Source organism: Neoarius graeffei, chromosome 2, assembly GCF_027579695.1.
Source record: "Neoarius graeffei isolate fNeoGra1 chromosome 2, fNeoGra1.pri, whole genome shotgun sequence".
Taxonomy (NCBI): domain Eukaryota; kingdom Metazoa; phylum Chordata; class Actinopteri; order Siluriformes; family Ariidae; genus Neoarius; species Neoarius graeffei.
The window spans coordinates 73757728-73818675 of NC_083570.1; the positions used below are offsets into that span (position 1 = coordinate 73757728).

Below are 60948 nucleotides of genomic sequence, written 5' to 3' on the forward strand. Positions count from 1 at the left end.
TGACCAGACTTCAGTGTACACCCACGAAAAACTTCGTGCCTACAAGTCTTTAGACGCATATGATTACCGTATTGGCCCGAATATAAGACGACCCTGAATGTAAGACGACCCCCCCTTTTCCAAGTTCATCTTTGGGGAAAAAGTTTTTTGAAGACCAAATGTTCATTCATATAAAGCGTATTTATTTCAAAATTCTGTTTAAAATTAGAGGCTTTTGTTTTTCACATTTAAATAGAGGTCATTTCAGTCTCATTTCCGTGAACACTTTTCATAGAAGTAAAAAAAAGAGGCTAAACTGCAGGCTACTAGACAAGCCAAATTAAAACATTTAAATTGCATTAATTCAACGAATTTGTCAGGTTTAGATTGAAAGTTCATAAACTTCAGAATGTCACTGCATAACTTCCAATAGCCTACGGGTATATGGAATAAATTTGCAGAACAGTGCAAATGCTTTTAAACAATGCATTAAACAATACATTAAGGTTTACAATAATAAACAACTGAAACAATGGAAAGGGTAGTTTGCTAAATTACAGCTACTCAGCACAGAGATCCTCAGCCTCACTTTGCTCACTCTCACTGTCCTCACTTTCACTTTCGTTTTTGGCGGCATTTTGTCTAGTCCGCGAATTTAAGACGACCCCCCTTTTTAAGAGCTATTTTTTACAACAAAAACACCGTCTTATATTCGAGCCAATACGGTATGTTATGTGCGGGCATGTACAACTTGATTAACAATGGGACATTCATATTCATTTTGTTTTAATCAAATGATGCCAGTGATGTGATGGCAATGTGGCTTTAGCTACAACAGCGAATACCAACACTAAACAGCAATTTGCAGGAGGTAATGGCATGAAAGGAATGATAGTGTAAAGAGTGCAGCTAAGAGAAATCAGAGCTGCGTAAAAAGCGAGAGGCAGAGAGCAGAAATGAAACTGAACGGGGCGGGAGCTACAGTAGGTTAGAGCAGTCAATGTAAGTTGGCATTTAGAGTGAGGGCACACAATTGTACCTTTCCATCCTTGCTTTAAAATTGTGATTTTCGGCATACACAAATAATGATGGCACAAAATCTGGACTGCTTGAGTCAAGCGAGACCTCTCCTACAAACAAAACTGCATGCTAAGCTAAGTTAACATGCTAACAATATTCATTACATTGTGTAACTATGACCCAGCTAATCAGACAAACGTTACCAAAGTATTTTGCTACATCAATAAACGAAGACTAGAAAGAATAAAAAAGAAAGATTTAATAAATAGCCTGATCTTACCTGTGATGAAGTGGGCGCTGCAAACCCGCGCATTTTTGATGGTGCTTTCATCCCAGTCTACACGTTTGATGGCTTGTAGTCATAGACGTCGGCGATTTTTTTTTTTTTTTGGAATGGGTGAGATCCTGCTGGAATTATGAACATTTTAACCCCATCACTGCTACTTTTCTGACACCCAAAAACACAACAACTAGGCATTTCTGAGTCTTTTTTGGGTCCAGGCTGCGCGCGCAATTTCCGCTTACGTATGAATGACGTTTACTGCGAAGGGGTCTATAGCGCCTGTTCCACACTCCAGTCCAGTAGGTGGCGGTAATGCACCTTTAAGTTGGTTCGCCAACCGCCATAAAAACCTTAAAGAAGAAGAATGTGCTTCCGTTAACTTTCAACGTCACTTCCGTCTACAGCACCTGAAAACGAAGGCTGCCATGTTGCAGTGGCGAAGCTGAGCAGTGCTAACAGTGACTGTGGTGAAGTATCGGCTGCTCAGTGAACTGCAAAGGGTTCACAAGGCGCCTTCCGAGGATTTATATATATTTATTATTTTAATTTAAAGCTATCTGGGTCACAGAATGAGCGGAGGGACGCCGTATATCGGGAGTAAAATCAGCCTGATTTCCAAGGCCGAGATTCGCTATGAGGGAATCCTCTACACTATCGATACCGAGAACTCCACTGTCGCACTCGCTAAAGGTGAAATGCTAACATGCTAACTCCTGCTAAAACCCGCTTTCACAAGTACAAACACCTACTTTTACAGGAGTGTAGTGAACATAGGTATAAAACCATCGAGACTTTGACAAATTAGCACGTTAGCTGGCTATTTTTTCCTTTATTATTTTTTTCCTTTGAAATATTCGTTTCAAATTAAAGCTGAGTTTTTAGATAATAACACCTGGACTGGCTAATTAATAATAATGTACACAGCTAGTTAGTTAAAGAGCGAGCTATTAGGCTTGTTTATGTTGCTAGGTAGATATCTAGATATTACTTGGCTCAATAAAGTAAATTTTAGAAGAGCAGAATTAATTTAAATAGAAGTGCAGTGTTTACGCTACAGCTTGACTAGTCGAGCGCAACGTCATCTAACTGCGACATAATTATCCAGTTAACGGTATTCAAGCTCCATCATTTGGCTTCTAACAGCTTATAATTACTGTATCTGCATCCCATGGTTATTGATAGCCTGAAGCTTATTGTATGGCAGTAATTATTACGGTAATGAGGTAACTGTTAAGGTTGAGAACATGTATACTTGTTGTGAGGCTAGAATATGGGTTTGTCTGTTCCTTTTACTCATGAAAGTGTGATGTTCTTAGTGCGCTCATTTGGAACTGAGGATCGCCCAACTGACAGGCCGATTCTGCCCCGGGATGAGACCTATGAGTACATCATCTTCAGAGGCAGTGACATTAAAGATCTGACTGTTTGTGAACCTCCCAAGCCATCTTTGCCTCAGGACCCTGCAATTGTTCAGGTACTGGATTTATTCTCACATTTAATCTCATGACATTTAGCTCATATGGAATGTAAAATCTTGCTCCAATTGCATTTTTCTTTTCAGTCTTCTATGAGTTCTGCTGCTCCACCATCAGCTTTTCAGAGTGGAAACTCATATGGGCTGTTTAAACAGGCTCCGGTGTCTCCGTACAGCCAGTTCACTGCCAGTCCATTGGTTTCACCCCCGTTTGGGACTGTTGGAGGCAAGTGTCTGTTTCTACATAAAATGATCATCTATTTTAAGTGGTCCAGCTCAGGCATGTTAGACCTGATTTTTACATCTATTTAATTTTATATAAACATACTTGGTTAGTCAAAAGTTGAAGTGGGTGAATATGGTGGCTTTTGTCCATGGATTTGATTCTATCTGTCTGTCAAATGCTGCTGGCAAATATTTTTTGGCTTGGAGTTAATTCGTATGAAAGTTTGAGGGTTCTCAATAAAATTCAGATGGGGGAAAATATCTCATCTCTCTAGCCGCTTTATCCTGTTCTACAGGGTCGCAGGCAAACTGGAGCCTATCCCAGCTGACTACGGGCGAAAGGCGGGGTACACCCTGGACAAGTCGCCAGGTCATCACAGGGCTGACACATAGACACAGACAACCATTCACACTCACATTCACACCTACGGTCAATTTAGAGTCACCAGTTAACCTAACCTGCATGTCTTTGGACTGTGGGGGAAACCGGAGCACCCGGAGGAAACCCACGCATACACGGAGAACATGCAAAGGGGAAAAATATGTAACTGGTAATAGGTGTTTTGTTTTGTTTTTTTTTTTCATTTTATATCTATCATGAAAATGATACTTTTGGGGGGGGTTTCCATTACTTTCTCAGTAATTTGGTCTTGGCCTATTACCACTGACCAGCCAGCTATTCCCTCTCATATGACAACTACCATCTGAAGACTAACATACTTCCTGTCACAGGGCAACATAACACACTCAGAAGAAAGTGCTGTCCATCCTCTTCCACACACATGAACTCATGACTGACTAGTGTTACATGATTGGCACGGGGCGAGCCCCAAAACAAAATCCCACATACAGACCAAGGGAGAACATGTGAAACTTCAGGATTGAGTGCTGCTGTATAGCAGTAGTGCTAGTTAGAGTGGGTCTGACTATATTCATTCTTAAGGCTTGTTTGTTTAAACTATTCACAAATGAAATTTAAACTATTAGTATATGCTAAAATATTATTGTGTTTTTGGAAGCACTGTTGACAGCCTGATGCATGTGCATCAAACCCAAGGCCTATGAGCTGACCCTGGCTTTGTTTCATTTGGTGGCATGAAGTTGGGGGGGGGTATTGAAATGGTCTGTACTGCTCCATATTTTCACGCCATTCAGAATTCACAGCAGATCCATAGTATATCAATCACCATTGTACTGCATGCTTAAGCTCATGCGTCAGTGTTTTAACTATAAAGGACAAGTAGGAGCCTTTCTTCCTCATCTGAAAGTAGCAACTGTAAGCCACCGATCCAGATTGTGACAGACGCCATCTTGTCGGTCAAACGCCATATTTCCGCCTTCTACTTCTACCTTTTCTTCTGGAAAACCCTACTATATACAATTCTACTACAACGGCTGCGGCTACAAGCTCTCCCTACCTGTGCACATTTTTTGTGTGTATTTTTGCGTGTTGTTCGTCTGTACCGGACTTCAATATCCACTACAACCGTATGGACTTACTGGACATTGGTTTCCAGCAGAAAATGACGGTTTGTAGCGATTTCCATCGCATGCACAACATTCCGGACGAGATAGCGAGACCAGCGGGGTCTCCGTGGATTGTTATCGGAAGCAAAGCGAAGGAGGCGGCGCCGGGAGCGGAAGCAAAAGCGAGGCTGCAGAGCTGGCCTGTTGACTAAGCTCAGAAAACAGCCACTCAAATCTCCACTGCCAAGCCTCTACCTCTCCAACGCCAGATCCATGGTAAACAAGACGGACGATTTGGAATTACAGCTGGAATTACCTTATTCTATTCTATAATCGGCTGGTCAGTGCTATACTCAATACTTAAGTGACTTACCAATCCAATGAGGATTATTTTCTTGTTTACAAGATGCCACATCTGAGTCGTTGACAAATCCTGAATTTCTGTAAAGATAGCTGTCCAGAGATTTATAAGCATGCAGTGCTTCACCACTGAACAGCGAGGGAAAGTTAATGAGGTGATTATACACGTCTGGGTATTCCGCTGGCAGTTCAACATCCATTGACACGGTCATGAAAACTCCGTCCGGTAAGCCATAAGGGTCACTAATCTGTAGATCGTTTATTTTAGACATGTATCTAGTTATCTGTTCATTAGAAAAATGAGCCGTGTAGTCCGTCGGTTGAAATTGATCCATTTTGTACACGAGTGCAGCAGTATTCAGCGGTGTTTTTTACCAACAAGATGGCGGCTGTGTACTTTCCGGTCACGTGACTGCAAGATCTCTATAGCAGCTGGCTTGACTGCAGTCTGAAATGCAGGTTAAAGTCAACTCCTGTGTACTGTGCTTGATGCAAGTCACACACTCATCTAAGAGCAATTCAGAAGTGTTGGCAGTTTCCACAAACAGAAATTAATTTCTCTAGAATGAGGAAATGTGCAAAATGAAATCAGTTTTTCTGATCTTTACTATTAAATTTTATGATGTATAATGTGTTTCAGGTGACTATCAGACAGCAGGAGGAGCAGTGATGATACAAATTTAATCATTTAACATGCAGTCTGTAATCAAATGATCTTTCCATATTAATAATGTTGCTATAAAATGCCCTTATAATGTGTTAATAATAGGGGGAAAATGTGTCTTATAAATCCTGATCTATTATAATTGATTATTACCTACTATTGCTTTAGAAGTTTCTGTTATCCCTGTCTTTTTCTTTAGAAATATCCTATTCTAATCTCAGTGCCTAGGTTATTGGTGGTAGACGATGGAATGTTAGATCAGAAAAATTAATAGATAAATTTAACTTTGAGTACAGCCCATGATGATCTCAAAAAAATGCTGATGTGGCCCAGGCAGAATTAGAGTTTGACACCCCTGGCCTAATGGGTCTTAGACTGGATTTGATCCAGGAGTCAGTCATTAATTTATATGGTTGTCACCAGTGATCTTGTTGCATAATGGGCTTGATTTATGCTCTGATGTCTGCATATCGTTTTCTACATATTTGTTAGAAACGCAGAATGTGACGTGTGTTGGGTCAGAACTCTTTGGATAATCATTTAATACTGGAGTTTTGTTAAGTCCTATGTGTGCATGCTCTTACTTTGCACACAGGAAGCTCATTGGCCTCATTTGGTAATGAGCCAGACATGGCTGCAGCCCTGTCTCAGAGTAATGATTTTGGCTCTGCTTTCACCAATAACTTTCTGATTGCTTTGTTGTTGGAAGGTAAATTGTTTCCTCGAGACTGAACAAAGATGTGGGTTTTTAGAGTTTTAATTTTACTATTTCTGCTCTAAGCAATAACACACAATGGCACTCGCAAGCAGTTTTAATTCAAAGTCACAAATTATTGCTGAGAGAATCAAGAATTTTAAAAAAAATTAGATTGAAAAAGGCTACTGGACTTCTGCAACTCGGTATGAATACATTTGTAGCTGAATAAAACATGAAAAAAGTGCTTCTGAAGGCAAGCAGTGGCCATTTTATGAGCTACCACTTTTACGTGAAGTTGCTGAGAGGCTCTCTTTCTTGTTAAGTCCAAGGGTTTGTGTTGCATCAATTATGGTTGTTAGTTATGGGTATTTTTGTTGCACAACAAGCTCACTGCATGCTTGCAAGTTCCACTTTCTGGGTTCTGTTTGCTTTGCTGAACGCTTTAGCCTCCTTGAGTGAATGAATAACCGAACAAATTTTCTCCTTACTCTCTTTAGTTTCATCACTTTATGGTACTAGGAGTATTTTATCCACGTGCATGTGTAGAAATTGTATTTAAAACCCATCAACACATATGGGCCCCGCCCCCTCATGTCCTAGATTGTCAACTACCTAAGCGGCAGGCCACAGTATGTACGCTTGTATCACGGTCGGATAAAGGTGGTCAATACTGGGGCACCACAGGGGACCGTCCTCTCTCCCTTCCTATTCACCATCTACACCATGGGCTTCACCTATCAAACAGAATCCTGCCATCTTCAGAAGTGCTCTGATGACTCTGCTATAGTCGGATGTATCATTAAGTACGATGAGGCTGAGTATAGGGCAGTGGTGAAAATTGTGTTTACATGTGTGAGTGAAACCATCTGCAGCTCAGTGTGACAGACTAAAGACCTGGTGGTGGGTGTAAGAAGGAACAGGGCACTGGTGACCCTTGTTTCCATGCATGGGGTCAGTGTAGACATTGTGGAGGACTACAAGTACCTGGGGGTACATAGTGACAATAGACTGGATTAAAAATACACAGGGCATATGCAAGAAGGGCCAAAGTGGTCTCTACTTTCTGAGAAGGCTGAAGTCCTTCAACATCTTTTAGGATTATGCTGAAGATGTTTTATGAGTCTGTCGTGGCCAGTGCTCTCCTGTACGCTGTGGTGTGCTGGGGTAGCAGGCTGAGGGCAGCTGATGCCAACAGATTCAATAAACTGATCCACAAGGCTGGTGACATTGTGGGGGTGGAGCTGGGGACTCTGGAGACAGTGTCTGAGAGGAGGATGCTGGCTAAAGGCCTCTGCATGCTCTTGCGACAAGGCTTTCGCAGATAGCTTTTCGCAGACAGTTGTAATTTATCGTTGAGTGGGGAGTAATAGGCGTGCGCGATGTTATTCACCGGCACAACGCAAGGGGGCGCGAAGTCGCTAGGAGTAGTTGGTGGGTGTGGTTAGTGGAGTGTTTATCCTCCGGTTACTTATAATGACTAGAACTTTTTTTTTTTATAATGACTAGAACTGGAGTCGTATAGATGTACGTACTTCCTCAATCAACCGCTCTTCATGCTGCTCCATCTTCGCTCGTGTTTTTAAAAATGGTGGTCGTGAAAACAAAACAAACCGGGAAAGTAGGGAAGCGGACGTGCGTGTACAGCGGATGTCGAGTGGACCAATCAGAGCCCTCTTGTCTGCGACGCTGTCTGCGAGGCTTCTGCGGTGGTCACAATTTTTGGGAGGTGCGCGCGGAGCGTCTGCGAAGGTGGGGGGGCTATGCAGACGCTATCTGCGAGGACTGGGTTGTCAGCATAAATTGGCCTTAAACTGCGTATTGTCCTGGACAATGTCTCCCACCCACTCCATAATGTGTTGGCCAATCAAAGGAGTACTTTCAGTGAAGGACTCATTCCCCCCAAGATGCACTACAGAGCTCCACAGGAGGACATTCCTGCCTGTGGCCATCAAACTTTTCAGCCTCTCTTTCAGAGGCTCAGATACTCCAAAGACAATGGACTATTCAGTACTGCACTGGTGTCATTATTCCATTGTGCTACATCCATCCACACTAGGTTCAGTAATTACATAATGTAACGATTCAGTACCTCCTATCAACATGCAATATTTGTATAATAACTCCTGTGTCTGTAACTTGTATACGTTTGCATCCTTTAATATTGTTTTGATATATGGTTTGTTTTACATTTGTTTAATTTTGTAATTTCTTTTCTGAGTGTGAGCAACTGCACATGTGCTCAGTTTCCCCTCAGGATTGTTAAAGTACTTCTGATTCTGATGTCCTGTCCTGAAGGTCGCAGCAGTCCTGCCCTCGACCCCTTACAGAAGAGTCCGCCTGTGGAATCATCAGCACCATTGGCCTCGTCAGTCAGCAGTACTGCACCTGTGCCCGTGAGCCGCAGGAGCCCCATCACATCACGACTCAGCACAACCAATACTCAGAAGGCCTCAGATGCCCCGGAACAGAGGAGGGTTGATGGCCGGTCTAGATTACGCTCAGGACTCGGGCATGCAGCAGGAGATTCCAGTGCTGTTCACTCGGGGTTTCAGTCAGCAGGTATGGGTAGAGCGAAACCAGTCGTTGTAGAGAAGTACGTTTTCTCATCTTGAAATGTAAGCTGTACACAACAGATAGCCGTTGTATAATTGTACAATAGCCAGGTAATAAAGTATCTGATTTATGGAAAAATGATCAAACCATGCAGAAAAACAAACTCTGAGATCCACTGAGCTTGTTTGAAGAGGGTTTTTGAAACAAATATTGGGAAATTCTAAGCTGGTGTATATACTTTCTCAGGCATTGATGCACCAAAAGTGGCTGCCCGACCCGAGTCTGATCAGTCCAGAGGTGAAAGTAAGGAAGCCCCTAAGCGGCAAGCAGGTTATTATATATCTGCTATAATGGTCTTCCACTCAGCCATGCTTTCAGACCCAGAAACTGCATGCCATGTTTGTTCATTGTTTTACATCCATTTTAAACTTTCATAAACCTGTTTGTTTGGTCTTTTTACGTTGTATATCACAAAAGGTCCATGGTCTAGATGCTGGTCTAATGCACACACATCCTTGTTTATTTTCAACTCTTTTGCAAACCGAAATCTCTTTCAACATTGTCTTGTATATGACAGAGTATCAGTAAGTGAAAAAGCAATATAGATCAATGGAAAATATCCTCTATTTAATGTTAGTAAATAATGAGTACATTGCTTAAAGGACATGGGACATGAAACATAAATGCACGCTATGTCAGTTTCTTTCCATTAAAAATATGAAATAATTGCATCAACAAATACAAAATTATCTATTAAATTCAGCAAAATCGTTATATTCGTGATTTATATGGCATTTCTGCTCGAGCTCCGATATGCATATTTTACAACCGGAAGAGCCGCTGTCACGTGATCATACGTCACAAAAACTTTCGGGTACAGCACAAGCGGGTAGATGAATATGGAGAAGTGTGAATCGTGATGATGACGAATGCGACAAAATAGTTTGTGTCTTGGATGACAAGAAAATTGTTTCATTTTTAGTGTTTAACGTACATTGAACATCATGGTGTATTGCGACCTCCCAGTCAGTCAGACGCGCTGTCACTCCTGTTAGCAATGTAGCTAGGCTCAGCATGGCCAATGGTATTTTTTGGGGCTGTAGTTAGATGCAACCAAACTCTTCCACGTTTTTCCTGTTTACATAGGTTTATATGACCAGTGACATGAAACAAGTTCAGTTACACAAATTGAAACGTGGTGATTTTCTATGCTATGGAAAGTCCGCACTATAATGACAGGCGTACTAACACCTTCTGCGTGCTTCGACAGCGCATTGATACCTTCACTCGGAGTTGTACCATTATTTTTTTAGACAGGGCAGACGGACCAGGGCATTCGCCCGCCTGGCCGTGCCCGACGAGGAGCCCCTCCTGGAAGTGTGGTTTTACCATGGGCCTCATGCGGTAAGGATTAGTATTATAATTTTGGGTGCATCAATTATTGATTATCATAATTCTGACTCGTTTCGCCATTTTGAATGTTTTCATCTCGGACTCTGGAAGCATTGTATCTCAGTCAATCTCGAAAAATATCAGCAAAAAAAAAACTAGCTTGCAACGGACTTTAGCTAGATCTATGATGAACTTTCAATGTATGATACAAAAATAATACTTCTTTCAACAGATCATTAGCCTTTAAGCAGAATTGTTTTTAACTTACCAGGATGTGTTATCGAGCCGACCGCTTTCAGTTTCATGAGACTGAATGAACTCTCACTCTCAGAATCATCTGACCCGTCAGAGTAAAGACAAGATCTATGTTCATGTGAATTTCCAGCTATCGGTTCGAATTGATAGGGTCTAACTTCACATGTCTGTGAAACATCGGGAATGTCACTGTCGATGGCGTCCATTTCGGTAACCTGTTTACATTAGATACCCAAGCGCTGCCTCCTTGAAAAGTTTTTGTGACGTCATGGGTCACGTGACCGCTTAGCTAATTAACGAATCATTGTTTTACGCTGATGTATTAAAAAAGTTGAATAATGTGGTGATTTTCACATTTTTGATGCCCTGCAGTGATTTAAATGGCATTTCTTATGTCCTTTATACATAATTATACCCAGGAAAAAATCCATGTCCCATGTCCTTTAACATCTGCTTCATGAGTTACAGGTTGACTTTTCTAAAATAAATGAATGAGCAATTGCATCTTAACACTCAGCTTGTTGGAATTGCATTAAATGGATTTGGTCCATAATCAAATGGCCATTGTTGTGTTCTGAAGAAGTTTAGAAGGGAAATAAGTGAGTGGAGAAAATGGTGTAGGCGGCTAGGCTATGGATCTAACCTCAGGTCAGTAGAGCTATTTATGGATGCTGTTACCTATGAAATGCAGACAGGGCTGATGTGAAAGTTGCTTCAGTTGTGTGGATTTTTTTTTTTTTTTTTTTATAATCTGCCACGAACTAATAAGTTTGTTGCCTGTAACTGTTTTTATATACCAGTCTATAGCTGCATAGAATAACTTTTGTGTCTGAAATTGATCAATTCCATTCATTAGATTTACATTCTAAATCTGTTTCAGTAACCTTTTCTGATTTTTCTCGCATTCCTTCATGCCGTCTTCCAGCATGGTGTTGCATGTTAATCCAGGCTTCTTTGTCATTCAGCTGCTGGGCCACAAGGTCCACGCCGTGGTCGTGGTGGAGGGCATCGGGGGAGAGGCCGTTACCCTGTGAGAAGAGATGGACCCATGAAATTTGAGAAAGATTTTGATTTTGAGAGCGCCAATGCCCAGTTTAACAAGGAGGAGATTGACAAGGAGTTCCAGAGCAAACTCAAGCTTAAAGGTAGTGCAAAAGACAGTGATTTATACTGTTAACAGCTGTTTACAAGACTACCTGTGTATTGACAGTTTTGGTGTACATCTCGGTTATGGCCCAGTTTGAATCCTGTTGGTGTATAGATTTCGTGAAATGTAGGAGTGTATTTGTTTTCATGTAGTTACATATGCCAGTGACGTGCTACTTATTTGTGCAGAAGTCCAAATAAATCCAGTGGGCCATGTTCACTGAAAAAGCAGGATGGTCTAATGGAGGAGAAAAGTTGATGCTTTTGAGTCTCATGACAATGCAAGGAGCTCATTACCATGTTTGTGTATATATCAGCCATAATGTTATGACTAGTGTTGCACCGATACCATTTTTTTGGCCCCGATACCTATACCTGGCTGTGCAGTACCGGCCGATACCATACCGATACCACTCCGTTTGAAGTGTGTGTGTATATATATGAATATGAGAAGAGCTGCATACTTGGATGTAAAATCATTGCTATCGTGGCTTTGTCAGGCTGCTGCTTACCTTTGTGAAACAGGAAAAGGACTAATACAAAGCTTATGGCCACTGCCTTCTCCAGCTTTCTTAAAACATGCTCCGTTACTTTATTTTTTAGTGCAGGGATAGTCGTCTCCATGATGTATTTGCGACTCGGGACCTTATACTTAGGTTCTGCGTGAGCCATAAAAAGCCGGAATCGCACGCTTTCAACAAAGGCAAGGGGCAGGTTACAAAGAACAGTCATTTCGGTGATTTTTTTCGGACATCTGTCTTGCTGCTTCACTCTTCTCGTCCCACTGCTCCTTCCTACGAAGTGAACTGACCAGGGTTTGTTGCTGCAGTCCATCCCCCTTTCTCTTGCTAGCAGTTGCTGCAACCTCAAACTCTGTGTTCGTTCAAATGTTTTATCAGGTTCGAGGTATTGAAACTGGCCGATTTAACTCCACCTCTCGAAACTTTCAGGCCGCAAATCTTGCATGTAGCCATTGTACTCGCCGGAGTTTCTATGCTGAAATATATCCAGACCGCCGACATTTTCTTTTCGTGGTTTGTTTTTCCTCCGCATGAAAAAGCTGCCCCTGTATTGGTTAAGAGCGGCTATTGGCCCGCTCTCATTGGTCTGGAGCAGGTCAATAGCAATAGCTGCTTGGCGTGCTTGGCAGGCATGCACAGTGATCACGTGTGATCACACAACACAGAGTGTAGTGAGTGTCGGGAGAGAGAAGGCTGCGTTCAAGTGTCATACTAGCATCGGTAAATGGTATCGGCGCCCTATTTCTTGCTACTCGCCAATACCGATACCACCATTTTAGTGCCAGATCGGGGCCCCGCCCGATACTGGTATCGGTATCAGTGCAACACTAGTTTTGACCACTGACAAGTGAAGTGAATAACAACATTGATTATCTCATTACAGTGGTACCTGTCGAGGGGGGTGGGATATATTAGGCAGCAAGAGAACAGTCAGTTCTCGAAGTTGATGTGTTGGAAGCAGGAAAAATGGGCAAGTGTAAGGATCTGAGTGACTTTGACAAGGGCCAAATTGTGATGGCTAGATGACTGGGTCGAGCATCTCCAAAATGGCCCATCTTGTGGGGTGTTCCCGGTATGCAGTGGTTACATATGTCAGAAGAACTACTGTAGCACAAACTGCTGTAAAAGTTAATGCTGGCTAAAACAAAGATGTCCACATTAACTTTTTCAGCAGTTTGTGCTACAGTAGCTCTTCTGTGGGTCTGAACCATATGGGCTAACCTTTGTACCCCATGTGAATCAATGGGCCTTTGACACCCATGACCCTGTCACTGGCTCACTGGTTACCCTTCCTTGGACCAATTTTGGTAGGTACTAACCACTGCATACCGGGAACACCCCACAAGATGTGCCATTATGGAGATGCTCAGACCCAGTCATCTAGCCATCACAATCTGGCCCTTGTTAAAGTCACTCAGATCCTTACACTTGCCCATTTTTTTCTGCTTCCAACACATCAACTTCAAGAACTGACTGTTCTCTTACTGCCTAATATATCCCACTCCCCTCGACAGGTGCCATTGTAACAACATGATCAATGCAATTCACTTCACCTGTCAGTGGTCATAATGTTATGGCTGGTGTGTGTATGAGCGTGTGAGAGATTCTATGTATAATACACACACACACACACACACACTGGGAAGAACAGATTTCTATAGCTTCTATAACTACAGTGCTGTACCATGAGGCAGTGGTATGTCGTATGAGATTTCTACATTTTGTATGTATTTTGTGTTTAGATGAGAAGCCAGAGAAAGCTTTGAATGGGGAGGATAAAGGTGACTCAGGGGTAGATACTCAAAACAGTGAAGGTAATGCTGACGAGGAAGATCCACTGGGACCCAAGTGCTACTACGACAAGTCCAAGTCTTTCTTTGACAACATTTCTTGTGATGACACCAGGTTGGTACTCATTTTCTAACTTGCAAAAATGTCCAACTTTAAAACATCTGTATTTTCTCATGTTTATTTTTTTCTGTCTTAAAGCAAGTTAATGTCCTGCTTTTTTTTTTTTTTTTGTTAAAAAGTAAGTTTGATGTGTGAAACCAAAGAAAACTGGGGATTTTTAATTTCCAGTTCTATCATGGTAATAAACTACAAATCTCATCATTAAAAAAATGACAAACAAGAAAAGGAAATAATAAATGTATGAGTTAATTATGAGCGTACTACTTCTGGGTCCTGTAAAATTTACTTCATGAATACATCTTACAGGACCCAGAAGTAGTACGCTCTGGCATCGAGTGCCAAGTCAGTCACAATTAACATCAACCAAAATCCAACACCGAATAACAAAGTAATCTTTCCAGAATTGTTGGTCTACCAAAAAAAAAAACTGTGGTTTTGTTTCTTATCCAAGTGAGCTGTGATTTTAGTTTATTAGTGTGAACAAAGACTTATGATGGCTTGCACACAAAGATGTGAAACTGTTTAAGCCTTTTTATCTCCACAGAAGAATTAAAATAGTCTTTTCATCTGAGTACCAATTTAAATGGAAGTTGTTCTTAGCTAATCCACACCACCTGTTAATCTGCATAAAATTGCAGCAGTACAAATACAGAGAATATGTATGAATTTGTAATAACGCCAAAACTTAGACCGCCTCTCTGCCCAATGGGCCTCTGTTATCAAGCTGCGTATGAACGGATTTATTCATGTGATGAAAATCATCCTTTCTCAAACTTGTAAATCTGGTGGAAAATTTAAATTCAGTTTAGCATACACAATCATTTACACGCAACTTCACCAGAGGATTGATAAATGAGGCCCAATGTATTTATTTCTAATAAACATAGATCAACACGTTTCCTTTAAATAGCTAACAGGAATATTTTACCATCTCAATAAACAATAGGAATTGGTTTAAAATTGGTCTAGAAAAGTTTAGAAGTGTTAGAAATTGTCCTAAATTATGGGTATTGATATTTTATAAACATCTCAAGTAATTTTAAAAAGCTGATAAGTTATACTTTAACTATTAGTAATGTAGGCGTGTTATTAACTGGTAGTTAATCCTGTAGTGTTCAATTTCCTCTGTTATAAACAATGTGTTCACTGAAGAACACTCACAGCCACAGACAGTAGCAGTACGCTGTCATGTGAAACCAGTTGAACCAAAGAGTTAATGTTACCAAAAAAAAAAAAAATCAACTTCTGGTAGAGGGTTCAGCAAAAATAGTTTGAAAACTATGGGGTGGGGTCCCATTATTTGCCTGGAGCTGAGCTCCTTCTGGTTTTCTGATTGGGCTATATGAACGCTGGCTAAGTTATCTAGGATCATTCTTTTTGCATATAATACCTTGCATGAAAGACTTGAGCTTGTTTTCAAATATTTTTCTTTTAAATGTTTTTGGGGATAAATATTTTACAGGGAAAGGAGACAGACGTGGGCAGAGGAGAGGCGAATGAATGCCGAGACGTTCGGTATCCCATTCCGCCAGAACAGAAACCGAGGTGGATTTCGGGGCCGTGGGGGCATGGGCTTCCGTGGTCATGGGCGTGGTCGTGGAGCCAGCCGGGGGTCTTTTGGAGCACCACATGCAGGAGGCAGTGGATTCAGAGGGAGTTACAGAGGAAGCCAGGGGGGAAGAGAGTTCTCCAGTTTTGAATACAGGGTAATGCGTGCTCCTTGTTTGGAGTCAAAGTCTGTTATACAAAATGCTTCCTGCTTTTGAATGTAGACTATTGAGGAATATGAAGTGAAATAGTCCATCATATTGTACAAAGTTTGAATGTTTTATTTGGTATGTTTTAAATTTAAGTGTATTGGGTGTCGGTCTGATTTTTGTTTATTTTGTGCTTTACCCAGAAGGACAACAAAGTAGCTGCGTAGTGCAATGGAAAGCTGGAGCCACAGGATGGTGTATTTCATGGGTATATGTATTTCATCACTACTTTTGACAAGAAGAATGAAGTTAAAATTTACAAGATGTATACTTGTCACCAGCACTGGTTTAGACCACTGGAGGAGTGGATATAAATGCAATTTCTTTTCCATATCTTTAAAGAGTGGAAATGTTTCAGCCTTTTAAAATATTAATCTGACAAGAATATTTCCAAATGGGGTAATTTGTGTATGAACATATATTTTAGAGCAACTAATTTTTTTTTTTTTTCTTCAGTACTAAACTTGTATTTAATAACCAATTAGTTCTAAACGAGTAGTGTGTATATATATGCCTTTGATCACTGAAATAGCTTTATTATTATTTTGAATTTTTTTTCCAACTTTTTACTGTATTTTTCTACTTGCTCACATTCTTGAAGTCTGTTGGTAGGAATTGTAATTATACTTGTTCAATTTAACTAGCATGTGGTTGGATTTCCTTCGAATGTCCAAACTACTCTGGTACATTGTTTTTGTGTTTGCTATCTTAACAAAAGAGTATGGTTCATTGCTTAAGGAAACATCAGTGTGACTAGTAAACATGGATGTTAGAGAGAATGACTAGGAGATGTTTTCCTCCAGAAAGGTATTTATGAATTATTTTTCCACGCATAGCTACATTGCTTCGACTTGCAGTTTTAAAAAGGTTATGCTGAAACGTTTCACTTCATATGACACCAGTCAGTAGGCACTAAATGTCACCTTTTATATGCTGCACCTGCCTTGTAGCTGTACTTAAGCTGTTATAAGGCCTGTGGCTTCACACGTGAACATTTACAAACACGCGAGGCTAAAGCATATGATGTGATATTAACAAGAATAGCACTGGCTCTGTTAAGTGGCTAAGTCCTTATATTCTACACTTGAATTCATTGTGATATGTCACTGATAACGTAATCTTTTATTCAGTGGAAAGGCGTATATGATAAAATGCGTCCTGTGCTTTAGCATGTATAGCCACTTGTTTTTAAAGTTTGAAGTCAGCAGTGATGCCGGTAGACTTGGATTTAGTATGGTGCAGACTGTTGAGTTCAGCTGTAAGGCAAGTGAATAGTACAATGGCCACTAAAGGTGTTATTTACTACTTATTTCTTACGTTATTCTGCTGAGTATTAGTATCGTACCTGCACTATTTACCCGAGTAGCAAGTAGGTAAACGTGTACAGTGAGGCTGTGGAACATAAAGATTTGTGCCATCCTTGACTGCAGAAGGCTGTTTACTTCAGTTAGCTATTGTGTTCCTCTTGCATTGTCTACACCACTGTATGGATTGATGTTTATAATGTTGGCAGTTAGATATAGAACGAATTAATATTCCTTGATCTGGTTTCAAAAGCATGTAATTTGATGAAGTGGCTGAATATCTTATTTGACTTGAGTGTGCTCACAGTACATGTGCACAACGTAAGCTCCTGTCTACACTGGTACGTGTGCGAGCCCTATTCACCGATCCATTTCTAATTCTGTTTTGTGTTCTTACAACATGCATGAACTTCTCGAAGACTCGCTGATAATCAGTGCCTCATTGTGGTTTTTAATTTGGGAAAAACTTCAGATTAGTTCAAGATCTCTGATCTAACTGGTAGAATGTTCAAAAAAGTAAGTAAAATGCACATGCTTAAAATAGTCAAAATAGCTATTTCTGATTTGTTAATATCTCACAGGTATCGTTTACAAATGTTAACGATTCTGCTTAATTAAATTTAGCTTCTGAACTTTTCTACCTCACATAGCTTATAAGATGGAAAAAATACACTTCTATATGAATGGTCTACACAACACTACATTCACCAAAAAACGCTATATGAAAAGTTATGGCACCAATGTTTTTAAAAAATTATACTCTGAGTAAAAGTTGGACTGATTTGAAGAATTTATGTTGTAAATTTTATTCATTAAATCAGGTTTTAGTTGCTTTGTAAAGCATCAGATTTGTGGCTCCACCCTGAAATTATTAGTTTTTACCCTCCACTGACTGATTTAGTTTTGAGTGTGATTTGAACAAAATGCTTCTTTCCCTGTTCATTGTTGGACCTCTTCAGTTGCTCTCTAAATGGTTTGCAGGAAGAATGTGAACTTGTGTAAAATACCAAAAAAAAAAAAATTGCAATAGTGCTAGATTTATTTTTAAGTTTTTGGGTCATAGTTATTAACTAGAACTATGTCACTGCTAGTTGGAAATGTTTTGTCATGTTTCCCATTAGACTTTTCATTCACTAAAAATCAGTTTGTCTGGTGTATTTTTGTCAAATATGTTAGCATTAGCAATAATTTTTGGTGTTTTTATTTTTTTTTATTTTTTTATTTTTTTTTTTTTTTACTATCTGGGAGCTTACTAATTATTTTTGGGTGCTAGAGATCACCATGGCATGGTAAAGTACAAGTAGCTACTAATAAAGCAAAACATGCTTTGCATTGAGCAAAATAATTTAGAAATGCACTTTTGCACTTACAGTAATCTCTTCAATCCAATTCTCAATTTCTGATGGCTCGTGTCAGCATTTATAAAGGAATACTCAGAATATTGTTTAAGATTTTCCACACAGTCTGTATAGATGTCATCCTATGAAATGTTACATGCTTCATAGAGAACTAATGACTGGATATCCCTTGCGAGTATAGAAGAAATTTATGATGGAAAAAAAATTTAAGAGAACTTTAGTGTGTGTCATATTTTTCATTCATTGCGTTCCAGGATCTGTTCTTTCCTATACTTGCGTTAGTTTTCAGGGCAGTGTGAAATCCAGACTTAATTTAGGCATAAAGCATTCTTCTCTTGTCAAAATAATTTTCTGCTGATTTAACCATTCATGATCAGCACTCGTTAGCACATCTTATTAGGATGTGCTATATTCACTGTCGGGCAGTCACTGCATGCTGGTGTTGCCATGGAACATAGGACAAAATGTATGGCAATGCTTGTGAGGCAGATGCTGTCACAGAAATGTACAATTGTGAGCCTGAATATCACTTTCCTTCAGTAAGATTTAACTTTACATTTTCTTTCAAGCATGAGGGTGTAGCTCAGTGTAAAGGGATTTTTACTCTGAAACTACAATAAACTGTTAATTATTACCTGCTTCCTGGTGAATTTAGTATTTTTCTTTTAAATAATAACTGATTCCATGATTAATGGAACTCAAAACTGTACAGATCGTGATGAGTGACTGTGTAAACAGACGTGGTATGTTCACAGACTGTTTCGACATATTGCAGTGCCAGCCCAGACGTGGTTAGTTATTTATAGGCAGATTTTTTTCTTCAGCTATATTTATGTAGAAAAATTGTATTTCCCTATGAACAATTCCTTAGTCGTTACAATCTTTCAGTTAAGCTCATACAGTTTCCTTGATCATTTTGATATTGTATGATCTGTTATGTTGTATAAGAGATTTGCTTATTCCAGTTGACACAATAGGCTAAATACACTCACTGAGCACTTTATGAGGAATGCTATACTAATACTGGATAGGGCCTTTCTTTGCTCTTGAAACGGCTTTAGTTCCTTGTGGTATGGATTCTACGAGAAACGTTTTTTTGAGGTTTTGGTTGACGTTTTATTTGGCACACTTTTTCATGTTACATTGGGGCACAACGGTCAGCAACAATGTTCAAGACCATGGTGTTCAAGAGATGATTGGTATTGATGGGCCCAAAACGTGCCAAGAAAACATTCCCCACACCATTACAGCTCCTCCACCAGCCTGGACTTTTGACACAAGATTTATGTTGTTGGCACTAAATTCAGGGCCTACCATTTGTGTGCCTCAGCAGAAATTGATATTCATCAGACCAGGCTACATTTCTCCAGTCTGCAGCTGGCCTGTTTTGGTGAGCCTGTGCACGCTGCAGCCCGAACTTCTCTGTACTTGGCTGACAGAAGCAGAACCCGATATAGTATTCTGCTGTTGTAGCTCATCCGCCTCAAGGTTTGATGTTTTACGTTCCGAGATGCTTTTCTGCTCACCACAGCTGTATAGAGACACTGGTTAGCAAAGTTATTGTAGCCTTTCTGTCAGCTTGAACCAGTCTGGCCATTCTCTGTTGACTTTTCTCATCAAGAAGGCCTTTTCATCTGATCAGCATTTATAGCAGGGGCGTCACTAGGAATTAAGCTTGACTTGACACCCCCCCCCCCCCCCCCCCCCCCCCCCCCCCGGGGACACGCACAAAATCCCAATGCACCTTAACGTTCCTGATGTACATCTACTGGTAAAGTTAAAAAGGGAGTCTGTTCAAGAATGCATTAAGATGTTTATTTAAACATACATACTCTATTGTCTTTCATATGCAGTAAACCTGCCAAACATTTCATGGAACAGCTAAACAGCTGAATAACCTAACTAATTTTATGTATTTGATTCAAGTTTTCTATTATGCAACCTCAACTCTCACGATTCACAAACTTAGCTGGTTAGTTATGACTGACTAGCACATAGCCTACAACCTTAATCTTACCTCTCTCACCCTCCTCCTCATCTGTCACTGTTTCCCTGCCCCTGTATCTACTTCGTGAGAAGAATTGTCTGATATCGATCTGGAAAAGTAATTTAATATTTAATTCACTGTAGTTTAATGGGTTTGTTAGAATATGGTTTGCTTAGTTTTGCTGCAAAAACTTCGCACTACCTTAACTCATCCAGAGCCCGTTCTCGGACTCATCCAAAGAGTAGACTCATCTCTCCAGTAGGCTAAACGGACTCATGGCACGCTGCACGCACGCTATGTTTACAGTAAGAATCTCCCAGACCAATCAGAAAGAAAATTAGTTAGAAAGAAGAGGTGATAGAAGTTTGAAACACACTCTGTCCTACAACTTACAGTAGATAAATGATCTGCCAAAGAAACTAGTCTCATCTCATTATCTCTAGCTGCTTTATCCTTCTACAGGGTCACAGGCAAGCTGGAGCCTATCCCAGTTGACTACGGGCGAGAGGCGGGGTACACCCTGGACAAGTCGCCAGGTCATCACAGGGCTGACACATAGACAACCATTCACACTCTCATTCACACCTACGCTCAATTTAGAGTCACCAGTTAACCTAACCTGCATGTCTTTGGACTGTGGGGGAAACCGGAGCACCCGGAGGAAACCCACGCAGACACGGGGAGAACATGCAAACTCCGCACAGAAAGGCCCTCGCCGGCCACGGGGCTCGAACCCAGACCTTCTTGCTGTGAGGTGACAGCGCTAACCACTACACCACCGTGCCACCCTGTATTGGAAGTCTGATGTATATAATGTGAACAGGAAAGAGGACAGGACTGTTCCTTGTGGGGCACCTGTGCTGCTCACAAGCTTTTCAGAGACACAGTTTGGGAGCCGCACATACTGTGGTCTTCAGGTTAGTTAGATAGTCAGTGACCCAGGAGACTAGCCCTGGCTCAACCTTCATCGTCCTCATCTTCTCACCAAGCAGCCTAGGTTGAATTGTGTTGAAGGCACTTGAGAAGTCGAAGAACATGATCCTGACTGAGGCGTCCACAGAGTCAAGGTGAGCATGGATTCTATGTAGCATGTAGATGAGTGCATCATCCACACCGATTTTCGGGCAGTATGCAAACTGAAGGGGATCCATGAATTCACTGACCCTGGGCCTGATATGAGCAAGGACCAGTCTCTCAAATGTCTTCATGATGTGTGAGGTGAGGGCTATAGGCCTGTAGCCATTTATGTCTCTACATCATGGTACAAACGTGTCAAAAGCATTTGTTGGAAGAATTATGGGTTGTTTTACAATCAGGGTACAAAGTTTGTGTCACAGGGGTCCAAAATTCAAATTGATTCAAACTGGTTTTAAAAAAAACTATCAAATCTGCACTTTTGGAAATTAATACACATATGAACATAGGCATGTGTAATAGTTTGTATTATAACAAGATTAAGTGTAGCTTTAAGCAGGGCTGGGAGAAACAAATGAAGTGATTCTCGGAGAGGACATTTTTTTTGACAATTCAGAATCCACTACTTCCATAGTGCTTTTAAATATAAGGCTGTAAGCTTTGTGTTAGTTGTCTCTAATATTTGTCCCAATATCTCATCTCATCTCATTATCTCTAGCCGCTTTATCCTTCTACAGGGTCGCAGGCAAGCTGGAGCCTATCCCAGCTGACTACGGGCGAAAGGCGGGGTACACCCTGGACAAGTCGCCAGGTCATTACAGGGCTGACACATAGACACAGACAACCATTCACACTCACATTCACACCTACGGTCAATTTAGTGTCACCAGTTAACCTAACCTGCATGTCTTTGGACTGTGGGGGAAACCGGAGCACCCGGAGGAAACCCACGCGGACACGGGGAGAACATGCAAACTCCACACAGAAAGGCCCTCGCCGGCCCCGGGGCTCGAACCCAGGACCTTCTTGCTGTGAGGCGACAGCGCTAACCACTACACCACCGTGCCGCCCTGTCCCAATATCTTGACCACATTTTAGGATGAAAATAATCATTTTAGATATCTCATCTCATTATCTGTAGCCGCTTTATCCTTCTACAGGGTCGCAGGCAAGCTGGAGCCTATCCCAGCTGACTATGGGCGAGAGGCGGGGTACACTCTGGACAAGTCGCCAGGTCATCACAGGGCTGACACATAGACACAGACAACCATTCACACTCACATTCACACGTACGGCCAATTTAGAGTCACCAGTTAACCTAACCTGCATGTCTTTGGACTGTGGGGGAAACCGGAGCACCCGGAGGAAACCCACGGGGAGAACATGCAAACTCCGCACAGAAGGGCCCTCGCCGGCCACGGGGCTCGAACCCGGACCTTCTTGCTGTGAGGCGACAGCGCTAACCACTACACCACCGTGCTGCCCCATTTTAGATATGTTATTTTATATTGAAAAATTAGCTGTCTCGGAGAGGACATTTTTTTGACACAATTACATACTAATTTGATCAAAATAGTCTGAAAACTTACTGGCATTCAACATTAAAACTTAACTATGTTTCCAATGATATGGAACCAAATATGTGTTTTATGGTATAAAGAATGATGTAAGTGCATCCCTTTTGGAGCTACCTGTGGTCAAAAAAGCACTTTTTCTAAATGGCACGAGTAATTTTGCTAAATATGACATATATTGCCATACATTCACCAAAAATAACGTTACCACCAAATTTTTTTTGCATGGTAAATAGATCTATCACAGGGCTACAATAAACAACCAAGTTTATTTAGTCAAGCCTTTTGATATTGAAGATAAGTGTTAAATGTGATTTTAGCTTGCGGACCCTGATTGTAAAACAACCCAGGCCATAGGTATCTAGCATTTATTATGGCACACACGAAATCGTTGACAAAATGTAATTTGGAATAAGAAAATGTTATTTGTGTTTGCTAATTATGAAACGCAAAATGAACATTTTATTTATAATTTGATTATTTTACTGGCACACTTCTAGTATATACACGTTGAACCCCTTTTTCTGTCTCTGAAAAAGGTGACATGGTGCATTCATACATTACCTCATACAACAAGAAACCTGTTAAAACATGGAATCTTCCAAATAAAATAATGCATGCTTTTTTTTTTTTTTTTTTTAGATTTTATTTTTGGACGTCGGTGTGTATTTGTAGACTCCCTCGGCGTTGATTTGTATACATTGGTGTTTTTGTATACAAGTATGTATATCTAATGTGTATGTTTTATATATTATAGCTTTATTAAAATACAAAATCAGCATTGCAGCTCCATCACTAGGGCTAAATCTCAAATTGCTCTCTATCTCATATTCAAGTGCACTACGTGTAGGGTGTGAAAGAACAGTTTCACGCCCTACATAGTGTCCTTGATGTCCAATAGGGGTCCAGTGGGCGTGGTCTAATGAGGCTTTTACTATTGGAGCGACTTCCTTCCTCCTGAAGCTCCTCTCTCAGCTTTTATATTCGCCTGCTGTTAGAAGTTCTCTCTCATCTCAGTCCAACACTGCTGAAATCTGATCATTATGGGGCTCACTAACGACCAGATCTACCAGAAACTGGAGCAATGGTACAAATCCAACGGTGCAGCCTTGAACATGAGGCAGATGTTCGATGCGGATAAGGACAGGTTCTCTAAATTCAGGTAAATACTAAGAGTGTGTTATTGACTCCTGATGTAGAGGTGTGAATGAAGTGAAAGCTCTGTTTCCTGGAGTTTACCTTTGATGCTGCACAGGATTGCAACACAGTAGAGGGCCAGAAGTGCAATATTTATGGGTGCAGATCCGGGTTACGGTTCTGCCCTCGTGTTACAGCAAAACTGTGGTTTTATTTATTCCTGTGATGTAGCGAAATAACTCTCTCTCTCTCTCTCACACACACACACACACAGTTGCAATGTTGAACCCCTTTTTCTGTCTCTGAAAAAAGTGACATGGTGCATTCATACATTACCTCATACAACAAGAAACCTGCTAAAACATGGAATCTTCCAAATAAAATAATGCATGCATTTTTTTTTTTAATTTTTTTTAGATTTTATTTTTTTAAAAAGTGCAACGCAGTAGAGGGCCAGAAGTGCAATATGTATTGGCACAGATCCGGGTTACGATTCTGCCCTCGTGTTACAGCAACACTGTGGTTTTATTTATTCCTGTGATGTAGCGAAATAACTCTCTCCTTCAGTTATTTCTACATTAAATAAGAATGTAGAAATAACTGTGTGTGAGAGAGAGAGAGTCAGTGTCCTTCCGTCCATCAGTAAACTTGTTTTGGTTCGCAATGCTAGCGGATGCTAAGCTAAAAAGACAGTAGCTAGCTGAGCTTTCGCAAGGTCACTGTTCAGTTTGCAACACAACATTCAGGACTAAAATATATATATAATCACGCCCAAGCTCGTGTATCGCTGCATATGAAGCATTTAGGCCCAATAATATTTGAACATCCATCCATGTCAGGCTTTCAGTGTGCTGCTGATGGTGGAATTGAAAGCTCACTGGCCGCCAGTGTAACTGCTGTGGCTTTATTGATTCCTGTGATGTAGCGAGACTTTATATGGAAGAAGAAGAGCAGCACGTGCGTCTGCGCCTGCGTACGTGCGCGCCGGATTCAGAGCTACGTGTGAAATTACACGTAGCCTGGATTCAGTCATCAGTGTGCATATTTCATATATGTAATAACCAAACTCCTAATACTGAGTCTGTATTTAGTTTCTTTAGTCTTGGCTGACCTTGGTGTATGGCTGAATAAACGCCTGTACTGAGATTGTGATTCACGTCACGTACAAAAACACGATGGTGAGAGAAAAGGGGCTGGTAATAAATTTGCTTTCTAGAAGGTTCCCTTTTCTATTCAGCCCGACTAATTCTTATCCTCTGGGCCTCCTGGCTACACTGACACACTAGCAAGCTGTTTAGTATGGAACCATGATGATTCTTACCTCATAAAAGTGTAACAAATATCAGGAGATATGAAGACACTTTCAGTGACACTGAGTGTATAATATTGCGATGGTTAGCACTGTCGCCTAACAGCAAGAAGGTTCTGGGTTCGAGCCCAGCAGCCAGCCAGGGCCTTTCTGTATGGAGTTTGTATAGTATGTTCTCCTCGTGTCTGTGTGGGTTTCCTCCGGGTGCTCCGGTTTCCCCCACAGTCCAAAGACATGCAGGTTAGGTTAACTGGTGACTCTAAATTGACCGTAGGTGTGAATGTGAGTGTGAATGGTTGTTTGTCTCTGTGTGTCAGCCCTGTGATGACCTGGCGACTTGTCCAGGGTGTACCCTACCTCTCACCCATAGTCAGCTGGGATAGGATCCAGCTTGCCTGCGACCCTGTAGAACGGGATAAGCGGCTACAGATGATGGATGGATGGTGTTAGCTGACCTTGGTGTATGGCTGAATAAACACCCGTGCTGAGTGATTCACGTCACGTACAAAAACACGATGGCGAGAGAAAGGTGCTGGTAATTTTGACTTTCTAGAAGGTTCCCTTTTCTGTTCAACCGGACGACGACTTATTCACGGACGAACCCTCTGGGCCTCCTGGCTACACTGACACACTAGCAAGCTGTTTAGGATGGTTCCATGATTTTTACCTCATAAGAGGGTGCTATGGCAACAAATATCAGGAGACATAAAGACATTTTCAGTGACACTGAGCGTATAATTGCAGTGGTCGGCACTGTCACCTGGTTCGAGCCCAGCAGCCGGCAAGGGCCTTTCTGTGTGGAGTTTGCATGTTTTCCTCGTGTCTGCGCGGGTTTCCCCCACAGTCCAAAGACTTGCAGGTTAGGCTAATTGGTGGCTCTAAATTGACCGTAGGTGTGAATGTGAGTGTGAATGGTTGTTTGTCTCTGTCAGCCCTGTGATAACCTGGCGACTTGTCCAGGGTGTACCCTGCCTCTCACCCATAGTCAGACTTCTTATTCACGGACAAACCCCCTGGGCCTCCTGGCTACACTGACACACTAGCAAGCTGTTTAGGATGTAACCATGATGATTCTTACCTCATAAGAGGGTGCTATGGCAACAAATATCAGGAGATATGAAGACATTTTCAGTGACACTGAGTGTATAATATTGCAGTGGTCAGCACTGTCTCCTTACAGCAAGAAGGTTCTGGGTTCGAGCCTTGCAGCTGACTGAGGCTTTTGTGTGTTGAGTTTGCGTGTTCAACCCTGCACCTGTGTAGGTTTCCTCCTACAGTCCAAAGACATGTGGATTAGGTCAACTGAATGCAGGTATGAATGGTTGCTTGTCTCAGTGTAGCCCTGTGATAGATTGGTGACCTACCCAGGGCTCACTCCACCTCTCATCTCGCATCAGCTGGGGTTGGCTCTAACTCACCCGTGACCCTCACGAAGATAAGTCAAGTTTTTGTATAGCACTTTTAACAATAAATATTGTCGCAAAGCAGCTTTACAGAATTTGAATGACTTAAAACATGAGCTAATTTTATCCACAATCTATCTCCAATGAGCAAGCCTGTGGCGACGGTGGCAAGGAAAAACTCCCTTGGACGATATGAGGAAGAAACCTCGAGAGGAACCAGACTCAAAAGGGAACCCATCCTCATCTGGGCAACAACAGACAACATGACTATAACATTAACAGTTTTCGTTGATGTTATAACTCTTCGTTGATGGAAACTTGAGTGCAAAAGTGTTCATGACAACTGCAGTCCTAAAGTTAGCAAGTCAGCTGTAGTTCTCAGCCATAAAAGCATTACTGTAAGAGTCCAGAGCATCTTCCAAGTGTGACTCTCAACTGTCCATATGGGGCTGTCCTCCACTGGAGCGATGTGATGAGACTCCAATCAGACATAAGGCATCAGGATGGATCAGGCAGGTCCGAGGAGCAGAAGAGGTCAGCACCTCGATCCCAGGACCGACATGTAACTCAGAGGGATGGATGGGGGGAGGAAAAAAAAACCCCACACCGGTTGTTAGGTATGCCCAGTGTCCCTTGAATAAGTAGGAACAGTATATATTTTGTGCTGAGTGCAAGCAGGGACTCTGGCAAAACTAACTATGACAGCATAACTAAAAGGGGAGAGCCAGAAGGTAACACAGGCATGGGGGAGCCCCGGGACATAAAGCAACCAGCCACTACACAGTCAACAAACTTGAGTGGGCAAGCGAGTGGGGGACTGACAGCATCCATACATCCCAGTTTACCAAAACACTCTGTCTGTAACAGTATAGATGATGGATGGATGGATGGATGGATGGATAATGTTGTTTAGGTTTTTGTTAACAAGGTGGCAGGGGAAAAATTGGTAACGTTTAATCCTTGTCAAGCTTATGGTGGATCTTTTAGCCTATCCCAGGAACGCTAGACATGAGGCAGGTATCCACCCTTGCTGGGATACCAGTCCATTTCCGGTCACTTTTTTGCATCTTGGGCAATCTGTAATATCCAGCTCCCTTATTAGCATGTTTCTGGGAGGTGGGAGAAAACTGGAAGAAACCTATGGAAATGAGGTGAGAACCATCGCAGTAACTATGATTGAATCAAGGACCCTGGATCTGTGAATGGCCCACGACAGAAATAACTTTAGAAACTGATGCGCTGGCATCCCATCCAGTGTGTTTTCCCAGTACAGGCTCTGGATCCACTACATCCCTGATCTGGATAAAGCACTAACACCTGATGATAACGGTGATTCTCTGAGGGGGGGGGAGTACAGTGGTGTTTGAAAGTTTGTGAACCCTTTAGAATTTTCTATATTTCTGCATAAATATGACCTAAAACATCAGATTTTCACACAAGTCCTAAAAGTAGATAAAGAGAACCCAGTTAAACAAATGAGACAAAAATATTATACTTGGTCATTTATTTATTGAGGAAAATGATCCAATATTACATATCTGTGAGTGGCAAAAGTATGTGAACCTCTAGGATTAGCAGTGAAATTTGAAGGTGAAATTAGTCAGTTGTTTTCAATCAATGGGATGACAATCAGGTGTGAGTGGGCACCCTGTTTTATTCAAAGAACAGGGATCTATCAAAGTCTGATCTTCACAACACGTTTGTGGAAGTGTATCATGACACAAACAAAGGAGATTTCTGAGGACCTCAGAAAAAGCATTGTTGATGCTCATCAGGCTGGAAAAAATTACAAAACCATCTCTAAAGAGTTTGGACTCCACCAATCCACAGTCAGACAGATTGTGTACAAATGGAGGAAATTCAAGACCATTGTTACCTTCCTCAGGAGTGGTCGACCAACAAAGATCACTCCAAGAGCAAGGCGTGTAATAGTCAGCGAGGTCACAAAGGACTCCAGGGTAACTTCTAAGCAACTGAAGGCCTCTCCCACATTGGCTAATGTTCATGTTCACGAGTCCACCATCAGGAGAACACTGAACAACAATGGTGTGCATGGCAGGGTTGCAAGGAGAAAGCCACTGCTTTCCCAAAAAGAACATTGCTGCTCGTCTGCAGTTTGCTAAAGATGATGTGGACAAGCCAGAAGGCTATTGGAAAAATGTTTTGTGGATGGATGAGACCAAAATAGAACTTTCTGGTTTAAATGATGCGTTATGTTTGGAGAAAGGAAAACACTGCATTCCAGCATAAGAACCTTATCCCATCTGTGAAATATGGTGGTGGTAGTATCATGGTTTGGGCCTGTTTTGCTGCATCTGGGCCAGGACGACTTGCCATCATTGATGAAACAATGAATTCTGAATTATACCAGTGAATTCTAAAGGAAAATGTCAGGACATCTGTCCATGAACTGAATCTCAAGAGAAGGTGGGTCATGCAGCAAGACAACGACCCTAAGCACACAAGTTGTTCTACCAAAGAATGGTTAAAGAAGAATAAAGTTAATGTTTTGGAATGGCCAAGTCAAAGTCCTGACCTTAATCCAATCGAAATGTTGTGGAAGGACCTGAAGCGAGCAGTTTGTGAGGAAACCCACCAACATCCCAGAGTTGATGCTGTTCTGTACGGAGGAATGGGCTAAAATTCCTCCAAGCCGGTGTGCAGGACTGATCAACAGTTACCGGAAACGTTTAGTTGCATTTATTGCTGCACAAGGGGGTCACACCAGATACTGAAAGCAAAGGTTCACATACTTTTGCCACTCACAGATATGTAATATTGGATCATTTTCCTCAATAAATAAATGACCAAGTATAATATTTGTCTCATTTGTTTAACTGGGTTCTCTTTATCTACTTTTAGGACTTGTGTGAAAATCTGATGTTTTTGGTCATATTTATGCAGAAATATAGAAAATTCTAAAGGGTTCACAAACTTTCAAGCACCACTGTATATTATGTTAATATCTTGCATTACCTATATCATAGTTATGCTGTATTTTTGTGATATTAATATTTTTAGATATAAAACAATGATGAGGCCACGCTTTTTAGTCTGCTATATTCCCTTTTCCTAGTGTAACCCTTGAGACAGATGATGGAGACTTACTTTTGGATTATTCAAAGAATCTCATCACTGAAGATGTTCTGAAGTTGCTGCTGGATATGGTACGGTTCATTTCCTGTTGGTTCAACGCTCATCGAGTCAGTGAGGGCTCATATAATCTCATGCAACGGAAATATTTACATGAGTCAATATTAACATGAACAACAAATCACTATATACATAAAACTCAGCTGATAGATAAGTGACTTTTTGCTTTATTACACATCGTTCTGCTGCAGTGGTTTGATGGTATTTTGGAGTGCGCTAAAGCAGGAGGTTTTGTTTATATCAACTGTCAGACCTCATCACTCTTAAACCCATCCAATGATCAGTGCTAATGAGCTTCTGCTTATATCCCCCGGCACAGTTTTTGGTTTGTTCTTCCCCCATATGGTTATATATGGCTAAATTGCTGGACAAATGTTATCCAGTTTCATATATAACGATCACATAATGTTACAAGGCCAAGAAAAATGACCTGCTTTATTAGATTGCATCATCATTGATTCTTTGAATAAGTATTTGCTGTGCTCCCATGAGTCGAGTCTTGAATCTGAAACAGGATAGCCTAATGCAGTTTGTCAGTTAATTATTAATTGCATTTTGAGACAGATCATTTTGTGAAGGGGGGGGAGAAACAAACAAAAAAAAAAAGCTTGAGTCCCTGCAGACTAGAACTGGGAACTGTTGAGTGAACTGTTCAAATAATACTTCCTTCATTTGGGTACTTAAAAGGAACAATATCAAATGTACCAGAGCTATTAAGGACACAGACATAGATTTTAAGTTGTGATTAAATACAGTCATCTCCAGAAATATTGGTAAAATTTAATTGCACATGCAATAAAACTTATTTTAATATTAAACATATGAGGAAACCATAGGTTTATTTGGATTAAATATTCACGCCATACATTCAAAGATTCAAGATTTCTGCAAATCGCTGTTTTTTTAAAAACAGTAAACAACTCTGCAGTTAACATTTTGTGAAGCTTCCGTTGGAGAGAGTTACAGCATTGAGATTGCAGATGAACCACTTCTCCTTTTCTTAGGTTTAAGCAAGTGGCCTGTCCTATGTAGTAATATTCTTTAGGATGTCAAAAGTTTTGCCATGTGATTTTTAAAAGAATAGTGTGTGGAAACGGTGGCGGCACGGTGGTGTAGTGGTTAGCGCTGTCACCTCACAGCAAGAAGGTCCTGGGTTCGAGCCCCGGGGCCGGCGAGGGCCTTTCTGTGTGGAGTTTGCATGTTCTCCGGGTGCTCCGGTTTCCCCCACAGTCCAAAGACATGCAGGTTAGGTTAACTGGTGACTCTAAATTGACCGTAAGTGTGAATGGTTGTCTGTGTCTGTGTCAGCCCTGTGATGACCTGGCGACTTGTCCAGGGTGTACCCCGCCTTTCGCCTGTAGTCAGCTGGGATAGGCTCCAGCTTGCCTGCGACCCTGTATAAGGATAAAGCGGCTAGAGATAATGTGATGTGATGTGAATGTGTGGAAACGGTTTGTATACTAACTGTTTTACTGGAAGAAAGGTAAACAATGTCTTATTCTTTATTCCCCCCCCCCCAATTTTCTTAAAGGTTGCCAAGATCATGCTAATTCGTGTGCATCACTTGTGTTTCCAATATATTTTATGTTAACAAAAATGTTCTGTTCATTGTTAGGCAAGGTCAGTGGGCGTGGAGGCAGCCAGGGAGCGCATGTTTTCTGGAGAAAAGATCAACTTCACTGAGGTACTGTCAAAGATACAGCTGCAGCCCTCACAAAAACTATTCATCCTTAATTCTTTTGTGAACACTCAAACATCCAAGATTCCGTTCTTAAAATTTGTGTGGCACGTTTTAATTAAGCTAAAATAAATCTCCTATCTTGTCTTTTTAACTAAAAAAAGACAGCAAAATTGTTCTGCCTTGTACGGATGCTTGTAAATTCACCACAGAATCAGTAGATGGCAGTAAGATGCAAATTATGAAAATGAGTCAACAGAAGCTTTGATTTCTCCTTGTAGATGAATTCTTTACCTCCTAATTTGTTGTGCATGAATAAATAAATTTAAAGAAAATCGAATCAAGTCAAAGCACGATGAGTACAAGTTAATCCTGACTTGTGTATGTGACCTGGTCAAGTGGTCGGATTGGGCATTCAAGGGTCACCCATGGCCTTTAATAAAAGGGTGAAGAACTACCAGCATGCTATTTTTGTCAGACATCTTTGCTAATCAAGCATATCTTATTTTGCTGTGCTGGTCTAAATACTGCAAGGAGACATTTTTACTCTCCAAATACTTTGGATGATGTTTTTAAGAAGGTGCTGCCACCAAAAAGTTAGAATTTCTGTCATGAGGGTTTTTTTTTTTTTTTAATGAGCATCTCATTTAGTTGTTAATACACCTGCTCTGAAGGGGGGGTATACTGGTTTACCTCTGTTACCCCTTTTCCACCAAATCAGTTCCAGGGCTGGTTCGGGGCCAGTGCTGGTGCACAACTCGTTCAACTTGCGAGCCAGCTGAGAACCAGTTTGCTTTTCCATAGCTCGCGGTGCTAAGGGGAGCCACGTCATTACTTCGCTGTATACATCAGTTACGTCGCTACGTTTGCATAAACCTTGGCGCGAATATCGAAGCAAAAACAACACGGAAGAAGCAGCAACAACAACAAAATAATAATAATAATGGATGACTTCGCGTTTGTACAGCTGCTGCTTCTCGTTGCTTAAAAATCGCGATCTTTTGCGGTCTTGTTATTGTTGTTGGTCTTAACAACTCCGCGCCAAGCGGTTCTTTCCTCTGGCCCAGCAGAGAGTTTGTGCTAGCCTGGAACCGGTTTTTCTGGCCCCAGAGCCAGTTCTTTGTCAGTGGAAACAGAAAACCCGGTTCCAAACTAAGCACTGGCCCCGAACCAGCCCTGGAACTGCTTTGGTGGAAAAGGGGCATGACTGTCCGTCTGAAGCACCATTTTTCTCAGCAGCCACAAATCATAGCCACTTGGTACCAAACTTCAGCTTGGGGTTCTATACTGTCTTCAGGTCTGTCGCACATTGACTTCCTGTTTACTGACTGAATGTCTTTACGAAACACACGGTGGATTTTGACGCTATTTCAAGAAGCAAAATGCTATTTCAAAATGACAGTTTACTAGGATGCTGTTTGAAATCCCTGGGGAGAGACACTGCTCTTTATTTACTTGTTTCAGGGTTAATTATTTGTTGAAGTCAACATTCACAATAAGTGTCCTATTCCTTTGATTGCTTGCATTCTGATATAAGCGAGAGTGGGGGGGATACGCAAGTGAGCAGTAGCTCACAGTTGATCTTGTTTTATTTATAAAGTACCTATAATACCTTTTTAGAAATGATCTTACCATGATGTAGGCTTAGGTGCTGACATGGCATTTAAAAACAAACAAACAAAAACAACCACCTCGCTCACTTGTGTATATGAGCAGGGCCGAGCTGTCCTTCATGTTGCCCTGAGGAACCGTGCTAACACCCCTGTCCTGGTGGATGGAAAAGATGTCATGCCTGAGGTGAACAGAGTCCTGGAGAAAATGAAGGGTTTCTGCCATGTGAGTAACTTTTTAAAATGTACTTTGTTTTTCATAATGCGTATAACACGTTAGTTGTGTTTAATGTGTGTGTGTGTGTGTGTATTTTTGCAGAAAGTGCGCAGTGGAGAGTGGAAAGGCTTCAGTGGTAAAGCAATCACTGATGTTGTGAACATTGGCATCGGTGGATCTGATCTGGTGCGTGGCTCTGACTGTGAAAATCATCAAACTATCATCAAATGATTCCTGAAAACTTTAGCTGGTCTTATGACTACTGTTAGTCAAATGTAGTTTTCTTTTAAAGGGCCCATGGCATGGTGGTTTGTTGATACTTTAAACGGGCTCGTGGAGGTTTCCGGATGTTATATCCGCAGCCTTTCTCGAAATGAACCCTTAGCGCATAAATATAGCCTCCTGGGAGAAAGCCCCATTTCAGCGCTTTTCCCAGTGCGTCGTTTTGCTAATGAGAAGCAGGAGGCGGGGAAGGGTAGAGGATGGGCCATGGGGGGGGGGAGGGGCTTGACCAAGCTGTGCGCTCACACATACTTGCTGCTATCAGCGCCTGTAGTCACGCTGCTAAGACAAAACCCCGTTCTCCCTCGGACTCCTTTCGTAAACTCAACGTGACACAGAGAACAGAGAGTGAGAGTGTTCGGAGTGGTAGTTTATGAACGTATAATACCCTAGGCTTGAACACGCACTCCATAACCAAAGAGGATAGAAGCAGCAACTACAGCAACATATCGCTTATCCAACAGAAGACATGCATTACGGAGCAATAGTCAAACATAAGCTCATAAGTTACAGTCAATTTCCAGACTAAACTCAGTTTAACAGAGCATGCTGCATGCTCTTTAGTTTTGTAGCGCAGATTACCTGGCTAACTGCAGGAAGCGGTTAGCTGCACAGCTAATGTAGCCATTGCTAGGCTAACGCACAGATTTTAAAACACGGCAAAACGACTTAACAGTTATACACTTACCTGTTCGGTGTTTGTTGCTGATGCGGCAGGGATGCTTGGTACGGGCCCAGGCTTCAGTGACAGTTGATGTGCAAAACCTGCCCTGTACTGTCCCAAGTTGTGGAAACATTCCTCAGGAAAATGCTTCCAACAAACATACACCGTCTTAGGTAGACTCGACGGCGTATTATTGGAGTAAATAAAATTAAGCCACTGCGTCTTCAGGGGCTCTCCCGTCGGCAGTAAAAACAGACTCCTTTCTGTGTTGTCACATCCATGTACAGCGCAATTTCCATGTTTCGCTCGCTTAGGTGATGCCATGTTGTTGTGTCCTCTCTATGGTCTCCTCACTACAACTGGGCGGGGCAATCCATACAGTGGGTGGGAATCCAGAGGGGGGGCGTGGGGATCATCTCCCTTGCTGACGTAGTAAAGGGAAGAGCTTATCAATGCGCCGTTTTGACGCGCCATTCTCAAATGTTGGGCATAGTTTGGTTTACACATTATGAAATTTCTAGCCACTGGGGTGACTTAAGAAGGTCAGAGGAACTCATTTTAATGTTAAAAAAACTCAGTGAAAATTTCATGCCATGGGACCTTTAACAATAGGCTTTGTATGAATAATGTGGATCACATTTGTGTGTGCCAGGGTCCGCTGATGGTGACGGAGGCTCTGAAGCCGTATTCTAAAGGTGGCCCAAATGTCTGGTTCGTGTCCAATATTGATGGGACACACATGGCTAAGACTTTGGCTCAGCTGAATGCAGAAACCACACTCTTTATTATTGCATCCAAGGTTGGTCTTAACACCTCTAACTCCGGAGTCATGCAACATGCTTTTGTGGAGCTTGTAGATAATCTGTAGTTTGACGCATGGCTTTCAGTTGTATGATCGAGCACAGTGAACACAACCTCCGTAAACTGCCAGATATACGGGCAAGACACTCGAGAAGCACTGAACATGAAGCATTATGGAGAAATGTACAGAAACATAAAGCACTAGTTGTACAGCCTGTAATTTGTTGAAACTTCGTTCATGAAGTAAACAGCATTTGATTAATAAAATAACTATATTACCATAGATAAACTAGGAGCCCATTATACGTTGTTGTATGGTACAATATGGACTAAGTGGCAGCGATGAGGCAATGAAGCTTCAAATCCAAATAAATCAGAGGTTAATTACTCAAAGCTTTAATACAGTGCACAGTAATGGCACATAATGATGGAGAAAAATTAATAGCAGGCCAATACACTGTTTTTGTTACTGTTCATATAATATGTAAAAAAAAAAATTTAAGAAAAATATTTTTAATCGTGGGCGGCACGGTGGTGTAGTGGTTAGCGCTGTCGCCTCACAGCAAGAAGGTCCGGGTTCGAGCCCCGTGGCCGGCGAGGGCCTTTCTGTGCGGAGTTTGCATGTTCTCCCCGTGTCCGCGTGGGTTTCCTCCGGGTGCTCCGGTTTCCCCCACAGTCCAAAGACATGCAGGTTAGGTTAACTGGTGACTCTAAATTGACCGTAGGTGTGAATGTGAGTGTGAATGGTTGTCTGTGTCTATGTGTCAGCCCTGTGATGACCTGGCGACTTGTCCAGGGTGTACCCCGCCTTTCGCCCGTGGTCAGCTGGGATTGGCTCCAGCTTGCCTGCGACCCTGTAGAACAGGATAAAGCGGCTAGAGATAATGAGATGAGATATTTAATCGCAACTAATCGCATTATTGTCTATAGTTAACTTTTTTTTTTTTTTGGTAAATCTATTCTAAATGTAGCTTAAAGGGATATTTTTCGAGTTTTGGGGAGTGGGAGCGGACAAATCTGCTTGCTTTTTATGTAAAAAATATGTGGTTTCACATGTCATTTTAAAATGTCAGGGTTAAAATGTTCGTGTATCTGTCTTTTCTAGACCTTCACTACTCAGGAGACAATCACTAACGCAGAGTCTGCTAAGGAATGGTTCCTGCAGACTGCCAAAGATGTGAGTATCCTGATCAATACCTCCTCCAGCCTGTAAGTGTCGCAAGGTTCTGAATTGATTCAGTAATGCGGTTTATTTTTCAGGCTTCCACAGTGGCCAAACATTTCGTGGCCCTCTCCACCAATGCGGTGAGTCATTCATGCATAAAGTACTTGCAGTATTGATGTGTGTTTATGGCCAGTAAATTGTTCATGGGTGCTTGGTGTTCTGTCCTTGTCTTCTTTAGACCAAAGTGAGGGACTTTGGTATCGACACCGAGAACATGTTTGAGTTCTGGGATGTGAGTATGTCCTATTGATTCATCCACCAAAAATGGAGTCAAGCATTAAAAATCAATCTGGAGGTGTGGCCTTTTATTGCATGCAGTGTCCCTGACCTGTCAGCATGAATAATATTAGTGATTTTTACTGAGTGATGGATTTGTTCATTGCATGATTTATTTATTTTTTGGCAAAATGCCATGCCTTTTATAAGGAAATGTAGAGCTACTTAACAGTATGCTTGTTCTTTTTAGTGGGTTGGTGGGCGCTATTCGTTGTGGTCGGCTATTGGTTTGTCTATCGCTCTGCACGTAGGTATGTTAGCTCATGAATGATGCTCTAATGTTTTATGGAGTTATGATTAACTATGTATGACTAACTTGATGAATGATTTAATTGTAGCTTGCGTTGTTGAGTGTTTGTGTCTTTCTACAGGTTTTGACAACTTTGAACAGCTTCTTGCGGGTGCCCACTGGATGGTATGTACTTTTACATGTCTTTCTTTACAAGTTTAAAAATGTACAAATCTGTAACAGTCTCTTAAACTTGGTCTGAAGTGCTTTTCAGCATGATAAATGTAAACATGCTGACTGAATTGCCTTTCTGGGATTGTGGGTCATTGACTGACTGACTGACTTCCAGATTTACTCAGTCAAAATAGGTTCTTTAATTTCATTTCTTTGAATGCACCTGCAAACTTCGTTAGAATAGCTGAATTTAGTTACGAGCAATTCCAGCGTTATGGACGTGACACTTGAACTCAAAATGGCAACAAATGACCCAGTGCATGTTGTATTGTCTCCCAGTATTTAAACAGGTGTTGCATATTTTAAGGCTGTACCATACTGGAGAAGTGATAGAACAAGAACAATTCCCATAGTACATCTAGGGCATGCCAGAAAATGCCAATAAAAGATGCGTTATGGATGTGACAGAAAAAGTATCACTTTTCTTGGGTGACTGTACATTTTTATCAAACTCTGTGAAATTGTAAACCTAATGTCGAAATGGAGATATCCATTTGATAGAGGGGTCCAAGGTGAATATTAAAAAATCTTTGTTTAAAATATTTTGTATTTCATGCAGAGTTTCGGAAGGAAAAGTCAGCGTTATGGATGCGACGAAATTCCGTTATGGATGTGATGCGTCTGAAATAGACATGGCATATGTTTAGAAAATCAGCAATTTAACCACCATAACCCTTTGAAAAACTCTCTAAATATCAGCTAAAACTATCAAAGTTCTTAAATAATATTTAAGATGGCTATTGTTTTGCTGTTTTGTGGATTTTAGCATACATTTCTGTGGCTTGTGGCAATAATATAGAATTGTACATGATCAAAGTTGATTTTAGCTTGGGTTTTACATTATAAGAAAGACTGACAGTGACATGTTAGGTGATCAAAATATTTATTTATTTGTTTATTTATTTAGTTTGTTTAGTTTGAAATTTGGGATCTCCTGTGAGGTTGACATTTACATGGAATTGCCCTTACTTGAGAAGAGTATGCTCACGTTGACTAGAAAAATTGAAAAACATTAAAACGGGTATTGAAATTTGAAACCATGATCAGCAAGTCAACACTTGTCTAATAAGAAAATTATGGAGCCCTGGAGAGGTCACTAAAAAGTCTTTTGTTCACACGATGCGGTAAAAGCTAAAGACCCGTCAACCCCATCTTTTGACAGCCAATGCTAGAAGTCGAAAGGTAATTTTCTGCAACGACGGGCTTCAAAATTCCCATTCTGGGATTCTTCAGAGTGTTTTGTGCGTGCGCTTGGAACCCACTCATTATGGGAAACACCTGATGAGTTGCGTGGAATCAGCACGTGCATGTAAGGACCCCCCCCCCCCCTTCTTCCACAGAGATTGTGAAATCTTGTCAGGTATGTGGCAGTAGACGGGTCTAAGTGCAGGACAAGTGTTTATTGGCAGGCGTGATATTTACAAAAACAAAATAGACGCTTCACTGCCACATTTATGACGATAACACTTCACAAAGCTTCTGTGTCCCAGTGTTTCTCAAACCTTTTCAGACCAAGGACCACTTTATTCATTAAAAAAAAATTCACAGACCACCTAACCCCCTAAATATCCCAAGCAAAAAACAGTGAGCCTACTTCAACATTATATTACAAATTACACACTAATGAAATGATAGTTTTACAAATAGCCAACTCATTGTTGTCTTTCTCTTAATGGGAAGAATGATGCTGCTTATTCTGATACATCAGTGAAACAATGTCTGGCTCCAAACTGGACAGTTTTAATCTCACATTGGGGGCCACATTGATCCAGTTGTGCTGCTTTGTTTTCTCAAAGGATCATGTCTTTGTCCTTGCTTGTCTGGTGTTTCTTGTGGTTTTCTTTTGACTGACCCGGTCTTCAGCCACTAATCCATTATCTTTTTGACAGTTTGATGCCAAGTCTAATTTGGTTACTCATAGTTTCTCTGCATTCCTTCCACATTCAGAGGTGACCTTGATATGAAAGTGCAACCTAAACTGATGTAGCTATAGCATGGTAGCCGCGGGGTCTTAAGTCTTAAATTTAATATTCCAAAATTAAGGCCTTAAAAAGTCTTAGGGCGTATTCACGCCTACGTTGTTTGGTCTGGACCAAACGAACCAAATTTCCCTTGGTCTGGACCTTTTGGGTTGGTCTGAATACAAACCACCGAGCTCTGGTCCGGACCAAACAAGCGGACCGAGACCGAGCTGCAAGGTCGGACTCGGTCCGGACCAAAGGAACCCTGGTGCGGATCTTTTGGAGGTGTGAAAGCAGACCGGACCTAATCCAACAGTTTTGCTTTTTTGTACCTCAGGAGCTTCCGTCGTTTGTCGAGCATTATGGGAAACAGAGTCTTGACACTCCACCGCAAAGCGCAAACACTGTTTCGGTTGTCAAGGGAACCTTACAACAGTCGTTCAGTCATTCAGACCAGTGGTAGGCTAGACTAGAGTACAAAAAATGAGTAGGGGGCAAACGTGGGCCGAGGAAGAAACGCGTACCCTTGTGGATATATGGGCAGATGTCCACATATCTGAGCTTTCGGAGAGAACACACACAAATGCTGACGTGTTTGCTGTATTCAGTGAGAAAATGAAGGAGAAGGGGTTCACACGCTCCCCAGAACAATGTCGGCTAAAAGTGAAGAAACTCCATCAGACCTACATTAAAATCAGGGACATTCTTTCAAAAAGTGGCGATACTAGCGACTTGCGTGAAGAGCCAGAACTGTCACAACATGATGTGCGCTCATCAGCGCTATCCTCCGTGACTACTTTTGAACTTAACGCTTTGTGCGCGTGTCGTCTCTGACCAATAGCTGAACGACCTCGGGGCGCGTGGCTTTGACAGATTTTGGTCCGCTTACTAAAATGTACAGTGTGAAAGCGAACCGCACCAAAATGGAAAAAAAAAAACAAACAAACATTTGGTTCGGACCAAAGCAAGTGAACTATCGAACTATTCTGGTCTGAATACACCCTAAAATTGCTTTGCCCAAGTCTTAATTTTTTAAACAAAGGTCTTTAAATTTACTCATACTATTCTACAATGTGAAAACGTGGGTTTTGCGTAACATCAGTGAATTTCTTGGCGTATGCACAAAAAAGAAACAATATTGATACATTTTTGCGCCGGCGCAATCGTCGGAGTCCGTGGTGGAGAGGAGACTCCGCGAATCGCAGCATGGGGAAGTGTCGTTTTAATCAGCAGCAGTGATGGGAATAATGGCATTGGAAATTAACGGCGTTTTTTTTTTTTTTTAGTAACGAGTAATCTAACTAATTACTTTTTACATCGTTATAACGCTGTTCCCGTTACTTACAATAAAATACTTTGCGTTACTTTATTAAAGCTGTTTTCATTGCTGTTTTCATTAATGCTGTTGGCATTAATGTGTTGGTATGCCTATTGCATTTTTGTGTACCTTTAAGGCCATGACGTGGATCCTACGTTGTGCTCCTTTCTTCCAGGTTTTGACTTGTTTTTTTGTCTTGAATGTGAAGATTCGACAAGCAATGCACATAATGACTTTTATAATAAAAGTATTTTTACTTGAAACATTTTGTCATTATTGGGAATTTGATCTGGTGTTCTACAACCGCGTAATGAGTGCGATGTAGGTCTTAATTCTCATTTAAGTGGTCTTAAAAAGGTCTTTAAAGTCTTAAATTTATGGTGGTCAAACCTGGGGAAACCCTGTATTGAGGTATTTCACCTGACGTCACAGGGTCACGTGACGCCCCAGTGTCCGCCATTTTGAACATCAAGCTACATACTAACGCTGCAGACAGAGAGGGAGAACCGGCTTGAAAAAAAACATGTTACAGACACCTAGAATAGATTAATTTGTCAGTAAGCACTCTATAAATAACCATGGTGTTTGCTTGTTGTGCTGTGGGCTGCCACAACAGACAGGGACAGCGTGCAGGACGCTCCTTTCACCGGTTTCTAGTGATGGGAATTTCGGCTCTTTTTCGGGAGCCGGCTCTTTTGGCTCTTCTTACTATAAGGAGCCGGCTCTTTCGGCTCCCAAACGGCTCCTGAGATTTTATTTTTGATTTAATTGCTGCAATTAACTAGTTAATTAATTACATTATATTTTATCAATAGGATGTTTTCCATCTTATTTTTTAGTTTTTGTAGCCATTGTAAAGCTTTGTAAAGTATAGCAGTGTAACAATGTTCTAGCTATAGAAATAAAACTTACTTACCAATTAATAAATTATTTTCTCACAAACATAATGCAAAACTGTGTTATATTACCAATATAAAATACACAGCTGATTTTCCCCTCCTCAGGTGCCTCACAGACTCCTCTCCCCTGCGCTCCACAGCTTTAAGCATTACACCAATTTTCGTATTTTCGCATCTGTGAATGACATCAACCAAAAAAAGTAGGCGTACACCATGCTACTTTTTTTCCTTTGAATGGTAATGGACAACACAAAGACGCAATCGGACAGCAACTTTTTTTTGTGAAAGTCTCTCTCTCTGAGGCACCTAAGGACAAAAAAATAATAAGGCTCCCACCGAAGAGCCGGCTCCCACCGAAGAGCCGGCTCCCGTCGTTCACTTCGAAGAGCCGGCTCCCGTCGTTCACTTCGAAGAGTGAACCGGATCGTTCGTGACCGACACATCACTACCGGTTTACTACTGACCCAGACAAGAGGGATTACAGCTGTGAAAAGACAGGATTGGGAGCCAACAGAGTACTCCAGACTTTGCAGTGATCATTTCATTTCAGGTTAGTTTATCAGTTAACGCAATTTTGATAAAATATATAGCAAAAAGTAAATGGGTCAGTGTTTGTTAACCCATCTGAGCAGTGAAACAAGGCAGTGTTAATTTGTCTAGGGTTGCATGTAGCAGACATCAGACATAAAACGCAATAACTAGAAAGAAACGGGACACAGAAATAAACAGGGAAATTAAGTAAAAAGAAAGAAAGAGAAAAAAAAGAGCACGGATCTCCAAACACATGAGAAGCCTATCTTACGCACACATCACGCGGACTCCACACCTCCACACACGCATCGCGTCTGAAGTCATAACTCATCAGGGGAAATCGTGTCCGCATTGGCATGTTCAAAAAACAACCTCGCGTCAACAATGATACCACACGCAAGAAAAAAAAACAGTCAGGCTACTCAACAACCAACCTGGCAGCAGCAGTCGTTGTCATGTAAACACAACACTTCGGATATGCAAATGCTTCCCGTTACATACGATTGCTATGTCAATAAACATCATTTTGCCAATATTTTAGACCCCCCAACATTTCCCAAATCATGTTTTCAAAGGATCTCCTGTCTGTTTCAGGGGATCTCTGATCCCCCGAGTAACAAGACAGTGTTGTGAACATGGCCTACCTTGTACCGTTTCAAACTGCTGGGGTCATCCTTCATCAAACTGTTGACTTCTGTCGACAACCTTTGCTCCATACCAAGGCTGGGTACAGTGTTTGTGATAAAAGACAGATCCAATTTAACACGAATCACAGCTTACTTTCTTGTTAAAATGTGCAAAGGTCTCCACCATCTCATACTGCCTTGCACTGAAGGACTTAAGCGTGCTGTCCAAAATGGCTGCATCACGTGACTTGGTCACGTGGGTGAAATACCTCAATGGAGCACTTGCATGTGACGTCACAGCCGATCCAGATTGTGACAGACGCCATCTTGTCGGTCAAACGCCATATTCCGCCTTCTACTTCTGGTTCTACTTCTGCTTTTACTTCTACCTTTTCTTCTGGAAAACCCTACTATATACAACTCTACTACAACGGCTGCGGCTACAAGCTCTCCCTACCTGTGCACGTTTATGTTTTTTGTGTGTATTTTTGCGTGTTGTTCGTCTGTACCGGACTTCAATATCCACTACAACCGTATGGACTTACTGGACATTGGTTTCCAGCAGAAAATGACGGTTTGTAGCGATTTCCATCGCATGCACAACATTCCGGACGAGGAAAAAAAAAAACATTCCGGGCGGGGTCTCCTTGGATTGTTATCGGAAGCAAAGCGAAGGAGGCAGCGCCGGGAGCGGAAGCAAAAGCGAGGCTGCAGAGCCGGCCTGTTGACTAAGCTCAGAAAACAGCCACTCAAATCTCCACTGCTAAGCCTCTCTCTCTCTCTCTCCCTCCAATGCCAGATCCATGTAAACAAGACAGACGATTTGGAATTACAGCTGGAATTGCCTTATTCTATTCTATAATCGGCTGGTCAGTGCATCTAGTATCAGTACTAGTAATACTTACCCATCCAATGAGGATTCTTGTTTACAAGATGCCACATCTGAGTCGCTGACAAATCCTGAATTTCTGTAAAGATAACTGTCCAGAGATTTATAAGCACGCAGTGCTTCACCACTGAACAGCAAGGGAAAGTTAATGAGGTAATTATACACGTCCGGGTATTCCGCTGGCAGTTCAAAATCCGGTCGTGAAAACTCCGTCCGGTGAGCCATAAGGGTCACTAATCTGTAGATCGTTTATTTTAGACATCTAGTTATCTGTTCATTAGAAAAATGAGCCGTGTAGTCCGTCGGTTGAAATTGATCCATTCTGTACACGAGTGCAGCAGTATTCAGCGGTGTTTTTGACCGACAAGATGGCGGTTGTGTACTTTCCGGTCACGTGACTGCAAGATCTCTATAGGCAGGGTCGGGAAAACTATTGGCCTGCTAATGTCAGGCAAATTCAGATAATGGGCTACTATCTGAATTTGCATAGGACTTTATTCAATATAGAAAACAACTCATCTGTGCAACTCATAACTTTTGCTTTGGGAGTTACGTAGGCGATTTGAGAAACGCTGATAAAACATGATATTTAATGATATCAGCTCGTGGACCACACTTTGAGAAGTGATGCCTTACATGCACATGTTGCTTGCTCTCGAATCAACATCAGGTGTTTCCCATAATGACTGGGTCCCAAGCACGTGCACAGCATGCTTGGAAGGATCCCCGAATGTAAATGCACTTTAAGTCTCGGTGAAGGTTAGGCTGTGCCAAGCCGCTGTGTTACTCTTCTTTACTTCGCTGTATAAGAATGAGCACCATGCTGCAGTTGTGAAATTTTATTTATTTATTTTCTCTAACCTTTGTGGAACTTGAGTATGCCATAGGGTTTTTGACCTCTCCATTTGACACGGAGTCTAGCTGAATCCCCCCCCCCCCCCCCCCCCCCCCCCCCGCATTTTTCCCTTCTACATTTCTAAATGTTTTTTGCCCCCCTGATGTGCTTTTTTTGTAAATTAAAAAAAAAAAAAAATCTGTTTTGTTCAAAACGATTTGCACATCCAGGAATGCAGCAAAATCTTCCCATACTGATCAATAACAACTAACTCATCTGAATGAAGCACTACAAGCTGCTTCCTGTCATGGCAGCGTAGCTACCGTTGCTATGGGGTCGGGTGCAAAGCTTCTGTTTGAGGAAAATTATGATGAAACACTAACAAGCAACGCAATAGTTGCACTGGCTGATCAAATAAATGCCAGTAGACGAGTGGGGACCCCAAACAACACAATCTGCATCCCATGTGTGTGTTTCTCCAGCACAGTGTTTGCTCTCCCTTATTTCTGAAGAGGACTTCCCATTTGAGAAAGCCGCAGAACTTTTCATGCAACCTCATCTGAGGCGTGTGTGAAATCTCTAACGCTTATTTACCTTTAGGCTCAAAGGCTACATGTGCTATAACATTTTCTTGAAATGATTTTGAGTTGACTGATTCCTTTTTCAGAAATTCACTACCTAAAACACCTCATTTTTAAGAGCTTTTCAACTGCTTTTTCATGCCGAGATTGCACCAGAGGGCCTCAATATTTCAAATTTTCCCAGGGGAGCGTGCCCCTGCCGACACCCTTCTCTCAATTTCTAAATAATACCCTGAGTAAAAGATAGCAAATCAGGTTTATTTATGCTCTGTTTGCTAATAGAATTGATCCCATGTTTCAGTTAATTTGTGCATGTGTAAGGAAAGTGTGCACATGATTTATTAGAAGTGAAGGTCTCTCTGTTTTGGTCCCGTGCAATAGATAAGAATCCAGAATATCAAAGTATGCAATGTGTAGTCCAGTGTATATTGTGCTAATATGTCTCTAACACATTTGCTTGACAAAGGACTATTAAATAAATCTCTATACAGGGCAGAGAAAGTTTTTAAAATTGCACTTTAAAAAAAAAAAAGGGAGGGGGGGTTATAACCTGCTTATCATTTGAATCATGCCAATGTTTTCTTTAGATAAGAGCAAAAATGGACCAAAACAATGTTATTTTATTAATAAAAGGTAAATAATTTGCACAAATTGCAATTTTGTGGACTTAAATGTTTTGAAACATTATATGTATAATAAGCATACTTCTGAGTAGATTTGTTTGCTGAATTAGTCCATTCCCAGTAACTCAGCAATTTACATGTCTTGTTTCTGCCCTGGCTTGATTCAGCTTCTCATCCTGATTCATTTTATAAAATTAGAATTAAAAAAAAAAACCTGATCATCAAAAGACTGTGTACTAAAAACCTTTAAAATTCATAACCGTGATACTGTTATCAATCATTCAGGATAAACACTTCCGTTCAGCTCCGCTGGAGAAAAACGTTCCTGTGCTGCTGGCCTTGCTGGGTATCTGGTACATCAATTTCTTCCAGGCTGAGACTCATGCTATGTTGCCATATGACCAGTACATGCACCGCTTTGCAGCTTACTTCCAGCAGGTCAGTTATATAACCACAACACATGAAACACGGTTGCTTTTCATCATGCAGAATGCTTTGTGGAAAAGGTGGTTTTGTGAGCTTCATAGAACAGTGTTCATGATGCCATTTTGTGCAAGTATTTTGACACTGTAATTTTGGGTTTACAGGGTGACATGGAGTCTAATGGAAAGTACATTAGCAAGAACGGAACTCGTGTGAACTACCACACAGGACCCATCGTATGGGGAGAACCAGGGACAAACGGCCAGCATGCTTTCTACCAGCTCATTCACCAAGGTACACGAGGGCTCTGTGTCAAATCATGCACTGTGCATATTCTTACATAGTACACCATGTACATGAACATCCAGAACATGTGTTACAGTGGGAATTATTATTTTTATTATTTTTTTAAATACCTCTGATCTAGGTTTTTTGTTTTGTTTGTTTGTTTGTTTGTTTTAATATATATACTGGTTTACCTCTGTTTATCTCCGTCTGTCCAAAACGACCTTTTTCTCAGCAACCACAAGCCATAGCCATTTGGTACCAAACTTTAGGTTGGGGTTCTATACCGTTGTCATGTCTGTCCCATATCGACTTCCTGTTTTACCAACTGAATGCATTTACGAAACCTTTCATGTGGATTTTGACACTATTTCAAGAAGCAAAATGCTATTTCAAAATGACCGTCTACCAAGATGCTATTTGAAATCCCTGGGGAGAACACTGCTCTTTAATTGTTTCAGGGTTAATTATTTGTTGAAGTCAACCTTCATAATAAGTGTCCTATTCCTTCGATTGCTTGCATTCAGATATGAGCAAGGGGCATATGTAAGTGGGCAGTAGCTCACAGTTGAACTTGTGGATGGGCATGGGTTTTTTTTTTTGTTTGTTTGTTTTTTTAAATAAACGCTCAGTCTGAATTTCTAAAAATGGTTTATAGCTTCATTCAGCTCAAATTTGTATGGAGGAATCTTTTAGTTCTGCAGGTGATCTGCACCAAGGTAAACCGACTTTAGTCCCTGACCTTCACAACATTTCATCACTGTTCTGTAGTGTTGAGATAAACATCTTGCATAACATGATAAATAAGTGCACATTAGCAAATATTTAATTACTGTACAGAACATGTGCAGTAGAACATGATGATAACATGATAAATAAGTGCACATTAGCAAATATTTAATTACTGTACAGAACATGTGCAGTAAAACATGATGATGGGGTGTCAACAGATTAGTGTTCTCAGATGATTTTCCTATAGCAGCAGGTCCTGAAGGTTTTGCCCCGGCAATTTGCCAGTGATTTTATGTATTTTATATTAAATAAAAAATGCTACACTTTGAAGAAGCTTAAGGTTACATTTAATATTGTAAAATTTAAAGCTATAAACCTGGCTTTAATATTACAACTAGCGTTACTGTCTGCATGTTATAGGGGGAAAAAAATTATTATAAACACCCTTCTGGCCAATTAGAATCTGGAATTCACCAGTGCTGGTTATAAGTGTGTTTTTAGAATGTAACAAGTTTAATCTCTAAAAATCTTGTTTTTGTGCTTTCCAGGAAATGAAGGCCTTCTTTTAATCTGATTTGGTGAAAAGAACTTTTTTTTTTTTTCTTTTTGTAGGGACTCGTATGATTCCAGCTGATTTCCTCATACCTGCTCAATCTCAGCACCCAATCAGAGATAATCTGCATCATAAGGTTTGCTTTCAGACTGCACTCTTTATTTATTTATTTATTTATTTATTTAAATGTGGTGGAAATATAGACACACTAATGAGCCTGAAATATTTGCCAGAAGTCCAGTGACCCCAAAAACTTTTTCTACAAATGACATGCATAACGATGTAAACCTTCATCAGAAATGGTGTATAACATGCTGGAAAACTGTATTGTGATGTCGTCTTGTGTATTTTATCATTGTGATTGGAAAAAAATTTTTAATTAATTTTTTTAAGATCCTGATGGCCAACTTCCTGGCTCAGACTGAGGCTCTGATGAAGGGAAAGACACCGGATGAAGCTAGAAAAGAGCTTGAGGCTGCTGGCTTGAGTGGTGATGCTCTGGAGAGACTCCTGCCACATAAAGTTTTCGAAGGAAACAAGCCAAGTAACTCCATCATTTTCAAGAAGCTGACTCCTTTCATGCTTGGAGCTCTGGTTGGTAAGTGCTGAACATGGTGATGGTTATACTGTAGGTGTAGTTACTTATGTTATTAGCATGTTACTTAGAAGTATTTAATCAATTTTATGTGATTTGGGTGTACAAGTTTCTATACCCCATGAGGAGATGAAGAGGACAAAGAAATGTAAATGTGGTGTTTTCATTTGCTCCATTATCACAAAGTAACAAAATGGACAAGTGGTTTAAAAAAAAATAAATTCAGCTCAAGCTTGTTTCCCCCTTTTGAAATTGATATAACTAATAACTTGTATAGCCATTATATATTGACTTCTATTACACTTAATTAGATTTTATTTAATCTTTTAATATTTTGCATTTTTAGCCATGTATGAGCACAAAATCTTTGTGCAAGGTGTGATGTGGAATATCAACAGTTATGACCAGTGGGGGTGAGTATTAACTTTCCTAAATTTAGTCTTAAATGACTTGCAGCGTGTGAATTATATTCATTTATAGCAGGGGTTTTCAAAGTGTGGGAGAGTCAGCCCCCCCTCAGAGAGCAAATAAACAACAGCGCCACCCCTCACATAATTTTTGTTGTTGCTATACTTAATGTTCCATTCGTATTTAAAAAAAAAATGGTTGTTGTACACTTTTTTTTTTTTTTTTCTTTTACACATTTTAAACATCTGTGCTTTTCTTTTTAAAACATCATGTTTTACACATTTTAAACATCTCATAGCATCGTTAGCTAGCACCTCTTGGCAGACAACACACTGTGGCAGTGGAGCATCTTCAGATCCAGTCCATGAAAATCCAAACTTTAAATAATCGTGGTCATACTTCCTTCTTTTTTTTTTCAGTCCCCCAGGATTCCGGAGGCCTTTTTTGTGATTGTTGCGGGCTAAAATGTCTGATGTTGCGGGGGGTTTTCCAAAAAATTGCGATGAAAGTTGCGGTGTTTTTTAGGTTTTTGTTGCGATTACATTGCGGGAGGAAGTGAAAGTTGCGAGAAATTGTTGCGATTTTCTCTTTTTGTGATTAAAATTGAGTGATATGTTAAATATTAAGTTATTACTGAAAAACTATTGATTAAAAAAAACAAAGACACTGAGAAATGGTCCTATAAACAACTTTACCAATATAAAGGATTACCAGGACTACAAAAATGCAGAAAAATAGGCTTTACTTATCCAAATGCACCTGTTGGTTCAAAAGTTAAAGTGCAGAGAACCTCACAGCACATGAAGTTACCTTAAAATATAATATAAATGCCTCAGCTTTCATGTAAGAAAAAAACTATTAATACTAGTACTGTGTGCAGGAAGTCTCTCCTGAAGACTAAATTAAACAATAATTATAAACTAATAAAATAAATGGCTCAGGCTTCATAGAAGAAAAAAAACAATTTGAACAGAATCTCACAGTATGATCCTGAAGCTGCCTAAACAATGGAAAATAAAATACAATTTTGGCAAAAATGTTGGCATTCATTAATTTCTTGTATTAAGTAAAAAAAATATGTAAAGTGCACACAGTCCTTCACTGTAAACATAACACACTTTCAGTAACAGAATTTAAGCCTATAAACATTGTCTCGCACATGCAGTGTTGCCAGATACTGCTGACGTTTTCCAGTCCAAAATATGTTCAAAATCCGCCAAAATGCAATTAAAACCGTCCAATCTGGCAACACTGCGCGCATGCTGCTTCTCTTGAACGTATACATGGAAGTAAGGCGGAAGGTAGTTTGTCGACGACGCCAACGATTGGTCAAATTTGCGGGAAGGTTGCGGTGATTGGATATAATTGCAACACCGCTCTGAATTCGCGGGGATTGGTTGAATCGCAACATCGCGAAATCCTGGAGGGTGTGGTTTTTTGCTTGACCCAGACTCTGTCTCCTCATTCACTGTAGCTTTAGGTACTAAAAACCGATCCATTTTGTCTCTGGCAAAGGCTAGCTGAAGTTCGCTAAATGTCCGCAATAGTAACTTATTCTGGTTCATGTTTCCTCACGTTGCGCCCCCCCCTGAAGAACTCTGGCGCCCCCCAGGGGAGGCGCGCCCCCCACTTTGAAAAGCCCTGATTTATAGCATTTTAACAAAGACACTTAACCTCAGTACTGCACTCAATCCAAAGTCCTAAGGCTATGATGAAATGGGGAGCTAGGGTGTGCTTTTGAACTGTCTTTTAATGATGAACAATCAAAAGGAATGCTGTGATCTGTCCTTAGTGTGGAGCTGGGTAAACAGCTGGCGAAGAAGATTGAGCCTGAGCTGCAGGACGATTCTGAGATCCACACTCATGACTCATCCACCAATGGGCTTATTGGCTTCTTCAAGAAAAATCGTGTGTGAATTGCTCAGTCTGACCTTCTGTGTCACCACCCTTATGTTGGGAGTCAATGGATTATGTATTAAAGCCCTGATGTAGTCTAGACCTAACTCAAGAGGAATAGCACTTTACATGTGTAATCATTGTCTGATGGTCTTTATGTATTGGGAGATTTGACTGTGTTAATTTTCCTGTTGTAACTTGTAAACAAGTTCTCTGTTCCTGTATGCACTGCAGGGTCTGGATTGCTGTAATTTTTCCCCCCTCACCCTTCTGTTCCTATATGCTTTGTCATGGGTTTTGTCATGGGCTTGGTCAAAACCAGCTGGTCAAAATAAATGGATTATCACTTTATTGCTGTGTGGGTTTTGGGGACTAAATGTTTTTGAATAACTACTCAATACTTTTAATTTGTTTTCATTTGCATCATGCTCAGGGCTGGAGTCTAAGGCCCTGTCCACACGGCAATGGATTCAGGTGAATCTGATAAAATTGTTTATCGTTTCGGCTTGGCGTCCACACGGCACCAGCGTTTTGGCTGCCCCAAAACGAAATCTTTTGAGAATGGGTTCCAGAGTGGAAAAATCTGGCAATGGTGCCGTTGTGAAGTCGTCTGGATGAGAAGAACGGATTTGTTTACGATGACGTCACAACCACATGACTGTCAGTGCTTCACACCGGGTAGAAGTGTAACGAACTCGATGCGAGTTGTCAACAAATCCTATAACTTGGTTCATGAAACGCGCTTACAAAATATTTTCACTGTGAATATTTATTGTGTAATGGTGCAAAGTGAGGGAGTGAGAGAATAGCCCTTAGGGCAGAGTCTTTAGTCCAAACACTGCAGAAGCAGTGTAACCAAAACTGCGCACCGCCTGTGCACTTTCCAAAAACAATCCCACCAGCAAAAATGGGAAGAAAAAAGAGCGATCTTGCCTCTTCAGATGTTGGTTTAAGTCTGACAATACATTCCTCAAAAAGGGCGTAGAAGAACAAAGTAATCCATCAACGTGTAGCATTCAATTTATTCCGGACCATTAAAGAATTCTGGAGGATATCAGAATGTTGGCGTACCGGCTTCCATCTACCCCCATTCATTCTTCTTTCCGCGTCTTTCGTTTTACGCTACTGATTAATAATCTCAACTTTGTGTGGCTGATGCTACAGAAGAAGGGGTTTATGCGCATGCGTCTACTTCTATTGTTCTGGTGTCTCCGATGGGACCGTTTTACAGCGCACGTAGAGGTGTGGCATGTGTATTGCATCGTTTTCAGCAAGTGTTGCATTGCCATGTACCTGATATTTTACTGATCCGTTGCCCATGTGGACGCGATATTTAAAAAAAAAATCTTGTCGTGTGGATGTAGCCTAAGTAATCATATCCATCCATTATCTGTAGTCACTTATCCTGTACAAAGTTGCAAGTAAGCTGGAGTTTGTTCCTGGTGCTCAGGGCTTCATCTTCAAAGCTTACTGTCCTGTAGATGAAGGTCTCAAACAAATGGCTTAAGCTCATAAAGTTATCAACAGTCAAATAAAAGAGACAGGTACCCTTTTTTAAAAAAATAAAAAAGCAAGTTATTTTCACACTATATTTATAGGATGTACTGGAAGTGAGTTTGTTGTAGTTGATCCCTTATTAAAACCTGATGCTTTAAAAAAAAGGGCTTGTTATTCACAAATGTACAGTGCTGCTTGAAAGTTTGTGAACCCTTTTGAATTTTCTATATTTCTACATAAATATGACCTAAAACATCAGATTTTCACAGAAGTTCTAAAAGTAGATAAAGAGAACCCAGTTAATAAATGAGACAAAAATATTATACTTGGTCATTTATTTATTGAGGAAGATGAGCCAATATTATATATCTGTGAGTGGCAAAAGTATGTGAACCTCTAGGATTAGCAGTTAATTTGAAGGTGAAATTAGAGTCAGGTGTTTTCGATCAATGGGATGACAATCAGGTGTGAGTGGGCACCCTGTTTTATTTAAAGAACAGGGATCTATCAAAGTCTGATCTTCACAACACGTTTGTGGAAGTGTATCATGGCACGAACAAAGGAGATTTCTGAGGACTTCAGAAAAAGCATTGTTGATGCTCATCAGACTGGAAAAGGTTACAAAACCACCTCTAAAGAGTTTGGACTCCACCAATCCACAGTCAGACAGATTGTGTACAAATGGAGGAAATTCAAGACCATTGTTACCCTCCCCAGGAGTGGTTGACCAACAAAGATCACTCCAAGAGCAAGGCGTGTAATAGTCAGTGAGGTCACAAAGGACCCCAGGGTCACTTCTAAGCAACTGAAGGCCTCTCTCACATTGGCTAATGTTAATATTCATGAGTCCAGCATCAGAACACTGAACAATGGTGTGCATGGCAGGATTGCAAGGAGAAAGCCACTGCTCTCCAAAAAGAACATTGCTGCTCATCTGCAGTTTGCTAAAGATCACGTGGACAAGTCAGAAGGCTATTGGAAAAATGTTTTGTGGCTGGATGAGACCAAAATAGAACTTTTTGGTTGAAACGAGAAGCGTTATGTTTGGAGAAAGGAAAAACACTGCATTCCAGCATAAGAACCTTATCCCATCTGTGAAACATGGTGGTGGTAGTATCATGGTTTGGGCCTGTTTTGCTGCATCTGGGCCAGGACGGTTTGCCATCATTGATGGAACAATGAATTCTGAATTATACCAGTGAGTTATAAAGGAAAATGTCAGGACATCTGTCCATGAACTGAATCTCAAGAGAAGGTGGGTCATGCAGGAAGACAATGACCCTAAGCACACAAGTCGTTCTACCAAAGAATGGTTAAAGAAGAATGAAGTTAATATTTTGGAATGGCCAAGTCAAAGTCCTGACTTTAATCCAATCGAAATGTTGTGGAAGGACCTGAAGCGAGCAGTTCATGTGAGGAAACCCACCAACATCCCAGAGTTGAAGCTGTTCTGTACGGAGGAATGGGCTAAAATTCCTCCAAGCCGGTGTGCAGGACTGATCAACAGTTACCGGAAACGTTTAGTTGCATTTATTGCTGCATAAGGGGGTCACACCAGATACTGAAAGCAAAGGTTCACATACTTTTGCCACTCACAGATATGTAATATTGGCTCATTTTCCTCAATAAATAAATGACCAAGTATAATATTTTTGTCTCATTTGTTTAACTGGGTTCTTTTTATCTACTTTTAGGGCTTGCGTGAAAATCTGATGACGTTTTGGGTCATATTTATGCAGAAATATAGAAAATTCTAAAGGGTTCACAAACTTTCAAGCACCACTGTAGTTACTGATGAGCTGCTGAAATTAGACAGTCATGGCGGGTTTAGGGACGGGGGACATCAGCAGTCCCCCAGGGCCCCACGGAGCACCAGTACAATAAAAGTATCTGAATTCTGAGAGTTGTGTGATCAGTTATCTATTGCTCGTTTTCACGTCACATCAGTGATGTCATGTCACCGTGTGGGTCAATTAACCTGTCGGAGTGGCGCCCTGCTTCTCATCTACTGGTCTCTAGCTAGTACAAGAGGGGCGGGGTTAGGCTGTCCTTTGACCTCAGATCTCCCCACTGGAAGCCCGAGGTAGACCCTCTGAAACAGTGTCTGTAGTACAGTGCCAATGCAGAGTAAAGTCAGTCGCACCAGTGGCGGCCTTTTTCTTTTTGATTGATTGGACTGTGCATATATATGCACTGTGCACATTCCAATCAATCAAAATTAGTGGTGTGTGTAATATATAAACCCACTAATATATAATTTAAAAAAGTTTATAACATTTTGGCATTTGAATCTGGACAAACACGGTACACAGAACGGCTGTAACCCTTTTTGTTCAAACAAACAAACAAACAAACAAAACCACTAAACGTAGTTTTATCATGTCCTTTGTGTCATCTGTACTATAATGTGTGTTCAGTCTATCAACTTTCATTTTCTCCTCCAAACATATTAACGCATAAATAATGATAAAGTAAATAATCCACTTCATTTTTTAAAAATAATTTATTAACAAAGGAAAATATACAAACTCTCAGGGAGGATATGGATTAAAATTAAAGATTAGGGGATACATGTAAGAGAAAAAAACAAATAAAGGTGCATATAAATTACATTTTAAATTAGGCAATTAAATGAACATACAGTTGTGTTCAAAATAATAGCAGTCCAACACAACTAACCAGATCAATCACTGTTTTTGGTGGAAATTATATTACTACATGGCAAATAATTTACCAGTAGGTGTAGTAAAGTCGTAGAAAACCAACAGACCCAACATTCATGATATGCATGCTCCTGAGTCTGTGTAATTGAATAATTAAGTGAAAGGGACATGTTCAAAATAATAGCAGTGTGGAGTTTAATTAGTGAGATCATTCATTCTGTGAAAAAACAGGTGTCAGTCAGGTGGCACTAATTTAAGGATGAAGCCAGCACATGTACATCCATTTCTCTCTGAAAACCTGAGAAACATGGGTCGTTCCAGACATTGTTCAGAAGAACAGCGTGCTTTGATTAAAACGTTGATTGGAGAGGTAAAACGTATACTGTAAAGAAGTGCAGAAAATGATGGGCTGCTCAGCTAAAATGATCTCCAGTGCTTTAAAATGGACAGCAAAACCAGAGAGACGTGGAAGAAAATGGAAGACTACCATTCGAATGGATCGAAGAATAGCCAGAATGGCAAAGACTCAGCCAATGATCAGCTCCAGGGTGATCAAAGACGGTCTGAAGTTACCTGTGAGTACTGTGACAATTAGAAGATGCCTGTGTGAAGCTAATCTATCGGCAAGAAGCTCCCGCAAAGTTCCACTGTTAAAAAAAAGACGTGCTGAAGAGGATACAATTTGCCAAAGAACACATCAACTGGCCTAAAGAGAAATGGAGAAACATTTTGTGGACTGATGAAAGGAAGATTGTTCTTTTTGGGTCCAAGAGCCGCAGACAGTTTTTCAGACGACCCCCAGACAGTGAATTCAAGCCACAGTACACTCTGAAGACAGTGAAGCATGGTGGTGCAAGCATCATGATATGGGAATGTTTCTCTTACTGTGGTGTTGGGCCTATTTATCGTATACCAGGGATCATGGATCAGTTTGCATATATCAAAATACTTGAAGAGGTCATGTTGCCTTATGCTGAAGAGGAAATGCCCTTGAAATGGGTGTTTCAACAAGACAACGACCCCAAACACACCAGTAAGCGAGCAGCATCAGGGTTCAAGATCAACAAAATGAAAGTCATGGAGTGGCCATCCCAATCCCCGGACCTTAATCCGATAGAAAACTTGTGGGGTGACATCAAAAATGCTGTTTCTGAGGCAAAACCAAGAAATGCAGAGGAATTGTGGAATGTTGTCAAATCATCCTGGGCTGGAATACCTGTTCACAGGTGCCAGAAGTTGGTCGACTCCATGCAACACAGATGTGAAGCAGTTCCCAGAAACCATGGTTATACAACTAAATATTAGTTTAGTGATTCACAGGAATGCTAAATCCGAAAGATTTTTTCAGTTTATACAGTCAATATTTGAGTTTGTAATGAAAAATGCAGACACTGCTATTTTTTTGAACAGCCCAAAATTCATTTTTCTTCATTTTCTGTAAAGTAATTAAAACATTGATACATTTTTCTTCATGTTTTGATGTAGAATATAATGTGCAGTGTTCCCAATGCATGGAAATAAAAACTATTATAAGGATTTTGAGCTTTACTCACATTTTTAAACACACTGCTATTATTTTGAACACAACTGTATAACAGAGCAGAGACGCAAAAGGAAAAGGATTAATAAAGTACAATAACAAATAACGAGCAATGTCTATACTTGTTTTTCTTGCAATTTTACAGTCTATCTTTTGAGAGACAAAAAAAAAAAAACATTTTAAAGTCATTAATAAATCCAGGGAAGGAGGGCTTACAGTTTCTCCATTTTGCACAGTGAATATGATATTTACCCCTTAATAAAATTATGTTAATAATGTCCGAAACAGAAGCGGGCAAATGTTCATCACACCTGCAGCTGAGTCTCTAACCCGCCTACTGGTGACATTTCCGTAAACGTCATCAAAATGGGCCAGAATATATTAACCAATTGGAGCGCCACAGTAAGCGAACGTGTCTGATTGGCTTCATGAACCCACTGCAGAGAGCGAGAGAGTCCCGCCCACAGCATTGCGCTCACAGGGTTGTCAACTTGGCGACTTTTTTGTCAAAAGCGACAAATCTAGCGACTTTTACTGGTGTTTTGGAGACTCTGACGTGAAAGCACGCATATTTGTGGAGGTCCTGTCCGCAGAGCCCCTCCGCCGCCCCACAGCACTCACAGGCAGTCAGTGTCCCAGCGGCCTCGCAGCAGTCCCAGCTGCAGTCAGAGCTTTGGCTTCGTTGCAATTTTCAGGTTGATAAACTCCCTCTTAAGTTATCTAGCTTTCATAAACAGGCTCTCCTTTGTTGGCTTCTGACTTACAAACACAATTTTTCACCACACAAACATTTAATTTGGAATAATAAACGTATCACTTTTAAAAACAAATCTACACTACCGTTCAAAAGTTTGGGGTCACCCAGACAATTTTGTGTTTTCCATGAAAAGTCACGCTTTTATTTCCCACCATAAGTTGTAAAATGAATAGAAAATATAGTCAAGACATTTTTCTGGCCATTTTGAGCATTTAATCGACCCCACAAATGTGATGCTCCAGAAACTCAATCTGCTCAAAGGAAGGTCAGTTTTATAGCTTCTCTAAAGAGCTAAACTGTTTTCAGCTGTGCTAACATGATTGTACAAGGGTTTTCTAATCATCCATTAGCCTTCTGAGGCAATGAGCAAACACATTGTACCATTAGAACACTGGAGTGAGAGTTGCTGGAAATGGGCCTCTATACACCTATGGAGATATTGCACCAAAAACCACACATTTGCAGCTAGAATAGTCATTTAGCACATTAGCAATGTATAGAGTGGATTTCTGATTAGTTTAAAGTGATCTTCATTGAAAAGAACAGTGCTTTTCTTTCAAAAATAAGGACATTTCAAAGTGACCCCAAACTTTTGAACATTTGTACTTTGAAAAGTGGGTCTCCAATAACATTTTATTTCTCAATTGATTAATAACGAAGGCGGCACGGTGGTGTAGTGGTTAGCGCTGTTGCCTCACAGCAAGAAGGTCCTGGGTTCGAGCCCCGGGGCCGGCGAGGGCCTTTCTGTGTGGAGTTTGCATGTTCTCCCCGTGTCCGCGTGGGTTTCCTCCGGGTGCTCCGGTTTCCCCCACAGTCCAAAGACATGCAGGTTAGGTTAACTGGTGAGTCTAAATTGAGCGTAGGTGTGAATGTGAGTGTGAATGGTTGTCTGTGTCTATGTGTCAGCCCTGTGATGACCTGGCGACTTGTCCAGGGTGTACCCCGCCTTTCGCCCGTAGTCAGCTGGGATAGGCTCCAGCTTGCCTGCGACCATGTAGAACAGGATAAAGCGGCTAGAGATAATGAGATGAGATGAGACGAGACAAAAGTAGCAGCTTGCCACCTCTCGGATGCGAGCTGCTACCCCACTGTTGCGACCCGTCATGGCCCTCGCTCCGTCAGTACATACACCCACACACTTTCCCCAGTCCAAGCCAAGCTCCTGGATTAACTTGTTCAGTAACTGGAATATTTGCTCTGATGTAGTTCTGGTCTCCAGTGATTTACAGAACAAAGTCCTCCTGCGCCACACCATCATATTCATATCTCTCATAAACCAATAAATTGGCCAAATCTGCAACATCTGTAGTCTCATCAAGCTGTATGGCAAAATATCTACTGTTCTTAATGCACTCAATCAGTGTCTTTTTAACATCGTCAGCCATGTCGTTTATTCTCCTTGACACGGTGTCATTTGAAAGCAGGGACGGACTGGGACCAAAAAACAGCCCTGGACTTTTCCCCCAAATAGGCCCACTATACTATACTATAGTGGTATATTGTCTGTCATAACAAAACCCACACAGATGAACTATTTATGATTGTTTATTCAAGAACTCAAGAACACCTAATATTCAAGAACGACTAAACATCACTTGCATCTCCTAAACAAAAATGAACATAGACATTGTCTTTTATACTGCTATTTTACAGTCACTTCTATGCTTGCATTTTAAAGAGAAATGTGTTACAGACAATACAGTGTGTGATTCTCCTCACAGTATGTAAGCCATTTACGGTTAGTACCATCTCTACAGCTGAACAATCTTTGTAGAGACAGGTTTTTGGGCTTTTGCTGGGGGTGGTAACTGAAAAACTGCTCCAGGCTGTAACTGTCTGAACTGGGGCGGCTGAAATATTGGGACACTGATCCCTCATTCTGGCACTTTCCTGGACTCTCCCTGTCATCTTTTGAGCTGCCACTATCTTCAACCTGAATAAACAAACAATTGAAAAGATGAAGTTGGATGCTAATGCTATTGTTGATTATAGCTAAACTATGCAATGGCATCTAGGAAAACCCTTCACACTGTGCACTGACATATGCTTGATTAACATTTGTTTAATAGTATTATTTGGAATGACAGCCTTTAAACCTGTACTTATACCTCAAAATTCTATTTTTTTAAAACCAGCCAAAAAACTTTGGATAAACATAGCATTTGATACCTAGGCTACAGACAAGAAGAATAAAACAGATTTGGAGGTTTTTCCTAAATCCCAATTATATTTTTAGCCTTTTAGGTCTATTCTGTGTAAGAATTAGCCTGCTTGACACATTTTATAGTTTTAATATTATGCTGATTTTTTGGCAGGTAAGCCTGACAAACAGATCTAAAATTAGGCTATTAACAAATTGCACAATGCAATGCTGCTGTGATTAGTTATGATACCATTCAACCAATCATCCTTCAAACAACATTAGTAGCCTATTCCACAGACATTCCACCACGCAAGAGAAGACAAAGATAAATAGTGCCAAAATGGAAGACGCTTCTCCCCCTCAAACTTTTGGTTAGCCAGAGCTTTGGTTCTCTTGAACGTAAAGAGCCTAATCTGCATGAATTATGCAGAGGTGAACATATGAAATCGCAGCCATTTGTGCTTGCCTATCTATTTATAATTGGCTTGCTTGGTAGTTACGTGCTTGTTTTGACAGCAATAAACCACATATTTCTCATCATCACACTGCAAATCCAGTCAATAGAAGATTGGCCTACTATGAGAGGGGTCTATGAGTGGCCTTTATGTAACCTGTTTGATGTCGTTGTCACTTACCGGTACCTCCTCCTCCGGTGAAATTCCCTCAGCTGCCTGCCCCTCATCATGACTATCATCATCAGCATGTGGCTGGTCAGGTTGGATGTCCACCCAGAGCATTTTTTAAGGATTTTCCACTAGGAGACCAACTGGTCTGGGCAATACAATCACAGGCCCCAGAGTCCATGCGGCTGCACCGCTGCAGCATATTCTGTGATGCAAAACGGTTCACCAATCACCATACAGACAAACACACTACAGTGACTACACAGCTATCAAGAGCAATTACCAAGCACAAATGTTATGTCAAAGACACTCAAAGTTACACAGTAATGACATCGGATTCTGACATCAGCCATCTCAGTAACCAAATTTTAGTTTTGTTTTTCTTAACCAACATGATCTTGTGTGTATATCTTATAACACAGATCTTCGTTTTCCTTGTTAAATGTATACTTACATGGTACTTGGTTAATTAACTGCAACTGATTGAACCAAATGATAAGACATAACTTGGGATGCAGCCGATATCAACCCGTTTCAGGAACTTGCCATGGCTGCTGTGTCTGTGTTGCCTTTGCTACATTCGAATGCTGAAGTCGAGAGATTATTTAGCCAGATGAGTGTGGTAAAAAGCAAACTTAGAAATCGGATGTCCTTGCAGACCCTTAACTCCATCCTGTAGGTCTGATTTGGTCTGAAGCTGTCTGGTGAGGCTTGCTATGAGCACAAGCTGCCTGATGATGTTTTGCAGCTCTTTGGCACATCAGCTGCTTACTCATTTAAGTCAGCTTCCTCAGTTGCTGAACCTGCCATCGAAAGCCTTGACCATAATGAGGATGACCTACTCTTTCTGTGAGCCAGCACAGCTTGTGTGTTTGGATGGAGGGTCTGGAGAAAAAAAAAAAAAAAAAAAAAAAGAATGTGACTTAGGGCCAGACTAGTTAGCATCATTTACTTACACTGCCATTGACAGTTTTTTCTATTGTCTCTTTTTGGTCCATTAAGATTATTAATGTTGTCATGTTAAAATTAGGGCTGTCAAACGATTAAAATATTTAATCGTGATTAATCTCAGAATTTCATATAGTTAATCGCAATTAATCGCATTTTTTAAAATCTATGTAAATGAATAAGGCTTTTAAAGTGAAATGTTACAATTAAAATGGTGAACACATTTTATGCTAAAAGTACTTGTTAAAAACTGCTGGGACAAGAGAAAATGGTAAGGGAGTTTATTCACTCACATACTAGGCAGTACCGAACATACAAAACACAAAATTGGATTTTGTGATGGATTAGGGAGCTGTAGTCTCAAATATAAAACATGTAGTCACATACTACTGTGTCTCAGTTCAGACATGTGTGACAAAAGAAAATAAAAATGAAATAAAACTTCAATTGTGCTGGAGTTGTATTCAGTCACAGCCTATAGGACTTCACAGTGCTGTGCAAACAAAAATAAATTGCAGTCGGACTTCAATAAAGACATTTAGTGTCATATCACAGTGCTACA

The 60948-nt window shown here is 40.9% G+C and overlaps 2 protein-coding genes across 4 annotated transcripts; both read left to right on the forward strand.

Annotated features, from left to right (window-relative positions):
• Positions 1–1685: 1685 nt before the first annotated feature.
• Positions 1686–19004, forward strand: lsm14aa (LSM14A mRNA processing body assembly factor a). 3 transcript variants are annotated; one of them, XM_060914945.1, is made up of 11 exons: positions 1686–1972; positions 2599–2756; positions 2844–2982; positions 4083–4092; positions 6072–6181; positions 8465–8728; positions 8969–9052; positions 11335–11514; positions 13779–13941; positions 15410–15653; positions 15848–19004. In XM_060914945.1, the coding sequence occupies exons 1-11, from the start codon at positions 1852–1854 to the stop codon at positions 15869–15871; spliced, it is 1497 nt and encodes a 498-aa protein (XP_060770928.1). In that variant the 5' UTR covers positions 1686–1851; the 3' UTR covers positions 15872–19004. The 3 variants fall into 3 exon arrangements, with proteins under 3 accessions (XP_060770928.1, XP_060770926.1, XP_060770927.1); XM_060914943.1 differs by lacking the exons at positions 4083–4092; positions 6072–6181; XM_060914944.1 differs by lacking the exons at positions 4083–4092; positions 6072–6181; positions 8969–9052.
• Positions 19005–23774: 4770 nt separating this feature from the next.
• gpia (glucose-6-phosphate isomerase a) lies at positions 23775–50566 on the forward strand. The gene is made up of 17 exons (XM_060914947.1): positions 23775–24004; positions 29768–29858; positions 31460–31528; positions 33239–33358; positions 33452–33535; positions 34948–35094; positions 36202–36273; positions 36357–36401; positions 36500–36553; positions 36788–36848; positions 36969–37012; positions 45609–45761; positions 45911–46040; positions 47376–47452; positions 47710–47914; positions 48258–48324; positions 50112–50566. Exons 1-17 carry the CDS (start codon positions 23886–23888, stop codon positions 50233–50235), a joined length of 1662 nt encoding a protein of 553 aa, XP_060770930.1. The 5' UTR covers positions 23775–23885; the 3' UTR covers positions 50236–50566.
• The last annotated feature ends 10382 nt before the right edge of the window (positions 50567–60948 follow it).

Excerpts from the sequence above, each read along its gene's own strand:
- lsm14aa (XM_060914945.1), top strand. The coding sequence starts at position 1,852 with ATGAGCGGAGGGACGCCGTATATCGGGAGTAAAATCAGCCTGATTTCC. Across the intron at positions 8,729-8,968 it reads CTCGGGGTTTCAGTCAGCAG|GCATTGATGCACCAAAAGTG; the intron begins GTATGGGTAGAG and ends ATACTTTCTCAG. Across the intron at positions 13,942-15,409 it reads ATTTCTTGTGATGACACCAG|GGAAAGGAGACAGACGTGGG; the intron begins GTTGGTACTCAT and ends AATATTTTACAG.
- gpia (XM_060914947.1), top strand. The coding sequence starts at position 23,886 with ATGGGGCTCACTAACGACCAGATCTACCAGAAACTGGAGCAATGGTAC. Across the intron at positions 33,536-34,947 it reads GCATCGGTGGATCTGATCTG|GGTCCGCTGATGGTGACGGA; the intron begins GTGCGTGGCTCT and ends TGTGTGTGCCAG. Across the intron at positions 36,554-36,787 it reads ACATGTTTGAGTTCTGGGAT|TGGGTTGGTGGGCGCTATTC; the intron begins GTGAGTATGTCC and ends TGTTCTTTTTAG.